We start from the raw sequence: 69,136 nt of genomic DNA on the forward strand, positions 1-69,136 counted from the left end.
TGACCTCTTATATATGTTACACAATAAATGCAGATCTTTTCAATAATTATATGCTCGGTTTCATACTTTTCTTTGACGTTTGACTAAAAAAACAATTAAAATGCATCGAGCAATGCACATAAGAGAAGCCACAACAACGGTCCACCATACTAGCATACTAAAACACCGCTTATGTTCGCTTATTTCATATACCTAGGTTCCCACATTGAGGCATTGGTAACTTATTGCCAATTTATACAGAAGCTTGTTAAACGTAGTGAACTATTTTTACAGTAAGAGAAGGGCTAACATGAGACAGTTAACATTACAGGCATTTGTAACGTGGTCATTTTTTCAGCAAGACATCATATGGCAGACGCTACGCTTTCAGACGGACTTCAGTGATTCGGACAACAGGTGACTTTTGCGTCACAGGAAGTTTTGGCCTTCATCACATACACCCCTGATATCCCTTTCGTTGTAATCCGACGCTCTTAAATTCATGCTTATGTGTTTTACTGTGCACCCGTGGTTATTTCAAGCTCACTTCTGTGTAACACTACGCATTACTTATTTTGTGTTATGCTGACGCTTGTAATGAGAAACGTTTATGAGTGGGCTGTGAAGCTCTTCTGTACTTTTCATTCGTTACCAGCTGCTTACATAAATAAATGTCTAAAATAAACTCTTTCAATCCAAATAGTATTGTGTTTTATTATCATTATTACTCAACAGAGTTCATATAAGCATAATACACGGAGTCGAAAGACCGATATTTTTTAGCATAATCATAGTCATTTGTTATGGGGTCAAGTTGTGGGGACAAGATAATCATTCTCACCCTAGTTTACATTGTACACTTTCATATATTTGCTCTTATGAACTTCGTTACCTACTTTGCATGTTTCTATATACTCGCTGTATGTGTTTGCCCATACCTGCCTAATCATCCTATAAATCGTATATTTAGTATTTGAACTACTTCATACTTGACATTTTTTAAAAAGCCAATTTTCAAAACAAACACTCATCGCTCTTACTGTACGGCTAATTCTAAGATTAAATGAAACGCCCTAAGCACCAATATTTTGCATCGTAAAAATGATTTATTATAACCGAGTCAAACCAAATAAAACATAAGCAATTAATTCCAACCTTTGTTTCAACAGTGTAGCGAGACTGTGTTCATTCATACGAATTTCATTGACAGCGTTCCTCATTGCTCTAAACATTCTATTAGATCCCTGCTTTACCTAATCATTAAGTGTCACTTAAACAAACATCTACAGAGAGATCATAAACAAATATGTACAATGGTATGTGCAAAAACATCTTGTGAGCAGTCTGTAAGTTGTCGTGAGGAAAATACGCAACATTTACTTTAGGTTCAACCTTGTTAAAATGATTCACTCTAAGTGTTCTTCTGTCAGTGTCTTAGATCAGGAATAAAAAGTTTTCTAATCTGTAAGTTTCTTAGTTCATCAGCACAAGGACTTTAACCTCCCATAATTATGAATAATCTGCAATATAGACAGAGATACAAAGTATAGATTATAACAGAACCTTGTTTCATATTGTCCAACTTACATTTATTCGCCTATAAGACATACTACCGTATCACGACATTTTAAATCAAGTTGTCTTCGTTATTTCATAAAAATATCAACTTACCCAGATTATTTATTGAAAACAGACTGGTTCATTCTATGAGTATTTATAATTTTTAATTAGAATATTAATGTGAATAACAGAAATTTAGAGTTTACGCATGTTTATCGTAACTGTATTGGTTCATAATTCTTTGCACTAAAGACAAAAACTTGTTTTATTCGTAATAGATGATTTTTTATTGTTACGAAACTTATTGTGTCTTTTAACATGAATAATAAGTAAATCCGCAGTATAATATATTCATAATTATGAGAAAAATACGAAGTACGACAGAAGTTGAGATTGCTGAATGGGGCTGTAATATGTTTCATACTCTGACCAGTAGAAAGTTAATTTACATTAAGTCGATCCATAATTGTGTTTTCCTTGTTCAAATCTCGTCTAAACCCTAGAATATTGAAGCGAACAGTGAAATATCATATGATTTAAACTTTAAACATTACCATTTGTATTCTCATTTTCATTGTTTGATCTGATAACAATTGAAGTTTTTTGTCGCGCTCTTCTAATTGATTTTTTAATGTGTCAATTTCATAATCTTTCCGTTTTAATTTCTCTTGAATAGCTTTCCTTTGACGTTGTTCCTAGTTTGTTTCAAAAAAAAAACAAGAATGGTTAAAAATTAAATCTGAAACAAAATGTAACATGAATGCTATAATGGCAAAGATATGTGGCACGACCGATTCATGTATTAGAGTTAAAGTCCGCTATATTAAGTTCAGCTATATAAGTGCAGAATTAACAGTCCAGTCACTCATATATCACTTATATCGTGTAGTTCACTTAATATTGAGTAATCAACTTTAAAAGTGTCGACTTGATTGTTCAACAAGATATGATCCACATGTAGTGAAGGCAAGATATCTGATTGAAAAATATGGATCATGAAAGTAAAAGGTGTGAGTAGGCTGCAAGTTCTTGTGTCCAAAGAAGAATAAATTATGAATAACTTATAGGAACTATTTATGAACTGTTATTACGTATATTTTTATTGTATAACTATTTAGTAACTAGATTATACGTATTTAGATATCTCACGATGCACCCGGTTGTCTCCACTGGTTGTGAGATAGTAACTCACCGAAGACAATGATGAAACGTTGCGTAATTTTGTGAATCGGTAGACGTTTGACACTAACATCGTTGGATGCTGACTCAGTGGTTTAAAGGTCAAGAGTTAGTGCGCGGGACCGATAGGTCGAGGGTTCGAATCTCGCGAGGCGGGATCGTGAATGCACGCTGCTGAGGAGTTCCACATTGGGACGGAACAACCGTCCAGTGATTCCAGCTTTACCATGGTGGTCTAGCTTCAATCGACTCATGAATTCAACTATTATATATATATATATTTGCAACAACATTACTTCAATTAATCACCTTGTCGGTTTGTTCATTGCATGACTGGCGAGGCTGTTTCTTCTGCGAGGGAATTACCTTAATTGAACTGAAATTCGAAGTTGGTGTTGAATTCTAGCACGAAAAATAAACAACTAAAGCATAAATATAAGCTGTTTTAATTTAAATCGAACATGACAAATATGATTTTAAATAAACACATTACTTACTTACGCCTGTTACTCCTAATGGAAAATAAACACATAGTGATAAATAATTAATGATTCAGTAGGTATTCGATACTGATGAACTTAACTAATCAAGGCATGAAATCATTCACTTGGTCCACTTCTGAGCATACAATTGCCCGATTAAAATGAATCTTGTGTCTCCTTAATGGCGAGTCTAGTTGTTTTACCATTCAACATATCTACATTTGATAAGTATATTTTTTTCATGCTAGTCTTGTCATCTTTAATCTGATGGGTTACTCATAACATCTAGAGTTTCTAAAGAAAGCTAGCATCATGTTTTTATTATGTTTTTGATCCAAAAAATAGATAATGATGATCATAGATATATAGTTGACCTGCTTGACTTTGTCAAAGGTTTATCACATATTTGAATAGCATGAATACATTTGAGACAGTATTGACGATTCCTTTAAGACGAATTCTAAAAATATCTATAGTTTGAAACCTATAACATTTGTTAAATATCAGTGAAATGTTGGTGAACCCAGTTGACAAACCGTTAACAATACATAATGTACTTGTTTAATATGGTGTATTTGTCAACTAACCAAATATTTGTATGTACTTGCTCTACCAAGTCTAAATATAATATGACTTATTTGTATGTTTTTACGGACGTTTCCTGTATTCATGCACTAATTCGTATACCCTGCTGTATGATAATATTGAATAATACATTGACCAAAAGCTAACATATGTTTACAATCAAAACTTACTCTAGACTTTTTAAATGCAGCTACTGAACGTTGTTCATTCAATAATGCTTCACGCGTTCTATCTAAGCTTTGACGTAATAATTGAATTTCTGTTTCTTTCGAGCGTAATTCGTTAATGAATTGATCTAATTGTTCACCTTTTGCATCTGCCAATGCTTCAGCTTGTCTTAACGATAACAGAAATACACAAAATTGTTTGATTGATACAGTTAAAGTTTTGTGGAGATTGGCATAGTCATTATGTTGTATTTGTCAAAGATTGGTCTCAGTTTGAACGCCGGTGAAAAGCGGAGAGGACTACACAACAATTTCCTCCTAGTATAACACTTCCCAAGAATATCATGAATAAAACAGCTATCATTGGTGGTCATTGGGTGACCTTCCTGACATCATCTGTTACGTTGACGTGGTGGTCAGGACTGCTTGTCGTGATGATTAAGCCGGGTTATACTGGACAGAACGCATGTTCCCCTAGTTCCTACCATGCCGAGAAGGTTGGCTGAAGAATGTCTGGACCAGAGTCAGCAACTTAAGTTTCACTGGCAAAGTCACACAGCTGGATGTAGAAGAGGGTGACGGTAGTAAGGTGTTTGCCTCGGACAACTAGCATCTACGAAAACGCTACATACTCAAATTCAAAGTAAGGGATTGAACAAAGTCAAGCCTAAAAATCTCACACTTGACATAACTTCAAGGGTTTCTTTCTCCATCACTGAAGCCTATTGAAGTGCCGAGCTAACATATCAAAACTTCTCATAAAAAAGCTGTGCGCAACCAGCCTCAAGCAGTTGTTCTTTAGGTCTCTGCCGTCAACGGAGTATAAATCCGGGAGGCAACACGAAGCGCCGCCGTCTATTTATTGGATAGCGCAGATAACAAAGTTACAGCAGATAGGCTGATATGCGCAAATAAGCTTATAATTCCTGATCTCCAAACACTACTCTTTGAATTATTTGTTAGAGTTATTATTGTTTAAATCTTGTGTTAAATAGGATAACAGACTTCTTTAGCTAGAACTCCAGAATTTCAGGCCACCGACGTATTTTGAGTTCCCGAAATGCACACACAGGATACAAATATAGTTATCCATTTGACCTCTCCTGTTAACGACACGATTTGCATTTGTGTATCTGGAAACGCCACTGCTAATTTCCGTCGCCTGATTTCTGTATGTGTGGCATCAAGGTCATGAATAGATTTGTATATGCGGTCGATTGTACACTATCTGTAAGTAAATAAGGATTGGAAAGATAAGGAAACACACCGTTAGCTCTTCCTTGTCTCTGCCTATGCTACCACTAGTTTCACCTCAGACGAAGTTAGAGATCAATTTTATAAGGAACTGTTCAACGTCCTTTGAAAGGCTAAACGCTCTTAGTAAATAATGACAAGTGATCTCAATTCTTAAGTAGGTAAACTGAATCAAACCAAAAGGCAATTAGGGGGATTGCACGGTGTTGTGGCTCCGAAAACTGATAATGACGACCGCATGTTGCGACTATTTCTAGCAAACGGCAACTTTAAGAATCAAGAAAGACATCCACCAACCTCAGAATTATCACAACGACAGACTCAAAAAGACCATATGGTGTTCAACCATCATTGGTGAGGCTGAATTGAAAACTGTCGCCCAATGCAGAAAAAATGTCTAGATTCTGGTTCTGCTTCAGTTCGAGCAAGTAATTTTTTGTATTTTACTGAACGTAGAAACCCACTTCAATAAAACCTCTTGATGATAATAGGGTTGGGTATATATGTCAGGAAAACCTAGAGAAGGAGGTAGCCAATCATGAAAGTGACATCCATCCCGAAGTAGCTTGGCATGATATTTTCAAAGCTATGGAAACAGCACTTATATTTTTCAGACACTTTAATCAAAACGTTAAAAAATCAGTGGATTTTAACGGCAACTAGATAATTTACAGGTACTTGGAAAGTCATCCTATATGGCTCCGAAGACGATGAAGAGCGAAGAAAGCTTGAATGCAGATCAATAAAAAGCCAACGCAGTGGTCGTAGACAGTAGTGGGTAAGGAGAGCGAAAGAGATGAAAAGACAGCAGTGTCAAATAGTAGTAGATAGCTGTCTATATTTATCAAGGAAACGCCTGTTTAAAATTCTGGCTGTTAGTGAAACTATCTTGAAAAATGACGAGACTACTATTCATTTCCAATCTGGGAGATTAAATCAGTGGACAGAACACTTTAGTGAACTATAAACTGGCCTTCAGCCACACTTCAGTCGCCCACTATCTTCAAGCGACCTGAATGAAAAATTGATATGTCCTACAACTCAGGTTGAAAAAGCAATAGTTCATCTAAAGCGAGGGATGACAGCAGGAACTGAGGGACTAAGCCCTGGGATTTTTAAGGATGGTGGTCCAGTTTTAGCACTTAGATTAACTGAAAGTTTAGCTAAAGTTTGGAAAATGGACTTAATTCCATTTGACTCGTCTCGATCGTCAATCATCCCGATTTATAAGAAGGGACAAGACTCCACTTGTGACGATCACAGAGGAGTTAGTTTAACTAATATAGTGTCTAAAGTATTAGTCCCGGTAATACTTAGACGTCTGATTGGAGCTCACGAAGAGCAAACCGAAGAAAATCAGGCTAGTTTCATACCTGGACGTGGATGTATAGACCAAATACTCACCTTTCTGGAGATTTGGGAACATAGACATGCGTTACGACGTCCGACTATAGTTGCATTCGTCAACCTTAAAGGCGCAGTTTGACTCTGTTGATCGTGGGATTCTGGGCAGTGTCTGTTATTGAAAGGAGTATTGAAAATTTGCATTACCCTTGTATAGACTTTCTACCCAAAGATTATTGATCAAATTAGAGCTCATGGAGAACTATCATTGAAACAAGTTTTTCAGGATTGTCAATTCTACCCAGTTTTACTTAGCTTTTTCACAGACACGCTCTTAGTGAAAATACTTTTATCATCTCATTTTTCAGGAGTTAGTCTTCTACCAAGAGATTCACTTGTTCTCTTAGAATTCACAGATGATATATTTATTTTGGTCAGGAGAGTGACAAAATGCAGAATCTTCTGAACACCTTAAGCAACAATGGGAGCCGGCTTGGGATACCGTCCGTTTCTCTGAAATGCAAAATGTTGCTTCAGGATTGGCTTGCGTCAGCGCTTGAATCAATGATCGGGAGTGAAGTAATTGAGTATGTCGACCACTTCAGTTGTCTTGGAAGTCTCACCAGTCCTCATGTTGTGGTGTCCGACGAAATTTCTGCACGTATTCTAAAGGTTCGGTTTGCTTTTGCTAAACTACATCATTGGTGGAATAGACGAGATATCAATCTGCTAACCGAAGGACGAGTTTGCTACGCATCAGCTTGCTCTGGCCTACTTTATGAGTGTGAAGCCTGGGTATCAAGAATGGACGATATTTGTAGACTACTAGTATTCGATCCAAGGTGTGTTGGAAGGGGTGCTCATATATTTTAGGACCATCGAGTGAGCAATAAGTGGGATAGGAATAGAGTACCAGGTAAGATTGGCAAGTCGATTAATGAGGTATTAAATTTTCATGGTCAACCGAGGTGATTGAGACATGTATTACATATGCTAAACCACAACTTACCTTGATGGGCTATGCTGTCTGGTTTAGGGCTGATTGAAAGAAAGCTAGAGGTGGTTAAACCACAACACAGAATCAATTTATGCAGCTATTTACAACCCGAACGAGGCATGTTAGTGGGTAAGGACTATCTGGTTTGGATCCATGTGATTATCGTAATCAGTGCTTGGAGACAGAATCATGTGACTCAAAATCGTTTGAAATAGCACAGGTGCATCCACGTTTTGTTTCCCGTCAACTTCTGAGATTCTAAATCCCTTATAACTTTTTTCGTGTTTTTCACTAATTTATATTCTTTTGAGTCGTATCTTCAATGACTTATCTTCTAAATCATCACCGGTACTGTTTCTACCCTTACAATCCTAAGGTTTGGCTTGACAATTGAATCTCGCTGTGATAATGGTGGGTTGTGGCAAATTGAACCTGTGTACATAAATACAAGTTTTACTTCGTGGATGACACACTGATTGGGTGATCGTAGCATTAAATCGGAAGTCTAATAAAGTTGGAATTGAACCACTAGACTATTACCCGTACTAAAGGTTAACCGATTGCCTCGAGACCTAACAGTCCTGGGTTCGATCCCTAATCGGATCATGGGTGAAAACTGATGGAGATGAAACAGTAACAAATTGTGTCCTATTACCTAGCTGTGAAGATTTTTTCTATTCTTATTTGCAATGAGCTATAAAACTCTAATTACAATATGGTCTTTAAGTTCAACTGTAAATTATTTATGCTTTTGAAATAGAGTTACTGAATTCACGATTGACTGTCACTGATTGGTGATCAATGTCATTTGTGTCAGGTCCTTCTTAGTGCAGAGCGACTACTACCAACCAAGTTGCAATGTGGATACTAGTCTAGGAGACTCAAAATTGCATACACCATGTTGAGATAAGGTATTGGTTGGAAGTAGTCAATAGGAAACCCAGTAATCAACCAATTGTGAGTACGTCTCGGTCCTACAGGAGGTTAGTCGAGGTCCGGATAGCCCAATGCTAACGTCTGTAACTGTGAAGCTAAGTGACACCAGATCCAATCCATCAGGGATCATCAGCTCCCTCAAGACCACAGATGAACCTTCCTGACAAGTGCCAAAGTAGCACGAAACCTAGGTCCACGGTTTCCTGTTGACTTCCTTCAACCACCATCTTAGTTACTGAATTGTTTTACATAACTATTTATTAATAAAGTATGAAAATCCGCTTACTTTAATCGACTCATATCACGTTCATATTCACTAAGTAAATTTTCTTTATGTTGAAGTTGATTTTTTAATATTTCAATTCTTTGTGACAATAGTTCAATTGTATTTTGGCGCTCTTTTCTAACTGTTTCCCTTTCTATTTTTGGTACTTGAATAAGTGATCTTTGACCTGGTAGTCTATCTAAATCTAAACGGCTTGATATTGATCGGGCTAGATTTAAATAACATTCTTCTGAAGTCTGTTAACAAAATCAAAAATAATTATGTAGAATCTGTCATTTATTGGTCTCATACATCATATGATATAAGACGTTAGTTGCTTAGGTGTGTACATTTTAAATGATTCAACCATGATACTCGACTATTTCCATTCAGTATTTAATGACTGAAAGCGGTTAACTACTTACCAATAAAGAAAATGTATGATTTCAATTTAATTTTTTACAGATATTTGATATTACTCAGCTCTACTGTACTTGGACCAATAATACTGATGTTCAGAATTTGTTATGCTAGTACTCTTCAGTCCACACAAAATTCTTGTCTTTTATCCTCCATAAGAATACGAGGAATGATTAAGTGCAGTACACCATGAATATAAATTAGCCTTATTACGATATTTATGGTATATGGCTTAATATGAGATTTATGATTAGACTTACATATCAACCAGCTAAATTTGAAAATGTACATGATCTCATCAATGTATTTTGTTGAAATAACGAGAAACAATATTTCTCATTAAGTATACCACATCTAGAAGAGTTATTAAGGTGTAGGTAACTTCACAACAGAGTAAAACAGTGTCTTTTTTTAAGAACAAATATGTGAATAATGGTGGTTTTGTGTTCAGTGAGACTTCAGTGATATGTTTACCGAGGTAATATATTAATTACAATGGCTTCCAAAGTGCTAACAAGATGTTCATAATTCAGTATTTACATACGATAAATTTAGCATTGTAAGGACTTCTATAAATGTTCAGTAGCTCAAAAGATAGACAGCAGAGACAATTATTTCACATATCATATTACCATATTTATTTATTGTAAATGATTAATAAATGATTTGTAAGAGATTCTATCATCCCCTAGTTGAAATTTGAGTATGTGTTTTAAACAATCTTTGTTGACATATGTGAATTCTGATTGAGAGATGAGAGTACCCCCAGTTGACAAGTCACAAATCAGAATTGAAGCGTTTTATAGGCTCCACTTTCGATTAATACCTTTGCGTCAAGGCTTATAATGATAATAACTCCGCCTATAGCTCTTCTAGAGTTACTTCCGGTTCCAAGCCTGGCTAAAGGAGAAGAGTTGAGCATGAGTTTAGCGTCCCCATCCCGTAGAAAACTAACTCGCTAAAAAAACTCTGGTCAGAAAAAATATTTCAAACCATTTAAACTCTGCCTTGGGAGTTGGAAGGTATTCATTTAGAAGAACTATCACGCCTCACGATGTAAGCCGAGTTTCTTAGAGAGCCACGAGGCCGATGCCACTTCTAACAACCAGAGCAACAATTTTTATAGGTATATGGAACGTCCGGACAATATGGGAGATCGGGAAGACCAGTCAAATAGCAACGGTCACGAAGCGGACAATATTCCACACCCTCAGGGAATTGCTCTAATGCTGTCAAAAGTAGCACGAAATGCACTTGTAGGATGGGAATCTCACGGATCCAGAATCATCAAAGCATCATTCAAAACAAAGAAGGAGAGGATCTTAATGAGTATTATCCAATGTTATGCACCCACCAATGATAGCAACGACGACATTAAAGATCAATTCTACGAGCGACTGCGGTCAATCATAGATAAATGCTAATGAAAGGACCTCACCATTCTAATGGGAGATCTAAATGCAAAAGTCGGAATAGACAACATCGGATATGAAGATATTATGGGACGACATGGACTGGGAGAGAGGAACGAAAATGGAGATAGATTTGCAAATGTGTGTGCATTCAACAAATTAGTCATAGGAGGCACAATATTTCCACACAAGCGTATACACAAGGCTACATGGATCTCACCGGACCACACTACAGAGAACCAAATAGATCATATTTGCATTAATAAAAAGTTCGGAAGGACAATGGAAGATGTGAGAAGCAAGAGAGGAGCTGACATAGCTTCAGATCACCACCTAGTTGTGGCCAATTTAAAACTGAAGCTAAAAAAGAACTGGACAAGTGGAAAAACAGCACTACAAAGGTTCAATACAGTCTTCCTACGAGATACTGACAAACTCAATAAATTCAAGATAGCTCTCAACAACAGGTTCCAAGCCTTACAAGATCTACTGAAAGAAGGAGAAACTACTATGGAGGACAACTGGAAAGGCATCAAGGAAGCATTAACTTCAACGTGTCAAGAGGTTCTCGGTCTAAAGAAATACCATCATAAGGAATGGATCTCTACAGAAACAGTGGACAAGATCAAAGAAAGGAAGAACAAGAAGGCAGCAATTAACAACAGCCGAACACGAGCAGAGAAAGTCCAAGCACATGCTGAATACATAGAAGCAAACAAACAAGTGAAGAGGAGCATTAGAGCCGACAAGAAGAAATACGTGGAAGAACTAGCAACGACGGCAGAAAAAGCTGCTAGAGAAGGAAATATGAAACAGCTTTACGATACAACGAAGAAACTATCAGGGAAATACAGTAAACCAGAGAGGCCGGTCAAAGACAAGAAGGCAAGCCAATCACCGAAATTCAACAGCAGCGTAACAGGTGGGTAGAATACTTCGAGGAACTCCTGAATAGGCCGGCTCCAATGAATCCACCGGACATCGAAGCAGCACACATAGATCTTCCTATAGATGTCAACCCACCAAAGACGGAAGAAATTAGAATGGCCGTCAGACAAATCAAGAGCGGGAAAGCAGCAGGACCCGACAACATACCAGCTGAAGCACTGAAATCAGACATCGAAGCAACCACAAGCATGCTTTATCTTCTATTCAAAAAGATTTGGGAGGAGGAACAAGTGCCGATGGACTGGAAAGAGGGACACCTCGTCAAGATTTTAATGAAAGGAGATCTGAGCAAATGTGAAAACTACAGAGGCATAACACTACTGTCAATACCAGGGAAAGTCTTCAACAGAGTGTTGCTGAACCGGATGAAGGATGCAGTAGACGCCCAACTTCGAGATCAACAAGCTGGATTCCGTTAGGATCGGTCATGCACAGACCAAATCGCAACACTACGGATCATCGTCGAACAATCAGTTGAGTGGAACTCGTCACTATATATCAAATTCATTGATTATGAAAAGACATTCGATAGTGCAGATAGGAGGACATTATGGAAACGTCTTCGACACTACGGAGTTCCTGAGAAGATTGTCAATATTTTCCGGAACTCATACGACGGACTACAGTGCAAAGTAGTGCATGGAGGACAGCTGACAGATGCATTCCAAGTAAGGACCGGAGTCAGACAAGGCTGTTTACTCTCTCCCTTCCTCTTTCTTCTGGTGGTCGACTGGATTATGAAGACCTCAACATCTGAAGGAAAACACGGAATACAATGGACAGCTCAAAACCCATTAGACGATTTGGACTTCGCAGATGACCAAGCCCTCCTAACGCGTACAAACGAACAGATGCAGATAAAGACAGCCAATATAGCAGCAGTCTCTGCATCAGTAGGCCTCAGTATACACAAAGGGAAAACTAAGGTCCTCAAATTCAAAGCGGAGAACAGCGGTCCAATCACTCTTGATGGCGAAACTCTGGAAGATGTAGAATCCTTTACATACCTAGGAAGCATCATCGATGAACAAGTAGGATCAGATGCAGACGTAAAGGCATGGATTAGCAAAGCAAGGACCGTATTCCTACAATTGAAGAACATATGGAACTCAAAACAACTTTCAACCAATATCAAAGTAAGAATCTTCAATACGAACGTCAAAGCAGTTCTACTGTATGGAGCTGAAACTTGGAGAACTACAAGAACCACAATCAAGAAAGTACAAGTAATTAAAAATAGTTGTCTACACAGGAAACTTGACACCCATTTATCAGATACCATAAAGAACAGCCTACTGTGGCAGAGAGTAAACCAACTTCCAGCTGAAGAGGAAATTAGGAAAAGACGATGGAAATGGATAGGACATACATTACGCAAATCATCAAACAGCATCACGAGGCAATCGCTAACTTGGAATTTTGAAGAGCAGCGGAAAAGTGGAAGGCCAAAGAACACATTACGTCGGATAGTAGAAGCAGATATGAAAAGGATGAATTACAACTGGAAGGAGCTGGAAAGGATTGCCCAGGACAGGGTTGGATGGAGAATGCTGGTGAGCGGCTTATGCTCCTTCACGAGAAGTAACAGGCGTAAGTAAGTAAGTTATAATGGTAATAATTTCGTAAACAGCACCTCCGCGAGGAGACAGTGAGTAGGACTTCCCTCGTAGTGGTCGTATGGATGTGGCCAATTGAGAGAACTTCGAGAAGGAGAGTTGACTTTCCCCACTCTCGGTCATATCAGGCTATTTGGAGTTTGGATTCAATGGTTTATGTGTTCACTTCTAAACGGTTAACACTCTTCAAAGTGAACAAACTTCAAAAGCCTCCGCTAATCATAATGATCTGTTACACAATGAATTAAAAAACAAAACTAACGTATAAAGCATCCATTGCATTTCTCAAACCAATATGATCCATGTTTGGTGATTTTTGACCAGTCACTTGATCATCATCACCATTCTTGACGTCACTCAATGCAAGGGTAGAATTATTTGTTAATGCTTTTATTGATGGTACTACTTCAGCAAGTAGTGCTTTGCTACGTAATTCAGCATTTTCACGTTTAAGTTTAGAAATTTGAAGGATTAATTCATCACTTTCTGTATTACCTGTAAATATAAATAATAGTAATAACTTGAGTAAAATCTCTCAATAATTTTACCATTTATAAATCCCTACATATTTCGTTTTATTTAAACACATAAATGTTGGTACAAGTAGACACCAAATAGATATGTGTCACATAAATCATTCGGTTCATGTGAGGGCTGGAATACTGCCCGGGTGCTCAAACCGAACAAGGTGGTTTCCTTAGGGGGCCACACTCGGAGCCTTTGACCTAAAGGTATAATCTGTAAGGCAGTAGTGAAACGTAAGGAGATGAGGTCCTATGATATTCAGTGACTAAAAATAGGCTCATACGCCATTTGTTTCCTTAGGATTCTGGAGCCCATGTGCATCATTGGTTTGGAATCAGGGTTTTCCAACTTCCCTATATGGATTCTCCGTGTCCATCAACCCGGTTAAAGCGCCAAACATTCGCTTTTCGTCTTCTCGAATCCATAAAAAACACCCGCGCTGCGAGAACGCAGTGAGTAGGACTTCCCTGTCAATGGTTGTATGCACGTGGCCATGTAAGAGCATTTCCAGAGCTGACTCTCACCATTCTCGGCCGTACCAGGACATTTGGTTGCAACAACTTTACGATGAATAGATCCTTATTTATTAGAGATCATTCAATGCTATGCCGCATAACGTTTTCCTGGACCTCTGAAAAAATGTTTTATCTTGTAACCTAGAGTATTGAAGACAATTATTATGGTAAATGATAAATGTTTTGATATTATTATCACTGTAGCTGTCGATAGACATTTGAAATTTCGAGAACAACTAGGTGTTCATTTATCAGATTTAAAATATCCACTTCATTTAAATCTTTCTTATTGGGTGAAGGAAATTCAGATACATTAGAATCCATGTACACCAACAAAAGTACAAAAGGTCTATAATGAATAGAATAGGTTTTAAGGCCTCACCTAATCTGTTGTATAAATACTTACTTGATTACAAAGGTTTCATTAAAGATTTTTTTATTTGTGAAATATGAGAAGGCTAAGAAGATAAGGTATTGGTTGAAGGTAGTCAACAGGAAACCTTGGACCCAGGTTTCGTGATACTTGGCACTCGTCAACAAGGCGTTTCTGTAATATTGAGGGAACTGATACTCCTTGGCAGACTCGATCCCGTGTCACCGAGCTTCACAGTCAGAGACGTTACCACTGAGCTATCCGAGCCGCGACTGACCTCCTGTAGGACTGAGATGCATTCTCAATTGAGTAACCACTGGGTGGTGATCAACGTCATGTGTTAGGTCCTTTTTAGTGTGGATCAAATCCCATCGACCAAGTTGCAATGTTGCCATTAGTCTAGTGGACGAATTGCAGGTATGCAACATTTCAGGTATATCCTACTGACGAGTACCAAATAGCACTAAACCTGTGCCCAGGGTTTCTTGTTAACTACCTTAAATCATCATCTTTTCTCAACAAAGTGCACTCAATGTCGAGTCACCAAGACTAGTGGCCACATTGCAACTTGGTCGGTAGTAGTCGCTCTGCACTAAGAAGGACCTGATACAAATGACATTGATCACCACTCGGTGATCAATCAATTGTTAAAGACTAAGATGAACTTATTGAAATACTGTACTATATACTGAAAATTCGGTATTTAATATTAAATCTTTTGAGCAAACAAACTACAATGTAAGTTTAGTAATTGTCTTTTGTAAATGATAAAACGAATTTCTGTAATTTTAACTAAGGCCACCATTGAAAACCTGGATACATCGGACGGCCATTTCATCCTAGTATGAAACTTGTCAGAAGTACGAATCCACAATCCTGAATTCAAAACCCGAACCCAGATTCGCCGGCCCCGCGCATGACCGCCTAACTTCTAGATCGCTGAGTCAGCATTTCATCAGGTATGAGACAGTTATCCACTGAGGATACTGCAAGGTGGTCACACAATATCGTAGATTGGTCAAAGTTAAAACACTGATTCAATGGTGTATCCAGGTTTTCATTGATGGTCTAGTTTAGATCAACTCATAAATTCAACTTCACAAAACGAACCTTTTGGTGTTATATACATATACTGATCACGTAATCGTTGTCTTAATTGACTTAATGCTTCTCTTTGTTTATCAATAATTTCATGATGTCTTTCACCTTTACATTCATTGCCTAAATTCATTAATTCTTGTGTCAATTTAGATGATGCATTGATAGGTTCATTATGATGATGATGAGCTAACTTCTCTCTTTCATCATTTATAGTCTCTTGTAAATGTTTTATTTTATATTCATATTCATGTTTAGAATTAGTTAATTCTTGAATTGTAATTTGTAGTCTTCTAAATACATTAAAAAAAATCAAAATCATGTAGACACATTATAAAGCTGAATCTCTTTTTAAATATGTCATCGAAAATGAAATGGTGGAGAAGATTTGTAGCTCAGGTGGATGATTTTGGTGTAGTTTTGTTCTCTGAGCTGGATGGTTTGGTCGTGGAGCTTTCATCGTTCTTCTGAACGACATCATCAGCACAAACTTCAGATAGAAGTGAAGTTTTCGAATTTCTCCATATGCGTTTCGCAGCTTGTTCTGTACACCTCGATGTTGATTGGTTCTTATCGACCTTAAGTTTGTCATTGTTTACTTCTTTGTTTTGGTTGTGTCTCCCATTGGTTTGATTTTTGTTCCTATATTTGTGCATGATTTTCCTGATTGGTTGGTAAATTGCATTGATTTAAATATGCTTGTTGATTGCTGATTGACCTGAGTGCCAGGCTTCTAAGCCTGGTTAAGAGTCAACAATAACCAATCAACATCGAGGTCGACAGGACAAGCTGTGAAACGCATATGGAGAAATTCAAACACTTCATTTCTATCTAAAGTTTGTGCTGGTGATGTCGTTCAGAAGAACGATGAAAGCTCCACGACCAAACCATCCAGCTCAGAGAACAAAACTCAACCAAAGTCATTGAAAATGTAATAAATATGCTTAATCATATGACATAATAGAAAGATATCGATTTCAGAACATTACAATTGAAATATCTAAAAGACGAACAAGAAAGAAGATTTCAACAGTTGAGATCACGAGTCAATTGAAGTTGGACCACCGTGGCAAACTCTGGAAGCACTGAATGGCCGTTTCGTCCTATTGTGGGGCTCCACAGCAGTGCGCGTCCTCGACTTCGCCTCGCGAGATTCGAACTCAGAACCTATCAGTTTCACACGCGAGCACTTATCCACTATACCATTTATCTTAGTTTAAGATTATTCTTCAGTTAATATGAAATGTTACGAAGGAAATCTTTAGAGTAATTTTGCATTCTTTAACGAAGAACTATTGGATACCAAATTGAACACAAAATTAAAACCATGAGATGAAAAACTATGTACTCACTATCATCTTTTTACATAAATCGTAGTGTATTCAACCATGATTCAATGACTCGATGTGATTAACATGAATCAAGCCATAGGTGTAGATTATCATTGTCTCTGAGCTGACAGGTTTAATTGTGAAGCCCTTATTATACTTTTAGACAACAGCCTTAGCACGAACTTTAAACTTATATCTGAAGTACGTTACTTACTTACTTACTCACACCTGTTAACTCTCAAGGAGGAGCACAGGCCACTCACGAGCATTCTCCATCCAGCCCTGTCCTAGGAAATCTTTTCCAGTTGTTTTCAGTTATTATTCATCCTCTTTATGTCTACTTCCAGTTTCCGATGAAGTATGTTTTTAGTTCTTACTGTTTTTCGTTTCCCTTCAGGATCCCATGTTAGCGCTTGCCTCGGGATTCGATTCGATGATTTCCTCAATACGTGTCCTATCCACTTCCGACGTCTTTTTCTCATTTTTTCATCATCTTTATTTCCTCTTCAGTTGGAAGCTGGTTTGTTCTCTCCCACAAAAGACTGTTGCTGATGGTATCCGATCAATGGACATTCAGTATCTTGTGTAGACAACTATTTATAAATACTTGTACCTTCTTGATGATGGTTGGTTCTCGAAGCTTCAGCTTCGTACAGCAGAACTATCTTGACATTCGTATTGAAGATCCTCACTTCGATATTGTTTTGAGTTCCATATGTTCTTCAATTGTAGGAATGCAGTCCTTGCTTTGCCGATCCTCGTCTTGATGTCTGCATCTTAACCTCCTCGTTCATCGATGATGCTTCCCAGGTATGTGAAAGGTTACACATCTTCCAGCGTTTCTCCATCAAATGTGATTGTGTTGGTGTTCTCCGTTTCGTATTTGATTACCTTGGTTTTCCCATTGTGTATGCTGAAGCCTACTGATGCTAAGATTGCTGCTACACTTGTTTCTTTATCTGCATTTGTTGATGTGTATAGGATAGAATGAAGTCAACTGTGAAGTCCAAATCTTATATATGATTCTGAGCCGTCCATTTTATAATCCAGTCGACCACCAGAAGAAAATGAAACGGAGAAAGTGAGCAACCTTTTCTGACTCCGGTCCTCACTTAGGAAGCATCTGTCGCTTTTCTAAGACTATTGCCGGTCCTAATACCGAGTAAAGGAGAAGGATTGGGTATGAGGTCAGCAAATCTATCCTGTAGAAAACAATTTCACTAAACGAGATCGCTAACCAAAATAAACAAAAAACAACCTAAAGTATATGAATCAATCAAATTTCTTTTTATAACTTATCAATCTTAACGCAATGGCGTTTGAACCGAACTGTACTGGGCTTGAGTCCCAGGGTGAACAACAGCTTTGCGATGCAGGCACATCCGGCTGACAAGTTCCAAACAGGATGAAACGCGCGTCAAACTAGATTCCACTGCTAGCCACTATCTATCTTTGCTTAAAAAGTTTGTGACTTTAGGCTATATTGAGGCAATCCGCACAGTATGCATATATACCCATAACAGACTGATCAATTGCAGTAATAAACCTCAATGGGAAGATACAACCTAAATAATACCAAGTGAATTCAAATTCACCCCATTGCACAAGCAAGTGGCTATCAGGACTCAGTAGCTGAGTGAATAACACGATGGCGTTTGAACCGAACTGTACTGGGTTTGAGTCTCAGAGTGAACATCAACTCTGAGATGCAGGTACACCCAGATGACGAGTCCTAAATAGGTCGAAATGCTCGCCCTGGATTCCACTGCTAAACACTCTCCAGCTTGTGACTTAAGGCTATATCGAGGCAATCCGCACAGAATGCACATATCCCAATAACAGACTGATCAATTGTAGGAAATGATCATAGTTATTCACTTACTTTATATGTTCATCTTTTTCATATAATTTTTCATTCATTTGTTCTAATGAATCTTTCAAATTAACTAATTGTGTTTTAGTATTACATAATTCTTGATTTATTTTTTTATTATCATTTAATGCATTTTCAATTTCTTCTTTTTGTATTTCAGGTAATTCACCTTTTATATCACTTAATTGAGCTTGTGTACCTTGTAAATCAGAACGTAATACTTCTATAGTTGATGTTTGATCTTTAATTATATTTTGTAATTGAATGATTTCAAGTCTATGGAAGATAAAATGAAAATTTGGATGGTAACTAATTGCTTGATACCAAAACAGAGAATGGTAACAACAAACAATAGAATAGTCGGTAAAAATGATGAAGGAATTCGTAAGTCAAGTCCTTGATAGGTTAAATTTAAATTTAGCCTACTAGTTGTTGGGGAGATCCAGAAAACTCCCCCCCCTAAAAAAAGCCATGACAGGCTCTGAAAATACTGAGAAGCATCTTATCCAATCAGTGTTCAATAGAAATTTTGCCAGAAACATCAAGAAATTGAAAAGTTACATGTAGAGTTCCTCATTACATGATTACTTCTACTGCTATCATGTTTAGTAGCATTCCAGAATTTTCGGGAAACCTAAGGACATCTGAAATATTATAAAAACCCTAAATGTTTTGTACATAAATGAACCTTTTCTGTTCAGTCTAGTGGTATTTATGTTCTTGCTTTTAGTTCACACTATATATGAGAAGGTAAGCGGAATTATCAGGCTGTCGAAACTATATCAAATTGTGTTAGGTTCTAACTTTCAAGGAATGGAATTAACAATAAATACAAGTAATGAAGGGGAGTTATTATCAGTTACAACGAAAATTCAAATATAGTTTAAAGACAACAGATAGGATTGAAGAATGAATGTTAGAGATTGAACATAACTTTGTCAATGTGAGCAACTTGTGATCCTATTGCATAACATTCTCTTAACCTTTAATACCAATCTTATGAATGCCTCAAACAGAAATTACAATAATAATACTGACTTGGCAAAGACTAGAGCTTCATAGATTTATGAAATAAAGCCAACTTTTAATCTGTTCACCAATAATAATTTTCTAAACAAATTCTATATTTGCCATATTTCGCATCTTACTTGATGATGGTATACAATACATACAATGTTCACATCAAAAATAAATAGACCGAATGGTTTAGTCATTCAGAAATCAAGACTTGTAAGGTATATGAATTCATTAATTCTATTAAGCGTGACTATAATTTATGGACGAGTCAATCAGAAGCGTTTGACGGATTTCAGGATCACAGCGCCAATTTCAGTATCTGATGCTCATGTACGATCAATGATTGGAGAGCAAACCGATGCCTACATAGACTTGACTATGTGCATCGTGTCGTTATCCACTTACGGCATTTGGTGAACCCAACAATCGGAATGCACATAAACAATATTGAAACTATGTGGTCGACGTTGAAAGAGTTTTTCCGATCTTATCATGGTTCCAGAGGTCGATTATTATTTAACCATATAGGTGACTTCCTCTACTGTAGGCATTACGATTTCAGAACTACCGAACCTCTTTCAAATCTTAACAAGTTTTTGTACTATGTAAAAGAAGTACATCCACTTTAGTTTTTTGTTTTTGTATAATATACTCTTACTTTATCCTGTTTTTTGATTGACTAATAGTTTTCAAGGTCATTTAAGACTCATTTGAAGGTCGTCCATAAATTAAAGTATCGCCTAATTATTATTATTATTATTATTATTATTATTATTATTATTATTATTATTATTTCGTTAACTTACTTTAAATTATCAACCAATTTCGGATTAGTATTATCATCAATAGATGAATAGGCAGAAGAATGTTTATTTGTATCATCATGATGACGTGCTGATGTTTTAGTTCGTAAAGATTGAAGACGATTATGAGCGTCTGTTAAACGAGTTTGTAATTGTTTATTTTCACTTTGTAAATCTACAATTACAAATCGAAAATTTTCAATAAAATGTAATTGATACAAATGAATGTTATGATAATACTCATTTAATTAAGGGCGAGCAAACCAAAACGTGGCATCAGTCCTTGTAGTCAATGAATTCTGGTCTGAACCATGTTGCTAGATGTAGACTACTTGGTTGGGGTCTGCATGACCATCATAATCAATGGTTGGAGACTCTGTGAGATATGGCTCAGAATCGATCACAATGGCTTAGGTGTATACACTCTTTGTCTTCCTTTAAACCGTGTGATTAAAATCGCTTCATATTTTTCTTTCTACGAACTGATTCTTTCTTCCTGTACTATATCCTAATATGCAGTCTTTCTTTTATATATTACCACCACTGAACTAACTACTTCTATGAATTTGGTGTTTATCTTGTTGTGCTAATGAGGTATGACAACTTGGACCGATCCACATATGTGCCTGACTCTACGTTGTAGCTGACTGACTGATTCATTTGAACATGACTTCTCAGTATAGTTTGATGGTGTTCGATTTTTGTCTTATTTTCGATTGAAAATGGATCGTTGCTCTATGTACAGTTATCCTTATGAACTCGTTTATTTAGGTTTGATTCACTTATTCACCAATGTATGATAACAGTGTTGGGACTAAAACTTGTGAATTAACACATATGTAAATAGGATTACACCTATGAAGTATCAAATACTGGTATAGTATTTTGAATTAGACTGAGTTGAGTATGATTTGAAGTTTGTTTTTATAATGAATAACTATTTGATAGAAAGGTGTTTGCAATAAGGAGAACGCTTTCATCTTGATTTAACTGTGACTAAATACTCTCATCCATGACATATACTAAAATAACACTTGAGTTTATATCATGGACAGATGTTTAAGGAACCATAAAAAACCAAGAATCACTGGACAACTGTTTTTTCCAAGTATGGGACACCTCAAAAGTATGTATCCACGACACGATCGAACTCAGGACAAAGACCAGACAATGATAAAAACTATGGAATTCAACAATTTCCAAAAACATCCGTCATGGTAAAATGCAAATGATCTATATTTCATAGAGAGCAGATAATCATTCATCGTGAACCGAACATAGTATTATCATCATAACAACTATGATACAACAGTCCTTATTTTGAATTCACTTGGTATTGTTTACTTGAATCTTCCTATTGATGTTTAGGACCGCAATTGATCAGTTTCTTATTTAGCATATGTGTATACTGTACGGATTGTTTCGATATTGCTTTAATTCAAAAACATTTTAAGTAAAGATGAATGATGGTCAGCAGTAGAATCCAAGACGCGCGTTTCGTCCTATTTGGGACTCGTCAGTCCTTATTTTGTATTTAGTTTTATGTACGATTCTTAGAGATAGATTAGATAATGAAGAAGTTATCGAAAGGAATTTCGTGTTCTAATATTCTATGTTTGTTTAAATAACTTATAGTTCAAAATAACTACCTGTATTGGTTCGCTTGAATTTTGTTACTTCATTCTTAGTATCTTTTAATTGTTTTGTTAGTTTGACTAAACGTTCTTCCATAACACATATTGTTCTAGCATGTTGTCGAACTTGTTCTCTATAACTGTCTAATTCAGATTTCCAACGTGATTCACATTGTTTTTCAATTTCTTCATGTAACTTTATATTAGCTTGATTTTGTTGGTCTAATTGTGATTTCATTTCTTCTATTTGATTTTCTTTCAATTCAATTTCTTGTTGTAATCTCGGTAGAAGTTCAGTTGCATCTTTGGCTTCATTTAATTCAGTTTCATGAGCGATTTGTTTTTCGGCTAAAATCTTTAAATTCAAATATCATAAGTATGTGATGCATTAACACTTTTATGGTTATATCAAGAAACAATAGACGACTAGGTAAAAAACTTCTTTTCGTAATGATGTCTGTTGCCTGAAAACAGAAACCACCTTCGTTACTATCTAATGCTGGCTAATATAAGAGCAGTTTATATGAAATCAGAGAACGACCAAATCAACATGTGGGATTAATTCATGAAGTCAGTGGTTAGTTGTTGAGGCCACGTTAGTATTCGCAGAAAAAAATTATCATGGAAAACTGGGGATCTTGATTGAGGTTATTAAAGATCAAACATAGAAGACAAAATGTATTTCATTACTAAGTAGTTCTGTATACTTTATACCTATATATTACCCCTCTATTCAGAAATATGTTCAGTATTTCTTGCTATCACCGAAATTACCATTATTCTTACTATGCTTCAGTCTATCTCGACTACTTTAAACTTCCTTGATGATTGAGTGTGTCAATTTGGGTTGATGCTCATATCTGTCAGGTCTAATATTGAGAATGACTGGTTTCTCAAATGATGAAGATAATGAGAGCTTGTGTTGAGATTCGGAGTAAAACTTTAACGATCTCTTCTTCAGATGTGGAAATGTAATACTGTTTCTTGATTCGATGAATTTTTCACTTAAATCAATTTGTACCTGACATTATTATTTAGCCTCGAGAAGAAAAGTTGAATTGATAATCCTAAATTTAAATTTACTTCTCGAAAGTGCGTAGTTTCTAGTATTCGGATAAAAGGACACAATATCTTAATTTTACACTTTTGCTAACATAATATTTCTAACTTTTCTATAACTATCAACAAATAAATTTCAAATCTCATACTCCATTGCTGTATTGAGCAGATAACTCTGTTAATCTTTACTACTTAAATACTTTTTCAGTAGTTAACAAATATCAAGTAAAATGTACGTAAACAAAGTGGAAAATCGTAATCGGAGACACGTATTAAACATTCTGCGGCTATTTAAAAGAAACTTACCTGTTCACTGTATGATTTACGTCATATCTAAGCTTGATTTCTTTCCTCTGTGATAAAATTTGCTAGTTAGATGTTATACATTAGTGTCTTAATATATATTATTATCTTGATATTGATGTTTTACTGAAAGATGGACACATTTTTTAGTTTAGAAATTACCAGATGAATGAACTCTGTTTTTACATTTTACAAGAGATTCTATATTTAAAAGCACCAGACGATTAACCGTGAATGTATATTTACGGAGATAACAAGTTGTATGTACTGTATTAATTTTAAGCAAATGACACTTAAAAATATAATCAGAGAGAGGTTTTTTGGATATTATAGTAATTTAATAGTTGAATTCATGAGTTAATTAAAGTTAAACCACCATGAAAAACCTGGAAGCATTGGATAGACGTTTCGTCATAGTATGTGGATCCTTAGAAGTGTGCATCCACGACCTCGCTCGCGGGATTTGATCCCAGGGCCTCGCACGCGAATGATTAACCTGTGAACCACTGAGCCGGCCAGTATCCAACGGTGTTAATGATTAACTTCCATCGATCCATGAAATTTTGTGAATAGGTCCTGGGTTCGAATCTTTTGAATCTGTATCTTGGATGGGCACTACTAAGGAGACCTACAATAGGACGAAACGGCCATCCAGTGCTTCCAGCTTTTCCAAGGTGGTCTAGCTTCAATTGACTCATGAATTAAACTTCAAAATATGTTTCATGATTACCAAATTCATTATTCAATAGTCTTCAAAGTGATCTAGTAATTTTATATAGAAATACTTTTCAATCAGCACTGGTTAACAAACGTTTAGTCACCTTAACCAAGACTCCTTTACAAGATAAGTGACCTGTTTGACTAAAGTATTACACAGTATAAATTTCAGATATATATATATATATGTAATTTAATAATTGAATTCATGAGTCAGTTAAAGCTAGACCACCATGGAAAACCTGGAAGCAGTGGACGGATGTTTCGTCTTAGTATGGGACTCATCAGCAAAGCGCATCCACGACCTCACCCCGCGAAATTCGTTCTCATGAATTCAGTTATTAAATTACTACAATCTCCACAAAACCCTTGTCTGATTATATATACATGTGTAGATTTTAGACTGAGCTATACATTTACATGAAATGCTTCATCATACTACATTGATTTACTTGACGAGTTTCACGTAATTTATTTTCAAGTTCTTCAATGATTGTTGCTTTAACAGACAGTAGTTGTTCTTGTCGTAAACTTTCCACACGTGCAACTTCTTCAACAGCTTTCTGGATTTTATCTGCATCTATAAAAGAAAATATAAAACATTATTGTAGTTTCTTATGGATTTAGAGTATACAGTTTTATGTAATAAACCACAAAGTTCTTCAATTGTTGAAATAGACATCATAAGAATGTTTAGTATTCGCTTGTTTCTCTTATGCTAAATGGGAAAATAATATTTTAGGCTAAATCTATACCAAGAAGGTACAAGTATTTATGTATATTTGTCTACACAAAATATTCAATATCCGTTGGACGGATACCATGAGGAACAGCATACTGTGGGAGAGGACAAATCAGCTCTCGGCTGAGGAGGAAATTAGGAAAAGACGTCGGAAATGTATAGGATATAAATTACGGAAATCACAAAACTACATCACGAGGCAAGCGCTAACATGGAATTCTGAAGGGAAACGGAAAAATCAAGGCTAAAGAAAACAGTACGTCGGGAATTGGAAGCAAGCATGAAAAAAATGAATAATAACTGAAAAGAATTGTCGACGACAGGATTGTATGGATGGTGCTGGCGAGCGGTCTATGCTCCTCCACGAGGAGTAACAGGCGTAAGTAACTAACTAAGTGATATGTCAAGTCCAAATGGGTTATTTTAGATTCTGGACAGACCAATTAATTCATTCTTCTTGGGTTGCATTTTGACCGTATCAATTATTCACTTATTATTCTTGCTCGTTTCTACATGAACGCATGCACGTGCATCATCCATCGTCTACTCTATTCATCACGTCTTTAGTTTACTATTTTTCGGATAGAAATTTTGGATTGCACTTTATCAAGACGATTTGTCTCACTTGCCAGTCCATTTTCTCAATCTTCATTCTAAATGTTTATCTAGATCAATGAGTATATGAAATCTGTGTGATCAAAATTTACTCTCGTATAATATGACTTATTTTATTCAATTATTCATTAATGTGAATTAAATCGATAATTATATCTGAGGATAACTAGAATGTGAACATCATTGGACGATCAGATTGTAATCAAATTAACCGGACGGAAAAATATCTTCATCATTTATTCTAGTGTTTCAGGCTTAATGAAGTATGAAGTAGTTAAAGAATATTAGACAAGAAAGTGAGTAACAATATTAATATTACTGAAATAAGTAATGATGAAATGATTATTGGAATACTTTTATTAAAAGGTAAATTAGTAACATGCTATTTTTATGAAAAGAGTTAATAATTATCAGTTGGTTTGAGTATACTTTGATAAAGTTTTGTTCTCTGAGCTGGATGGATTGGTCGTGGTGCTTTCATCGTTATTCTGAACGACATCATCATCAGTACAAACTTCACATAGAAGTGAACTGTTCGAATTTCTCCACATAAATCTCACAGCTTGTCCTGTCGACCACGATGTTGATTAGTTATTGTTGACCCTTAACCTGTCATTGTTTACTTTTTTATTTTGGTTGTATCTCCCATCGAATTCATTTCTGGTCCTATATTTGTCCATAATTTTCTAATTGGTGAATAAATTGGATCGAGTGGATACAGGTATCTACCTCAGTACAATGGAAGATGGTCGCGCAATTTCGTGGATTGGTTGAGGTTAGACGTTAACACCGTCGGATGCCGACTAAGTGGTCTAGAGGATAAGCGTTTGCGCGCGAGACTGAAGATCCTGGGTTTGAATCCCTTTGGTGGAGAATCTTGGATGCGCACTATTGAGGAGTCCCACAATAGGACGAAATGGCCTTCAAGTACCGCCAAGTTTTCAGTGGTGGTCTAACATCAGTCGTTTCATCATCTCAATAAAAAAACTTGAAAATCTCCACAACCCTATACTGATGATTCAATGTGTTTGTTGATTGCTGATTGAACTGAGTGCCAAGCTTCTAAAAATTCTCTAATGTTTTTAGAATTGTCTATATCCAAGGGTATTCTTGGTTTTTTTAAAAGAACTTAAAATGACAAGCCAGGACTATAAAATTCTCACAACGATGAGGTTAAGATTCACATGCAAGGTTCGTTTAAAGAACAACAGCTTCTCAGCATAGGGTCGTGGAGATTTAAGTTTCTGATTGAAATCATGAACCGGCTGATGTCAGACCACCATTAAAAACCTGGAAGCATTGGACGGCCGTTTCGTCCTATTGTGGCACTCCACGATTACGCTCGCGGGATTCGGACCCAGGGCCTTTGGTCTCGAACCACTAAGCCAGATTTCAACGGTATTAATATGTAACCTCAACCAATCCATAAAATTGCGCGACCATCCTCCATTGTCTGAGGTAGATACCTGTCTCTACCTGACATGGATTAGCTTCACTGGTTACGGCTTCCCACACGAGTTAGACTTTCAAAAATGGTCTAACATCAACCGGTTCATGATCTCAATCAAAAACTTGATAATCTTCACAACCCTATACTAATAAAAAGAGAATAGATTAGTGTTCTCCAGAAACTGGAATAATCTCTATAGACCTGACATAGCAACTCACACTACAATAATATAACTTACTTTCATAATTTAATTTAGCTATTTTATCATCCATCATCATTTTCCATTCATTTTGAATAAGCGATTTAGTTTTAAGAAGTTCTTCTTGATGTTCCATTTCATTCATTTTTATTTGTTTCAGTAAATCTGTTTTTTGTTGTATCATTATGGTTGTTAATTCAGCTAAATGTCTTATTGTATTCACTAAATCATCTGGACGATTAATGATATGTAACATATCTATTCAATGTAAAGTTAATATGGAAATCAAAATAAACATATAAAGATAAACAAGAGTAATGTTTCTATGTAAATTAATGTTAGAATTTAATCATAGAGAATAATAGTTGTAAGGATAGTTCATATGACGACAGACCGCGGGTGAACTCGAGGAGGCTGTAAGATGCTCAGAAGGAGCCGAAGATATTCCATCCAATCACCTTTCACAAGAATATTCTAGAATTCCAACGTATAGCCTCCTGATTGGTCAATGCTAATAACCCCATGAACGCGGATTGGTGGACTGTAATGATGATTTCGTTCTTACTAAAAACTATAAATACCTGACAATTTCGCACTATAATGAACACTGTTGGAATAATATTCCTTTCGTTAGGCTTCTATCTTCTTCTTGCGACTTGGAGGAGTTTTAGTGTTTTAGTGCTCTGTTATACGCGGTATATCAAGAAATCAGCCTTTAAGATATAACAATTCATAGGTAAACTTGAGAAAACTTGAGAAAGAGCTGAAGACATTCTATCCAATCATCTTTTAGAAGAATATTCTAGAATCTTGACATGTAGCTTCCCTATTGCACAAATGCTAATAACCCTCTGTATTCAGATTGGATGATTATAATGATGATTTGGCTTTTGATAAAAATTATAAATACCTACTATATTTGACACTGTTTGGAATAAAATTTCTTCTTACTTATCTTCTACCTTCTCGTTTACTACTTGGAAGGTTCTAGTGTTCGAGTGTTGAAGTTGTACGCATTATATCAAGTATCTAAGCCCTGTATATAACAAATGACGTAACGCAGTGAGCTAAACCTGTACGATTCTATTCTATTGTAGTTGACATTTTGAATAAATTGGCTTTGGGATGATGGTAAAGATTTGTAGCTCAAATGGATGATTTTGATGGAGTTTTATTCTGATTCGGTCGTAAAGTTTTAATCGTTTTTTTGATCGACATCATGAGAACAAACTTTAAATGTTGATGATGTCGTTCAGAAGAACGATAAAAACTTCATGACCAAATCATCCAGCTTAGAAAATAAAACCCTATCATGAATCTAATTTCTGACTTTAACGTTCAACTTTAAATCTTAATCTTGATTCCTCACACAAATCTATAACCATAGTAAGTAGGTGAACATTTTTAAGGTCATTTTAATGTTGTTCAATGATCGTGTATAAATTATAATCTGATCTCTTTTTTCATTCACTTGGAATATAACTCAATTCAGATAGTATCCAGGATAGTATAAATTCAATCTTAAACCGGAACTATCTTTAAATTAACTAAAAATAATGGTTCCTAATGATAATTATCAGGTCATTAGTTTCAAATTATACTACCGTTAACACTATGATTGCTCAGTTCAATATGAACCATATGTATATGGTTGCTCAATGGTTAATAGTTTAAAGCATTCAATTTAAGCATAACTACTGATATTTAGTATTCAAAGTAAAATATGGAAAGAAAGGGGGGGAGGTAGGGAAGAAGGAAAGAAAGAAAGAAAATTTCATTTTTCTTATTGTATGATTGATACTGTATTTTTGGACTTCATATCTATTTTAATTTACATTGTTTCCATGGTAGTTACTTTTGTCCGGTTTTATTGATCATTGTCGTAGTAGTGAATATTCATTGTAAAAGAATTCAAGACAATAATGAAGCAGTTAATCAGTGATCATTATTGATTTTTAATACTTTCTTAATTGATATTAATTCTTCATCAAAGTTAATCATCAAAATGAACGATTGTAATTCATATCACGTTTTAAGTCAATCTCTTTCTATTGACTAAATTTCAATGATAATGAATAACAAATGATGATAGTTATTTGATGAATAAACTATTCATAAATGAGGTTTATAATCATTTTCCTAGAAATCATCTTCTATTATTCATCGTTCTTTTCACAATCATATCACTTTTCCTTGAATTATAAGTTGTGAAGGTTCTTACCGTAAATAAAATGTCTTTAAAAGCAAAGAAGGATGGTCATTAGTGATGGAATCCAAGATGTGCGTTTTGTTTTATTTGACAATTGTCAGTTGACTGTACATTGATGGGAAGATTATAGCGAACAATGCAAAAATAAATTAAAACTTCACCCGACTGCACAAGCAAGTGGATGTCTGGATTTACTAGTTAAATGGATAACGCGATGACATTTGAAGCAAAAGGTACTGAGTTGGAGTCCCTGAGTGAACACCAACTTTCGGGTGCAGGTGTATCCAGTAACGAGTCCCATATAGGACAAAATGTGAGTCCCGGATTCTACTGCTAGTCACCACCCATATCTACTGATAATGCTTGTGATTTAAGGTGATTTCAAGGCGATCCGCACTAGATGGATGATGTAAGATGTGTTTAATATACGTTGTTTCATAGTATATGTGCGGTATCTTTTGATTTTCAATCATTAATTCATTCTATTGATTACTGATGATAAACGGTCTTCGATGAAGCTAAAACGGAAAGGTACTTAACGGATCTAAGTTACTAGAAGTTCTAAGGGTTATTTAAGTGATTGAAACAGTGATAGGACAGGAACCTACCAGTATTCTGTGACTGTATTGTCCCAACAGCTTCTTGTACACAATCTTCGAGACGTTGTTGTGTATTCACCTGATCCTGTAAATCGTCCAGTAGGATACGTTGGAGTCGTTTTAAAATTTCACTAGCTGGAACATAAGCAGCTAATAACTCAATATCTTGTTTTAGTCGTAACGATGAACGAAATCTGGGTGTATCTTTCATGTTTTGCTAAGTAAAAATGGGAGCAATAAAACTTTATTATCAACTGTACGGATAAATGTTTTCGTTTAATAATATTCAAGACCGCATTGATCAATCCTTCCTAGAATCTAACTTTTTAAACGATTGTTTAGATATCGTTTTTATTTACAACTTGGTTATACAGTACACAGTTGCTAGCAGTTAAATTATTTCGTTAATATCCTGGCTCAACAGCTTGGTAAAGAAACAGACAATAATATAGGACGTTTCTGTATTGGAACTCCACCATCGCTCCAGAAATCGAACAGAAGACCTACAGACCCTTACAGAGGGTGGTTAAAGTTCGAACTAAACTACGATTTAAATTTAGTGGTTCACGTTCCAAACTTCAGTCAATTCCGAATATTGAGTGATAATTACCTGTCACTACTGATGATATCTTTCTGATGTTGGACATGATTGAAATGAGGCTAAGTGAGCATTGACATTGCTTTCAATTAAGTATTATTAGTAGTTTTTCAATTGAAAATGTTTTGTATTGTTCATTTTTATGCCAGGTTTTGCACTTTACTTTGTACCATAATCTATGAGTTACGTTGAATGGAATACAGTGGACAGCTGGCTTGCAGCTAGACGATTTGGACTTCACAGATGATCTGACCCTTCTATCCCACACTCACCAACAAATACAAGTGAAGGCAACCAGTGTAACAGCATAGCCTATGCAGTAGTAGGCCTCAACATACACAGGACAAAAAGAAGGATCCTGAGATGCAAAACAGAGAACAACCATCCAATCATATCTGAAGGAGAAACTCTGAAGAAAGGCGGGAGGATTTACGTGCCTGGATAGCATCAGAGTTGAACAAGGGGAATGTGATACAGATGTGAAGGCATGGATTGGAAAATCAAGTGCAGCATTCCTACAATTGACTAAAATATGGAACTCAAAACAACTGTCTGGAAGCCAATAACAAATTCAGAATCTTCAATGCAAACGTCAAAACAGTTCTACTGTATGGAGCTAAAAATTGGAGAAGTGCTACATCTATCATCAAAAACGTACAAGTATTTATCAACAATTATCTATGTAAGATACTCAATATCCATTGGCAGGATACTATCAGCAACAACCTATTGTGGGAGAGTACAAACCAGCTACCAGTTGAGGAAGAAATTAGTAAAGGACTCTGGTAGTGGATAGGATATACTTTGCAGAAACCACTAAAGTGCATTATGGCACAAGCTCTAACTTGGAATCATAAAGGGAAAGGGAAAAAAAGAAGGCCAAGGAACACATTGCTCCTGAAACTGGAGGCAGACATAAGAAAAATGAATAGCAATTAGAAACAACCGGAAAAGGGAGCCCAATACAAAGATGGTTCGAAATCCCTGGTTGGTGATTTATGCTCCTCTACGAGGGGTGACAAGGGTTGGTAACTTATTAAGTATTGCTATCACTGTCACATAACCTGCCTTGATTGGTTCGATATTTTCATACATGGATATAAGTATTACTGTTTATTAAACTTAAGGTTTATGAAGATCGAAATGAAAAATAATATCGTTCGCTTACAATATATGATATGCTAATTCACAGAATGGGAATTTTTAATATCAAAGTATCAGGGGGTGGTTGCGTTCTTGTAGCTGGATAACTTAGTTTTTAAGCTTTCAGTTCATACACATTAATAAGGGTCATAGAAAGAGATGTAGCCCACAAACCGATAAAATTGTTGTAATCAATATTAGGCAAATCATAGGATACAATTACAGTCAATGACAAACTAAACCTCATCTACAAGATAAATTGCAGTAACAGAGTGGGGACCCTCTTTGCCTCCACTCACTTAAATACCATTTAGTTGCTAAAAGGTACAACATATCAATTCATGAAAACAACTATGTTCAAAAACTCGACTGTAAAATATTGAACAGACTAAACAAACAGAAAACCTAAGCTTCATTAGAAGCTTGACAACTAGCGAACAATAGAGATTGTAATCTACCAGATCTATCAATCATAAGCGTTATCTACAGAGAAAACAATTGAAACGAACAAACGAATAAACAAGAACCATACATATATCAAATTCCAAATAATCAAAACAATTGGTTAGTTATAGGTGGAAAACTTTTAAAAGAACGACGAAAGCTCCACGACCAAACCATCCAGCTCAGAGAACAAAACTCCATCAAAATTATCCACCTGAGCTACAAATCTTCTTCACTTTTAAAAGCTCATTTCTCATTAGAGTACATACTGATAAAGTTGTTTAGAAGAAAAATGATAGTATCACAATTAAATGATCTAGCTCAAAGAACACAATACCTTCGAAATTTCTATATGATGTTAAACTATCAAAGTCACCATTTATAACAATATCAACCAATCAATCAATGAACCGATCAATGAATCAATCAATCAATGAACCAATCAATGAATAACCATTTAATAATAAAACAATTCATACTTGGACTTCTATATATATAACAATATCAATCAATTGGTCGATCGATCAGTCAATCAATCAATCGATCAATCAATGAACCGATCAATGAATAACCATTTAATAATAAAACAATTCATACTTGGACTTCTATATATATAACAATATCAATCAATTGGTCGATCGATCAGTCAATCAATCAATCGATCAATCAATGAACCGATCAATGAATAACCATTTAATAATAAAACAATTCATACTTGAGCGTCCATATATAACAATATCAATCAATTGGTCGATCGATCAATCAATCGATCAATCAATCAATCAATCAATAATCATTTAATGATAAAACAATTCATACTTGAGCTTCTATATAAACATGAATAAATTCATTTAATTCATTTTCAATTGTTTTATTTTGTTGTTTCATTTGATTATCTATTGAATTATTAATTTGTAATTCATATTGTAAACGTTTATAATCATCAGCTAGAAATTGTATACGATCTAATAATTGTTCATTATGATTTATATCTTGATATGAATCCACGTTGTCTATTGATGATGATGATGATGATGATGATGGTGGTGGTGGTGGTGGTGATTTCGCATTTGATAATTCATGATTATTATCATCCATAGATTGGGTATTGGATTCAGAATTGATAGTAACTTTCTTATTCGAAGAAGATTCTAATGTTTTCTTAGTATTGAATTGAGTTTCAGATATTACAGCGAATACAATACGCATGATACGTGTACGTAAACGTTCAAACTAATTTCAAAAGGAAAAAAAGATAATGATAATATAAATCACAAGTGAGTGTTGATGGATGGATTACAATCTGTGTCGATTATGATCTTCTCTAGTTATGTAATAATATAGATACATATTAGTGATGATTTCTACATGGGGGCATGAATTTCTGTTAGTGGGACATAGATTGAATTAAAGCATATACCATGCACGATTACGTTGGTTGCAAGCTGATTGGTTAAGAATTATTCACAATTGATTGATTACTGGATGGTGGTGATCAATGTCATGTGTGTCAAGTCTTTCTTAGTGCAGATCGAATCCTATCGACCAAGTTGCAATGTGGCCACTATTCTAGGTGACTCGATATTGCGTGCACTATGTTGAGATTAGATGGTGGTTGGAGGTAATCAACAGGAAAACCTGGACCCAGGTTTCGTGCTATTTAGCACTCATCAGCAAGGTGTACCAGTAATCTTGAGGGAATGGGTACTCCCTGATGGATTCGATCCCGTGTCATGTAGCTTCACAGTCAGAGACGTAGCACTGGGCTATCTGGGCCGCAACCAACCTCCTGTAGGACTGAGATGTATTCGCAATTGATTGATCACTGGGTGGTGATCAATGTTATGTGTGTCAGGTCCTTCTTAGCCAATCAGCGCTAGTCGATACTTGGACAAGACTCCAGAATCGGTGAGACTATAATTTATGGAGGACCTTTGAGCGCTCGCGACAGTGACTTTGAAAGTGTTCAACTAATAACTAGGACCGAATGAAGATTATAAACCTGTGTGATGAATTAGAATTATGATTTAAATTTGATGGTTAAGGTTAGGAATAACATTTAGGGTTTTCATCACGAACTGACATCAGCTATAATGCCAAGAATCTATTTAGCCAAATGGATAAGCGAATTTCGCGCCAAAATCCGAGACGTGTTATCCTAAATTTAATTGATTTGTTCATAAGTTATAGTCTCCACCTAGAATCTTCTCACATAAAAACTGTAAATATAACAATGTTTTTCTTACTGTGCTTCTTACTTCCGTTTACCCCTATGTTATTTGAAATGTAATTCCGTTCCTGTTCCGTCATGTTCTGATTTAGGGACTTGTCGAATGAATTGATGTCCAAGTCTACTAAGCAATAGGAATATCTGAGTCATAATAAGAGAAAATTATAACACATTCTAAATGTTGTCCCCTGGGCTCATTCTGAAAAATAAACAACCTTTAGACGGTATTCGTAAAAGAATTGGACTTTAGATACTATTTAAAACCAGAAAACACTGAACAGTTGTTTCATTCTAGTATGGGATTATTTTCAATACTTCTAATCAGTTATCAACATCAATACTCCCGCCTATATATTATCTGAAGGTGCAAGTATTTCTAAACAAGTGTCTACGAAAGATACTCAACATCCATTGGTCGGATACCATGAGGAACAGCCTACTGTGGCAGAGAACAAACCAACTTCCAGCTGAAGAGGAAATTAGGAAAAGAAGTTGGAAGTGTATAAGACAAACATTACGGAAATCACTAAACTGCGTCACGCAGCCAGCCTTAACATGGAATCCTGAAAGGATGCAGAAAAGAAGAAGGTCAAAGAACACATTAAGTTGTGAAATAGAAGCAGATAGAAGAAAGATGAATAACAAGTGGAAAGAGCTGGAAAGGGTTGCCCAGGACAGGGTTGGATGGAAAATACTGGTGAGCGGCCTATGCTCTTCTATGGGGAGTAACAGTCGTATGTAAGTAAGTAAGTAAGATATTATCTGAGAAACATTTATAAATGATTAAATTTACCTCACTAACAGCTTCATGTTTATCAAGTTGATGAATTCGAACAGAACGTTCTAATTCAATAATTTTCACTTGCATCTCTTCTAATTCTTTACGTAATTTATTCTCTGCAACTAATTTATTTTCAACATCTTGAAGAAGTTTATGATGATCTAATTTCATTTTATCTAATTCATCTTGTAATGAATGATTATGTAATTCTGAAGTTTTATATTTCTGAAAAAACCAAAACAAAAAAGAACGAAAAGATGGATGGATGGATGGATGGAAGGAAGATCTTTTTGTTCAACAACTTAAAAACGTTTAATTGAACTATTGAATAAAAAGGCATGAAATTGAGCGACCGTTTTCCATTTTCTTCAATAGGTAACTACCTCACATCTGACATTCGTCATGGTTATTCACTAGAACTCCAAGAATTACATTATTCAACAGTTTTCATAACCGCATACTGATAATTACCATGTACTCACTAGTGACTAAATTTGAGAGGTAATTCTCGGAGTTTTGCGCTATGTCAACTAATGAATTGTGACTTAGTGATCAAAAGGTATACAACACTTGTTGTGAGATATGAAGATAATGATTTTATTTGGGTAAAGATTCAGGGAAACATAACCCTGAAATGACTCATAAGAATCTATATTACGAAAAGTAAACCCTAATGCACAAATATATATATATATATATATATATATATATATATAATCGTGGAGGGAATGAGAGTTATCTAGATGGTTAGTTACCTTGGTTACAAGAATAATCCACTTATTTAAAATTTACCGTTTACATTTGGATTTAGCCCTGTGATGACATGTTATCTGCCTGATCTTGCATCAATCTATGATTTATCTTAAAGTACCCGATAATAAATCCTAGTTTTATTAACTTTTTCATCAATGACTATGTTAGAAATGAATTCTAGATGTTTTAACCCCGGCGGCGGCCTGCTCGAGCATCTGGGCTACCTGTTCCTGTCATCTAGATATTTCAACAAGTTATCTATTTTTGTTTGTTTTAATAAATCATTATGTCTATTAATCAAATAACCCATTCTGCTGCGTTTCTGAAAAGTGTACAACCTTTCGTTGTCAAAGTTACAAAAAACTCAATAAGAGACAATGTGGTTGCTGGCAATATACAACGAAAAGAATGTACATTATTCAGATGTTCATTTACTAGACTGCTAGCATCTAACTGGCGATCACTCAATATTTATCGTCAGGATCGACCAAGAAGAAAGAGACGGAAACTTGTTGAAATACTTTGTGTGCTGAGAATTCTATATTGTACCAAAAATATAATATTGAGTAAAGCTAATAATAATAATAGATAACAATAAACCAAGTCTTAAGTTATGTAGATATTGACAGCCTCACTGAATGGTATTTGGGTAGCTATTGATATTATTGTAAATATTAAACTAGAATAGAAAAAAAAGAAACAATTTCAAGGTGAATAAAACTAATTTTAATGTTTGAATTTATGAGTTGATTTAAGCTAGACCACTAATGGGAACCTCGAAACACTGGACGGTCATTTCATCCTAGAATGTGACTCCTCAGCAGTGTGCAACTATGATCCTTCTCACGGGATTCGAACCACGGACCTTCAGTCTCACGCACGAACGCTTAACTTCCAGACCACTAAGCCGTGACTTAACTGTGTTAATGTCTAACTTCAACCATTGCATGATGTTGCACAACCCTACATCCATTGTCTGAAATGAATAACTGTCTCCGCCCAACATGGATTACATTCCATTGGTCACGGTTTCTCATTAAAAGAAGAAATTCATATGACTTACCTGACGAATACTGTCAATTTCTTTTTCAAATTGTTCCTTCTCCAAATTGTATTGTTTTTTATCTTGAGATTTATTATACTGAAAATTTACAAAATGTATATCAACAGTTAAGAGAAATATAGTTTATAATGCAACTTAATTAAGATAATACACATTTATAAGGTGACTTTTATTTGGATTTATTTATGAAACTGTCGAACTGTGTTCATACTAAAGTTAGTCTAGAAAGATCAATGAAAGTTGAATGATGAATGTAAAGGAAGTGTTTTTAAAGTAGTAAACTATGACTTTAATCAATCCATGAAATTGCGCGATTGTCTTCTATTGTCTTCGGTGGGTAACGGACTCACATTTGACATGAATTAGCTCCACTGGTCATGGATTCGCACTAGAACATCGAGAATTACCTTACTCAACAATCTCCACAACTGCATACTGATAATTACCATGCACTCACTAGTGACTAGATTCGAGTGGTAATTCTCGGAGTTCTAGCGAGAGGCCGTGACCAGTGAAGCTGATAATATATAATTTTCATATGAAAAAAATTCTACAATGAATGATTAAAAACGATGAGAATTTCGTGATTAACTTATCAGACCTTTGAGAAATAGTACTATTTAAGAAAAACATACACACTTAAAAACATGAATTTAATAAAGCAAACGTTATTTAGGAGCAATTTTCATCGTTAACCAACATGGAATTCGATAGCAAACAACGTAGTATTCGACAGATATTCTGTTCGAGTTCGATGATCATTTACTTAGATACATCTTAATGTAGCATGACACCATTGATCAAATATTTTATATTTTTCAGACAATATGAAATGCAGTGTTATGATTATTCATTACCGATGAATTCAATCGTAGTGAAAATTTATAGCTCCAGTGGATGATTTTGCTAAAGGTAAGAGGGAATGACCTGAAAACACATTGCACTGAGAATTGGAAGTAGACATCAAAAGAATGAACAACAATTGGAAAACGATTTGAAAGGAGAGCCCAAGGTGGAGTTGGTTCAAGAATCTTGGTCGGTGGCTTATGCTTCTCCACGAGGAGTAGCAGGTGTAAGTAATTCAAAGGTTGCCTAGAGTACCTACTACATGGTATGACTGGAATGTGTGTGTACGCGGTCTAGGAATGAATAAAATTATTTGAAGAAGGTCAATCTTATTAAGCTTATTAACTATGACAATAACTTATCACATAATACAAATAAAAACAAATGAATGCACAAAGTTATTGACTGCATTAAAAAACTTTAAAATGCTGGGATGATGCAGATTTGCCATTCGAGATGGTGGAGAAGATCTAAAGCTCAGATGGATGATTTTGATGGAGTTTCGTTCTCTGAACTGGATGGTTTAGAACGAAATTTCATCAAGATTTGCATTTCATATGAACTATATAAGGAAATAATACCGATGTGACTGAGTTTCCTAATGGAATAATGAGGCAAATCTAGAGAATAAAATGCATTTATGATAATCATTCAAACAAGAAGGATGCAGTTTGGGTTAGTAGAAGTAGAGATTAATGATTGAAAACAAGAATGTTCTATAGGTAGTCAATAGCAGAATATAAGGATGAAAAAGTTTGTTTTATATACGCAGTTCATATCTCTGTGTGTACAGTATGTGGTTCAGTAATACAGAGGACATGAGATCATACTGATTTTGGTAGGTTTCTGTTTACCTCGTACAGAATATTAGAAAAATGGATGTACTTGGAATGGTCGGTTGGTACTGAAAAAAATCCTTAATAATTGTTAAAACATGACAGAATTCTGATGGAGTTTTGTACTCTGAGCTCGGTGGTCTGGTCGTAGAGCATTCATTATTCTTCTGAATATCATCAGCATAAACCTCAGATAGAACTAAAGCATTTGAGTTTTTCCACGTATGACCAGCGTTTTACCCTGATAACCTCGATTTTGATCGTTTATTGTTGACCTTTAACCTATCGTTATCTACCTCTTTACTTTGGTGTTATCTCCCTTTGACTTGAATCTTGGTCTTATATTTGTCCATGATTCTTCCGTTTGGTTGGTAAATTGGATCGATTTCCAAGTGATTGTTGATTGTTGATTGACCTGAGTCTCAAACTTCAAAAATTCCCTTGTGTTCTTAGTGTTCTTAATATCTAAGGTTATAACAATTTTTCAGTAGAATCTGTGTCCACAGTTGTCCACTGCACTGATTTGAGCAAAGCTATGTCAAGGCGACTCCACATGGAACCCCTCTGAAGCTACTGCTGCTCTCAAGCCCGGACAAAGGAGGATAAAGGAGATGAAACTTAAGCTAAAGAAACACTGAACAACTGGAGAAACAGTAGTACAAAGGTTCAATACAGCCTTCCTTCAAGATACCAACAAACACAACAAACTTAAGCTAGCTCTCAACAACAGATTCTAGGCCTGACAAGAGCTACTCTAGAAAGAAGAAACTACTATGGAGGACAACCGGAAAGGGATCAAGGAAGCACTAACTCCAACGTGTCAGGAGGTATTGGGCCGCAAGAAGCATCATCATGAGGAATCAATTTCTATCAAAACCCTGAGCAGGATTCAAAATAAGAAGAACAAGAAGACAGTAATTAAAGACAGTCCGACAAGAACTGAGAATGCCAAGGCACAAACTGAATACACAGAAGCAAACAAGCAAGTGAAGAAGAGCGGAAAAGCTGCAACAGAAGCTAATATGAAATAACCATATGATATAACGAAGAAAATGACAGCAAAATATAATAAGCTAGAGGGACCAGTCGAGAACAAAGAAGACAAACTAATCACTGAGATTCGAAAACAGAGGAGCAGGTGGGTGGAACATATTGAGGGACACTTGATTAGGCCAGATCTACTGAATCAACCAGATATCGAAGCAACACACACAGACCTTTGTACTGCTGTTTCTCCAGTTGTTCAGTGTTTCTTTAGCTTCCGTTTTATGTTAGCAAACACCAGGTGTTGATGACCAGAGTACAGCAGAATCTCTTCTGAATTTATCTTTTGCTTTCCAGCTTAAGTCCAATAGATTTTACTGATTTCGAGTACTTCCGAGGCGTATCTCCTCATTTCCGTTGCTATTTAACTGGTCCTCCTGGTCTCCCACATTACTCGGACATTCTATATACCTATAAAAATTATTGCTCTGATTGATTTAAGGGGCATAGGCCTCATGACTTCCGGAGATTGTCAGCTTTCATCATGAGTTGTCATAATTCCTCTGAATGACGATAGCTCAACTCGTTGGGTAGAGTTTAAATGGTTTAATATTTTTTATTCTGTTTAATAATTTTTTAGCAAAGTTGTTTTCTACCAAATAGGGTTGGTGACCCCATATCCAACACTCCTCTTTTAATAGGGCTTTGGACCGTCAGTAACCTTAGCAGAGCTACAGGCTGAATTGTACGCCAGGCTGGGATACTACATATATACTACTGATATCATTCTGGTAAGTAGTTCAGTGTTAACATTATGGTATTTATATCAAAATGTATAAACTACTTCATTGTTTACAACTTATTAATGTTTTCATCATATTTATATATCAATCACAGTTACACCCAATACATGACAATAACAATGGAGATTATAAGGATGTAGATTTAAAAAGTGGACATAATCAGCTTCTTCCTTTAAAGTAAAATCTTTAAAATTATTTATGAGACAATCGATTTCCCTTTGACTTTCAATTTCCCTAGTATGAATAGAATACTCACTAAATGAATGTAAATTTCTTTTCAACTATGGATGATGTGTGTTGTGGTATTAATAGTCAATGCTATCTGAAGTTACTAGTATAGGGATTGTGGAGATTGTTAAGTTTTTGATTGAGATCATGAACCGATTGATGTTAGACCACCACAATTGTGGTGGTCTCCACAACCCCTATACTAGTAATCAACATGTGCTCACCAGTGACTAGCTTCGTGAGGGAATTCTCGGAGTTCTAGTGAGAGGCCGTGACCAGTGGAGCTAATCCTTGTCGGGTAGAGACAGGTATCTACCTCAGTACAACGGAAGTTGGTCGCGCAATTCAGTGCATTGGTTGATGTTAGAAACTATCACCATTGGATGCCGGCTCAGTGGTCCAGTTGGTTAAGCGTTCGCGCGCGAGACCGAAGTCCCTGGGTTCAAATCCCGTGAGCGGGATCGTGGATGCACACTGCTGAGGAGTCCCACAATAGGACGAAACGGCCGTCCAGTGCTTCCAGGTTTCTAATTGTGGTGGTCCAACATCAATCGGTTCATGATATCTGAAGTTAGTTTGACTGTACCCACATTACATGGTTTTGAAAATATGGACCATTGAAATCAATCCTATTAGTTTTAAAAGAATATCCACATCATCTGACTAGAAGTCTCTGGGTTTGTATCACAAAAATGAACCTCAAACGATAATAAGGCATCTCTTCAATGATCCCGGGATTCTAATTATTTTTGCAACCTGTGTCAGATTGAGACGAAAAAACCACCTCTTCATACTGTTTATACCTCGGTAGAACAAGATAACGAGCAGCGGGACAAATATTTACATTATATATATAACCTTGAATCATTCATTTTCATCTTGCGGTGTATTCTTGCCTGACCTTCAAGTGTTCAGTCAACTCCGCGCTTTTGATAGGCTGAAACTATTGGCTCCATCTAACGACTATAACAGCTTCTAGCCCACATCTCACTACATATTATTCTAAAAGCAACTTTAAAAGTATTATGAACCAAACTTCTACTGGAAAACAAAATTTAAGTAGTGAGAATTCTAATTTAACTCTTAAGCAAAATAGATATTTTAACAGTTGAATTTATTAGTTGATCTAAGCTTAACCATCATTAAAAACATTGAAGTTCAAGATGGCTATTTTGTTCTTAAATGAGACTTGTCATTAGTACGCAACCATGATCCTACTCATTGGACTCGAACCCAAGACCTTCGGTTTTGTGCACGAACACCTTCAACGGTGTTAATGTCTAACTTGAATTGATCCATGATTTTGCACAATCCTTTATTCATTATCTAAAGTGGATAACTATTTCACATCAGACACAGATGATGGTCTAGCTTAGATCGACTTGTGAACCCAACTATGAAAATACGATCATCTCCACAAGTTCCTATACTGATAACATTTTTATATATACATGTCAGACGGGTTTTGCGGATATTATAGTAATTTCAATGGTTAAGATCATGAGTCAGTTGAAGCTAGACCACCATGGAAAACCTGAAAGCACTGGACGGCCGTTACGTCCTATTGTGGGACTCCTCAGTAGTGCGCATCCACGACCTCGCCCCCTGCGAGATTCGAAACCAGAACCTACTGGTTTCGCGAGGTATATCCTGGAGTTCTACTGAGAAGTAGTGACCAGTGGAGTCCAACCATGTCTGTTGTGAGATAGTAACTCACTGAATACAATGGTGGATGTGTCGCTCAATTTCGTGGGTTAGTTGAAGTTAGACATTAACACCGTTGGATACCGGCTCAGTGGTCTAGCGGTTATGTGTTCGCGCGCCAAACCAGTAGATCCTGGGTTCGAATCTCGCAGGGGGCGAGGTCGTAGATGCGTATCGCTGAGGTGCCATCCAGTACTTCCAGGTTTTCCATGGTGGTCTAGCTTCAACTGAATCATGATCTTAACCATTGAAACAATAGTAATGATTACTTACTTTCATATGTAATGCATCTATGGTTGTATCTTTTTCAATTAATTGATTTTTCATTAAATTTAATTCTTTATTTAATCTATTTATTTGTATATCTTTATTAGATAAATCTTTTTGTAATTGTATTACAAGACCACTTAATATTTGACGTTCTTTATGTGTTTTTTCTAATAATTGTTCATCTTTTATAGTATCATTATTCATTTTATCATTATGATTTGTTAACATAGTAACATTATTTGAGGATAATTTCATTGGTGAAGGTGTTGAACAAGGTCGTACTCGAATGGGTCCATGTTGTTGTTCTTGTTCTTGTCGTGGTTGTTGCTGTTGCTGAGTAGGATATAAACTTCGATTAGATGATGGTGATGATGATGATGTAATAACATTTTGTTCATGATCTGTTTGAGTATAATTATTCATGAATGATACATTTCTAGGTGTATATAATGAGGTAGAATTATCGGTATAATGAAATAATCTATTTAATTGATTCATTTGAAATAATTGATTTTGTAAATGTTTTATAAGAATATCCTTTTGTGTTGTGATTGCTTCTAATGGAGTAAGACGATTAATTTGTTCTTGTAATTCTTTAATACATTGATCCTGTATATGTATATAGGAGATATAGATTTAAAACAATATGAATATCAGTTAAGGGATTATGGAGATAGTTAAGTTTTTGATTGACATCATGAACCGATTGATATTAGACTATCATTAAGGACGAAACGGCTGTCCAGTACTTCCAGGTTTTCAATAGTGGTCTAACATCAATCGGTTCATGATCTCAATCAAAAATTGAATTGATGTGTAGGTATGAATGATATTGGTTGATTGTCTGTTTAGTCAGATATGTATTAACATCCTAAAATCCCTATAAACAAACACCTCAGGCAGAGTGATGACATACAACCACCTTTCTTCCAGTGGAGTTAGACAGGGTTGTCCAATCTCAACATTTCTCTTCAACTTTTCTATCGATGACATTCTGGAAACAGCTCTGATGAATGTAAGTAATGGTGGTGTGGATCTGTTGCCTGGAGAAAGACTTCTCGACCTTCAGTATGCGGACGATATTTTCTTACTGTGCGATAATGCTCAAGCCATGCAATCCGCACTTAATCAGTTGGCAATCAGTGTCCGTAGGTATGGTATGTGCTTTGCACCTTCGAAGTGCAAAGTACTCCTACAAGACTGGCAGGATTCCGATCCTGTACTCACTCTGGATGGTGAGCAGATAGAAGTAGTCGAGAAGTTCGTGTATCTAGGTAGCTGCATAAGTGCTGGTGGTGGCGTGAGTGATGAGATCAATGCACGTATAGTGAAAGCCAGAGAGGCTTATGCCAATCTGGGCCATCTTTGTCACCTTCGTAATGTTAGTCTGGCTGTAAAAGATCGGATCTACAACGCGTTGGTGAGAGCAGTTTTGCTCTATGCTTGTGAAACCTGGTCTCTCCGAGTTGAAAACGTTAAACGACTCTCTGTGTTCGATCATCGTTGTCTCCGAAGGATTGCTGACATTCAGTGGCAACACCATGTTAGTAATGCAGAGGTTCGGCATCGTGTGTTCGGGCACAGAGAAGACAATGCAATCGGTGTCACCATCTTGTAACATCGACCTCGTTGGTTTGGACATGTTCTACGAATGTCGTTCCAGAGAATTTCACGTCGCTCATTATTTTCCGACACCGGGACTGGTTGGAAAACGCAGAGAGATGGTCAGTGTATGACATGGTGTCGTGTTATGAAAGAATAGTGTACAGGACTGGCTTCTGTCGGTCCTTCACAACTCCCTGGTTAGTGTCCTAGAGATGATGCAACACAGTGGCTAGAGACGTTATTAGATATGGCTCAAAATAGAAGCCAGTGGCGATCCTGCTGTAACCATCTTTTACTTTCTTCGTGAAAAGTGGCCGTAACTTCTTTAACCGAAAGGATTCTTTCTGGTTGTACGTTGCTGTTTCCCCCACTATTATTATTTCACTACCATACACTAATTTGTGGTCGTTATCGTCCTTTTTTCTTTTTACACACTCCTTACATTCTTTATCTCTTCCCATTCTCATTATTATTGTGTGGCGCATACGTATCTGGTGCCCCCTTAAACCAATATTTGTGGTCAAATGTAAAAAAATCACAACATGCAGTGTCTTTTTTAAATTCTATAAATTTTAAGTCTTGGATACAACGTGTCATTGGTGGCATTCTGGACAACTGTGTTGTTTTGAACCTTTTGAGAATATAAATGTCAAACTGAAGTCGAGAACATATTCTGGTTAATCACTGACAATAATTATGGGATTTAGTTGCAAGGTGTCTAGTAAAACTTTAATTTTAAACAATCATATGTTTACTAGGATTTTACCAATATAGATACTATTTGTTGTTCTCACCTTCTCAGTCTCGTCAAATTTTTAATGTAAAAAGATATATTTATAAATACGAATATAAATTTGCTGATGAAATGTTACAGTTTCATGTTAGACTGAGGATTATAAGAGAATTGTTGACATTCATTTGAAAGCTGACTATGAGATTGATGACATGTCATTCAGCTACAACGTAGGGTCAGACACATATGTGCATCAGTCCAAGTTACCATACCTCATTAGCACAAAAAGATGAACAACAAATTCATAGAAGCAGTCACTTCAATGGTAGTAATATATCAAAAAATAATTGTGTATAAGGATATAGTACAAGAAGAAGGAATTAGTTAATCGAAAGAAAGATATGAAGCAATTTTAATCTCATGGTTTAAGGGAAGACAGGGAGTGTATACACCTACACCATTGTGATCGATTCTGAGCCATGTCACCCACAGTCTCCAACCATTGGTTACGATAGTCACACGGACCGAAACCAAATAGTTTGCATCTACCAAAATGGCTCAGACTAGAAGTTAATAACTTCAATCACTGATACCACGTTTTAAATTACAGTATTCGTTGTTTGAATCTTCTCACTTTTGTTTAAGACTGTGACTGATCTGTATCTTAGGGGTTATATGCATTCTGTACGAATCGAATCGACATTGTTACCAAACATTATGAGCACAGATGGTTGGTGGCTGGTAGAGGAATCCAGAACCCACATTTCGTCCTATTCGAAATTCTTCAGCTGGATGTACCTGCATCTTAGAGTTAATATTTATCCCAGAACTCAAATGCAGACCATACAATCGCAGTTCTAAACATCAGTAGGAAGATTTAAACAATTAATACAAATGAATTAAACTTCCATCGAATTAAGCACAACTTTTGCATGTTGACTTTTGTTACCATTGTATTATAACGACTTTTGGTTCATAATAGATTTAATTGTTAGGTATTTGTTGTTGTGTTAAACAGTATTTTCAATACCTATTTCTATGAGATGCGAGTATGTACAATGGATTAATCAAAATTTTCCCTTCTACTTGAAGTAGGCTTTTTGTAACTAGAATTCAATTGACACTAAAAGGCTGTACAAGTATTGCATTGGTCATTACACAGCCATCAACCAGTTTCAAATATCTCAGTCCTGGAGGATTTTAGGTAAGGACTGAGTAGATCGGCCGTAACATATTAGACTGTGCAGGTAGATGATGTGAGATCGGCTCACATACATATCATCACCCCCTTCAAGATTGCGAGAATGCCTTGTTGGCAATCGCAAAATGGCACAAAAACCGGACTTATGTTCTCGTTCTGACTAACCCTTATCACCCAACAAACTTTTATTGTGTATTCAAAAATAATTTTGAAAGTTTTGTTAATACATCACCTGGCTTGGAGAATATAATATCATCAAAGATTTCTATCTGATCTGCAGATCTTCGATATTATTTTAAATACTCATTTATTTTAGTTGGGACTTAAAAGTCGTGGTTGAAAAAATAAAGGTACGAGAAACAACTCTATTTTGCCATTATCTAGTTAACGTGCATTCGGTACTTTAGTTAGTGGATAGCCAACTTTCCATAATTTAGTTTTATATCATGAATCTATAAATTATATTTAGATCTCATGTATTCCTGAACTATCTATCTTGTTGTACAAACCAATCTTTTATACTTTGATCTGAAACATTTCAGATATACATTTAACACAAAATTTGATCAATTAACAGCTTACTTTTTGATCTGAATTGCGGTCATTTCCTGTTGAAACACTCATTGTTACGTCTGGAGTGAGATTAGTTAAGCAGCGGTCTAAGAACAGTATAAAACAGAGTTAAACATGATTAAGATGGATAGTCGTAGAGATTCTTTTATTGGAAGATAGCTGACATTATGGACTGACTTGAACTTAACAGTCATAAAGCAATAGATATTACAAAGCGGATTTAGTCCTAATATGAAATTTTCTAAAACATACACCCATAAATCAGTCGATCAGCGGTGGGTTTAGGGAGAAACTTCTAAAGTTAGAGAGTGTTATAAAAAAGCACTTATAAAGTTCGGTAATTTATTTATTTTTAGTTAATACAGTCATATCTAATGACAGTGTAAATTGTATATATAAACTTGGTTATTGGTCAGTTTTTATCAACTGTTTCGTAGTTCAGTATAATCAAATTTACTTTCCGACCAGTTGGATGAATCATCCCGCTTCTTAAAATCGTCTTCATAAAGTGATGGCAGTGATTTAATATTCTTACTCAAGTCAAGAAACAATGTTGATAAAGGTATCTATTAAAAAGTATATTATGGAATATAACTTAGTTACTTGTACTATAAAAAAAGTTTCCAGATAACCCAAGCTTAAAACTGACCTTAACGATCAGAACCTCACGCTTTAAGTAAAGTGTGATGGCTGATAATATTTTCATTAGCTTTTTATGTATCTCATCACAATCTAAATACTTGTATAGGTATGGTGTTTATATGAACTAGTAATTCCTTTGTACTTGATAACTGCTTGATTTTGAATTCCAAACAAATGTTCGCTCGTGCTCATCTGGTACATCTTTGTTAAGTTGCGTTATCTCTGGGATTTGTGTCGAAAATCGGTATAGAATCACATAGCAGTTCAGAGTTAAATAAAACTCAGAATGATTATGAGACAAAACTTTCTAATCAATCAACTTCTTATCAGATTTCTCATGTTATTGCACTAGCTATGGTTTGTCCTAATCATTCACACATTTCTGATGAAATTTCTTACACATCTGAGGAAAATATTTTGGGTGAATCAAATGATGGACGAAAACCTGATGTAGTTTTGATAGATGCTGATTTTTATAATGATCCATTGTTCTTTAATGAATAAATTTGAGGACAATATTTCAGAGAAATTAAATTCCCATTTCAGTGATATAAGAAGATAATGCGAATTGAGGACGTCAAATTGGTCATAACATCGCGAAGTAAGAACCCTACATTATTTTGTGAGAGACGACAGTGTTAGGAAGTCTGCGGTTCAAATTCCAGATATCTGTGGTTTCCCTATACAACCGACATGTTGATCTAGAACCCAGATCATATAGAGTCTACATCTAACACACTGTCGACAGACACGATGAACCTAAGGAGAAGAGGTACGATTGATTGCATAAAATTTGGATTCTCACTTAAGCTGCGGCGGATGTGGTATTTGTATGAACTAACGGTTCCTTTGCACTTGATGACTGCTTGATTTTAAATTCCAAATATAATATGTTTGTTCGTATTCACCTAATATTTCCTGGTTAAATTGCGTTATTTCTTGGATCCCTAGTTTGTACTATAATTCAAATACTCTTAATTACCACAATCGATTTGTAATTTCTTGAGTTCAAGACTATGAAAATTATATAAGGGATACAACCTTAATATATTTAAACAGTAACATGTATTGCTAAATTCATAATTTTTCATCAGTGATTCCTCTTGATTTCTTCAGGCGTATCACGAACCGTTATAAGTATGAATAGTATTCCAATCTGTTAAAAACTTTTCATGGATATTACTATCTACTTTATGTCATGAAATTAGGATGAAAAGTGCAAAAATACTTCAGAAATAGAAACCAAAACTTGTTATGAACTTAGAGTAACCACCTGAAGTATTTGCTTTGATATAATAGAGAGGATACATTTTTGATTCGTTAATATTCGAACGACTCTCCGGTTGCTTTGAAGATGAATTTGCCTCGAAATTATTTTCGTCAACTTGTAAACACGTGTTAGAGGCCTTATTGTCTACAGATATCAATAAATAAAAGAGATTATAGTTATCACTTGAAACGATCCTTGAAATATTGGTTTGAATTGAACTTGAATCGTCACACACTTTCACCCATGGAGGAATTGTAGCTTCTTGGTCATAAGTTATTATAATTTAGTTACCTGGTCGCTTTTCTTGATTACCAAGATTCACTGGTTGAGTACCTGTAAAAGACTTTTGATAACTTGTAGTGAAAATGGTTCAAGAACCTCGTGCGAGTTCTTCCCTGAAGATGTTATTTCATATATTGTTGAGCAGCACCCAAACCTCAGTTTGTCTCCAACCATTAGTCGAACGATTCCATCAACTCTTTGATCATTCACAAATGTCCCCTTTAAAGACAGACATCAATCATTTAACTTTGAAATTACTTTACGAGAAGACAGGTCACGTAAGGTTGTTAAACCATTAGACGGATCATACTCTATAACAGCATGTTGTTGATCAACAGTTGGATTCTGAAATATGAGTTATAATTACATATACATACGTCAATAATAATGTCACATCCTGTTTTTCCAATAGTGGTGATCCTCGGACATATAGGATAAGCCCACTTCATCGCTTTCATCGAAAGAAACATGGTTCAGGTACTAGAATTGTTATCCATCCGTTCATTATCAATCAACGTCCTAATTTTGAATTTCCTCGAAATTTTTGGCATTCATAAAAACGGTGGTCCTATGTAAAGATGTTACTAAGTGGTGGTCTAATAAAACAATTTACCACCAGTACAGTGAAATGTCATATCAGTTTCAAAAAGCGTATTTTTACGACTTATATCTGAAAAGCCAAATTTTTACTGTCTCATAATTATCTAGGTATAAAGTCACATGGCGAAAGTTAATTACGGATTGAATAGGTTTAATCATCATTCTTATTCATAAGAAACGATCAAAATGACTTTCTTCATCGATAAACCTGTCAGCCTCACCAGCTTTATGGTCAGGATACTGGAAAGAATAACCAGAATGTCAGTTTTGACTTTTGTCTAAGCCGATGGCGCGTTAGGAAAAAGTGCTCTCGAGACAATATTATCTTTCACAGACAACCTCACTATGATGGGACAGAGACGATATTGGTAATCAGTAGATGTTTTCTACATTGGCTTCAACATAACAATTTATAAGGGACCACTTAGCGGACTAACTCCGCCTGGAGTCCCTCCGGGGGCTACTGCCGGTCCCAAGCCCGGATAAAGGAGGAGGGTTGGGCATGGGGTTAGCGTCCCCATCCCGTAGAAAACTAACTCGCTAAAAAAACGCTAACCAGAAAAAATTATTCAAACCTTTTAAACTCTGCCCTGGGAGTCAGAAGATCTTCATTTAGAAGAATTATGACGCCTCATGATGAAAGCCGAATCCCTTCGGAAGTTATGAGGCCGATGCCCCTTCTGACAACCAGAGCGACCATTTATTTAGGTACATGGAATGTTCGTACAATGTGGGACACCGGAAGAGCCTTCCAGATTGCTGCAGAAATGAGAAGATACAACCTAGAGGTACTTGGGATCAGTGAAACACATTGGACACGAGTTGGACAACAACGACTAACTACAGGAGAGCTCCTGTTATACTCCGGCCATGAAGAAGAAAATGCACCACATACACAAGGAGTTGCATTGATGCTGTCCAAACAAGCACAAAATGCACTTATAGGATGGGAATCTCATGGACCAAGGATCATCAAAGCCTCGTTTAAAACAAAGAAAGAGGGCATTTCAATGAACATCATCCAATGCTATGCACCTACCAACGACTACAATGAAGACGCGAAAGATCAATTCTACAATAGGCTGCAGTCAATAGTCGAGAAGTGCCCAACAAAGGATCTGACCATTCTGATGGGAGATTTCAACGCCAAGGTTGGAACGGACAACACTGGATATGAAGACATCATGGGACGACACGGACTGGGAGAAAGAAACGAAAATGGTGAGAGATTTGCAAATCTATGTGCTTTCAATAAGCTGGTCATAGGCGGCACCATATTCCCACATAAACGCATACACAAAACCACATGGACTTCACCGGATCACTCTACACAAAACCAAATCGACCATATTTGCATCAACAAAACGTTCAGGAGGACTATAGAGGACGTGAGAACCAAGAGAGGAGCTGATATAGCATCAGATCATCACTTACTGGTCGCCAAGATGAAATTGAAACTCAAGAAGCACTGGACAACGGGGCAGACAGTATCACAAAAGTTCAATACGGCCTTTCTCCAGGATACTAATAAACTCAACGAATTCAAGATAGTCCTCAGCAACAAGTTCCAGGCCTTTCATGATCTACTCAATGGAAAAGGAACTACTGTGGAGAGCAACTGGAAGGGGATCAAAGAGGCAATCACTTCAACATGTCATGAGGTCCTGGGTCACAAGAAGCACCACCACAAGGAATGGATCACTGTTGGTACACTGGATAAGATTCAAGAAAGAAGGAACAAGAAGGCAGCAATCAATACCAGTCGAACAAGAGCAGAAAAAGCCAAGGCACAAGCTGAATACACGGAAATAAACAAACAAGTGAAGAGGAGCATCAGAACCGACAAACGTAAATATGTGGAAGATTTAGCAACGACGGCGGAAAAGGCTGCAAGAGAAGGAAACATGAGACAATTGTATGACACGACAAAGAAACTCTCTGGAAATCGCCGCAAAGCGGAACGACCAGTGAAAAGCAAGGAAGGCGAGGTAATCACCAACATTGAAGAGCAACAAAACAGGTGGGTAGAACACTTCAAAGAACTGTTGAATCGACCAGCTCCACTGAACCCACCCAACATCGAAGCAGCACCCACGGACCTCCCAATCAATGTTGGCCCACCAACAATTGAAGAAATCAGCATGGCCGTCAGACAAATCAAGAGTGGCAAAGCAGCAGGACCGGACAACATCCCAGCGGAGGCACTAAAAGCAGACGTAGCGGCAACTGCACGGATACTCCACATTCTCTCCAATACGATTTGGGATGAGGAACAAGTACCAACAGACTGGAAAGAAGGACTACTGATCAAAATACCGAAGAAAGGCGATCTCAGCAAGTGTGATAACTACAGGGGCATCACTCTTTTCTCAATACCGGGAAAAGTCTTCAACAGAGTATTGTTAAACAGGATGAAGGACTGCGTAGACGCCCAACTTCGTGACCAACAGGCAGGATTCCGTAAGGATAGATCGTGTACAGACCAAATCGCAACCCTACGGATCATTGTGGAACAATCAATCGAATGGAATTCATCACTCTACATCAACTTCATTGACTACGAAAAGGCATTTGATAGCGTGGACAGAACAACACTATGGAAACTTCTTCGACACTACGGCGTGCCTCAGAAGATAGTCAATATCATACAGAACTCATATGATGGATTACACTGCAAAATCGTGCATGGAGGACAGTTGACAAAGTCGTTCAAAGTGAAGACCGGTGTTAGGCAAGGTTGCTTACTCTCACCCTTTCTCTTTCTCCTGGTGATCGACTGGATCATGAAAACGTCAACGTCTGAAGGAAAGCGCGGGATACAATGGACATCTACGATGCAGTTGGATGATCTAGACTTCGCAGACGATCTGGCCCTTCTATCCCAAACGCAACAACTGATGCAGGAGAAGACAAACAGTGTGGCAGCAGCCTCAGCAGCAATAGGTCTCAATATACACAAAGGGAAAAGCAAGATTCTCCGATACAACACAGCATGCACCAATCCAATCACACTTGAAGGAGAAGATTTGGAAGATGTAAAAACCTTTACGTATTTGGGCAGCATCATTGATGAACAGGGTGGATCTGATGCAGATGTGAGGGCGCGGATCGGCAAAGCAAGAGCAGCATATTTACAACTGAAGAACATCTGGAACTCAAAGCAACTGTCAACCAACACCAAGGTCAGGATTTTCAATACAAATGTCAAGACAGTTCTACTATATGGGGCAGAAACCTGGAGAACTACAAAAGCCATCATCCAGAAAATACAGGTGTTTATTAACAATTGTCTACGCAAAATACTTCAGATCCATTGGCCGGACACTATTAGCAACAACGTACTGTGGGAGAGAACAAACCAGATCCCAGTGGAGGAAGAAATCAGGAAGAAGCGCTGGAAGTGGATAGGACACACACTGAGGAAAGCACCCAACTGCGTCACAAGACAAGCCCTCACATGGAATCCTGAAGGCCAAAGGAGAAGAGGAAGACCAAAGAACACATTACGCCGAGAAATGGAGATAGACATGACAAAAATGAACAAGAATTGGATGGAACTAGAGAAGAAGGCCCAGGACAGAGTGGGTTGGAGAATGCTGGTCAGCGGCCTATGCTCCTTTGGGAGTAACAGGCGTAAGTAAGTAAGTAAGTACTTAGCGGACTGGAATATTTAGGGATCGCCGAACCCGTCCTTAATTGCATCAATGATTTCTTCGTGTAACGTCTATAGATGGCAAAGCTAGGTCCTATATGTTCCTTATGGAGAGCATTACTTAGTACACTACCGAAAAAAATTGTTGTAAGCCCTCCACTCTTAATACTGTATATAACTGAACTTAGAATTTTTCTCTAATGCTATTATACGGTGGTGAATTCTTAAATTGACTGTTGCGCGTATTGTTTGCAAGGGCATATTGATAAAACATTTTATCTGGTTGTATGATAACATATGTAATATAAAGACTAAGATGGTACGTGGAATGGTTACTCCATTCATTCTCGATCTAGTGTTCTCGCGTTAACTTTCTGACTCACGTTTATTTCATCAAGAATTCAATGGACAATGTATTTCTGTTAAGTTAGTGTATGTTTACCTACTTGATGTTTGTACTGATGATGTTTTTCTGAATATCAATATGAGCTCGACAATCAAATTATCCAAAAACAATTATCTGAGCTACAAATCATCTTCACCACAGGCCAGCGACTAGAGGTGTAACTATTCAATGAACCTTATCCAGCTAACTAAAATTTAGTGAACTTACAATGTTGGTAATATAAACAGAAAGGCAAGGGAGGCATAACAATAATAAATAGCTCACGTCCTACCTGAAATGGTTTTTACAACACTTATATATCCATGAGCTGTTTGTTAATAATAATAACTTTTTTAGCGTAACAGTCAAGATTAGCTAGCGATGGTTTTTATCGGTATAAAGGTTACAAACGCGAGTGAATGGTTTAGTTGGCATAGCAAATTAACATCAATATGATTGATTGGTCACACTCTACTAGTACATAAGTCGAAAAACGTCTTGCCATGCAGACGTGGGTGGATTGAGTTTATCTGCTCTTCGGCATATTTGCTAACCAGGAACACAACCAGCCCTCATTTTGTGATATTGGGTTTTCTTGCGTTTGTGGCAAACTCTATGCTCCACGCCTTTCTGGAATACACTGTATCTACTAGTTCCATGTTACGATCTGAAGCTATAGCTAAAGCTTTTCTGAGGATGTGATATCTGATTAGTATGTCAGGTAGGTTAGGCTCAGCACGGGAGGACGTGGACTGTTTTTTATATACGTGGAAAACACCAACGAGAACGATGGCTTACGTCTGTGCAGAGGTAGTGTTTATGTTCAAGAAGCTCACACTTATGTACGACGTTCTTTGAGTGCAAGTTATTCAAACAGAAGGAAAATGTACGTATATGCATTTAGTTAGTACTAGTGATTGATAATCAAACCTTGAAAGCGTTTGTGGCTTGTACACGATACCGGTCATCATTGCGCTTAACAAAATATACTGTCTTTAGAGTTTATGAATTCACGATGGAAATGAGGTGGTCGTAATTCTTATTGTGAACGAGTATCACCAATAATAACGATGATAATAAACGAATTCTGTCAATAAGATGTTAGTTCTTTAAATGATTTCGTCACCAGTGATGATGAATAAACATTAGTAATGTCTTGGTTTTACATTCATAAAATTTTAGACATGCTCTATACACCCTTAAAGAACACGTTTACCTGAGGTCAAAGGGAGTGTGGTTAAGACTAACTAAAGTGTTTTAGTACATCAATGTGTCTTAATAAGTCAAACTAAAACCCGGTAGTTGATAGTTTTAGGACAAAAAATTTTTTGTGCTCGCACTAACAATAATGACAGATCAATAAATATGGTAGAATTCACTCATAGCACAAAAATATATAAGATACCATCCATGAAATCCTTTGTAACGTGAGAGTAGTGGTAATTGTGTGAATTGCGTATGGACCATTGACTAAAGTTAGTTCAACATCAGTTTGATCACGAGGAATGTTATCCGAACCCAATATTTTGATCACATATTGAGCCAAATATTCATATAAGTGCTTTTGAATGGTTAGAAATTACCCTGAATATAGGCTAAATGTGATTATTTAGTAGTAAAAACACTATGTAATAATCTATTTTATATTGAGTTTTTGAAATCAACACATCTTATAATCTGCGATTGTAGGTGAAATACCGGATATGCCTTCAGCTAAACAAGTGTTCACAAGCTGATAGTGTGGGAGTCTACTATGTGACTACCAGGTAGAAAATAAGTTGCAATCAGTTGGAATATAACTTACGAGTCTTGACTATGGCGATGGCATGAAATTAGGCAGTGTTGTGTTAATTTCGACAATGATGCTCTTAGTCTATAGGAGATTCATTCTACTGTTCATACAGAAGACCCCTACAAATAACTGAGTCTCTGGACCTGTAATCAGACTAATAAAGTCACACGGGAAAGCAACACCTTATTTATGATGAAAATTACTAGTCTATTTATCGACCAATCTTTTGGTTTTAGCACGGTAACGCGACAGCATACTCATTCCTTTTTCCATATCAGCTGGTATTCATTCGCCATCACTCAGTGTTCTAGTAGTAAATGACCTGGAACTTTCACCAATGAAACTCAATCTTTGATTTACTTGTAGAATTATGGTTTACTTCGTTATAGATCTAATCGTAAAATTGTGTACTTCTCATGTTGTAACTGCCTTATCTAAAAGATCTTACGTGGAAGTCACATCCTTGTTTGTACTGATTCATCGTTCAACCATTACCAATGTGTGGTAGAGAACACTATAATGTTACGAATTATTTGAAATACAGTATGGACTAGGAATCCCAGAAATAACGTAATTGGATCAAGAATTAGTAGGTAAGCAGGAACGAATGTATTGTATTTAGAATTCGAAATCAAGCATTCAACAAGTATAGTGATATCATTAATTCGTTCAATCACCACAAACACACACCGCACATCTAAGGTTGAGACATGCCATCCAGTGAATTCAATGGATTTGGAATGAATGGTCCGGCGTTCATCATTTTTGACCTCTTTGTGTGACAAGTTGAAAGTCTATTTTTCCAGTTGTCTCATGCTCAACTTTGAAAATTGTGTGGTTAGGGACCAATGCCACTATATAGTAACTAGTCCGAATGAATCGGAACTGTTGTTGTAAGTCTCAGGTTTCTGAAGTACATAAAACTTTATTACACTCGATAATAAAGCTTTATTTTGCTTCGAAACAAAATCACGAAGATCAATGGCGACATCTTCAGAAGTAGAACAGAAGTTTTAAACTGTATGAAAAGTGCAGGAAAAGAATTGTATGAGCTGTTTCTTTAGTTAAGGATCGTTTATGCTAGCAATCAGGCAGTCATGATGCTGAATAAGCATCTGTTCACCGAAATCACACTTAATAGCTTGTTTCTGAAGCTGTAGTATGAAATCTGTAATATTTTGATTCGGAGCACGAAATAATTAATTGAACTGTGCTCTCCCACATGTTTTGAATGATGTTGCATGGAAATGGTCTTCCAGAAATCGCTGTAGTTTGTTGAACGAAAGTAGGATAAATTTATCAAGATATGCAAGGTTCTTCAAAAAACTATAGGCTTCTCAACTAATAGCGGTCACAAAATGAGCTGATATTCTACCGTTCTTAAGTTTTTTGACAAACACCAAGCATCAAGTGCAGTGATGGGCGATTCCCCCGGGTTACTAGAGTTCATTAGAAATGCAACGCCAGACGTGAATTTTTACTGATATAATGAAGCAGAACTAATCCCAATAATTCGAAAAGCATGACACAATCAGGAATTCAAACGCGAAGTACATAGTATGAGATTGCATTGCATTGTTATGGTAGGTTTAAACAAAACATAATATGTTGAACTAAATATCAAGTATATTGGTTGTTCATCACACCTACCTAACTCTAGATCCTCAAACGCTCATTTATGTATATGGTGTTGAAATTTGAAAGTGGACAGTTGGCTTGGATACCATCTTGACAGTCCAAGACGTTATTCAGCTGGACTGCCAACAACAATACCAGTAAAAACAGGATCAAAATAAAGAACAGTAGTGACGCTTTATTTGCTCTACACTTTCTGGGTGATATCTGTACAAGATTCTTCACTGCACCTGAGGACCACTTTATACAATACCTCCGAGTGTCTTTTCGTGTTGAGAGTATGCAGCCAGAGAAGCGCATAAAATCTTGAAGTTTATTTCCAGAGTATAACTTGATTCCAGAAATGTTTCAAAACATCTGTGTTTATCTGAAATTTTATCTGGAATAATCTTGTATTTTGCCCAAAAACATTAGAAGAATTTTCCTCTTTTTGGAGTGAGTTAATTGTAAGGAAAGTAATTAGATATATTTACTGAAAATTATACCCAACTAAGTTCCCCTGAACTTTCAAACTTTGCCGTACAGCGGGACTAGGGATAATACAATAGGGATAAACCACATTTCTCACAATTCTTTTCACCATGTAGCGATAAATAAATCCCCGAAATAAATAGCTCTGTAAGTTTTCGACATTGGATGCTGACCATCTGTTTTAGTGGACTCATCTAGCTGAAGGCGCTTGGTCAGGCATCCGCACCAGATCACGTGTGGTAACGCCGTGCTCAACATCTACCGCAATCGCTAGCCAGATTAGATCAGAGAATTCCGATATATTGGTTATCGCCAATTACACTCTTTCGATCTCGTCGACTCTGTCTTTTGATTTCTCTTGGTGGTACAAATTATATTAGAAGTGTTACTGGTAAAAGCGTTGTCAAACACTGAATACCTGTGCCATCTACATTGGTGAGAACGACGTGATCTGTACACCTAATTGCAACTGTGAGTCCGTTCGTTTTTGGGATTTTTCTATATTATTGCCTTTTTGTTTTTATTCTTTATGCATTGTGATATTTTTTCCAGCGTTTTTGGGTATCTATATATTTTTCCTTCGAATTCTCGTATTTAATTTTCCCCTATGACCGAACAGAATCCTATGGTATTTGAGATTAAGACGATGTCCCCATCCTCGTTCCAACTGATGCCGTTCTGGCCAGACGATATTGAAGCCTGGTTCTGCTACACAGAAGCCGACTTCAACGAGGACAGCGTGAACGACACACGTGCACAGTACCTCGCAGTAGTCAAGCCACTACCGCGGGAATTCAACAGGTACGTAACACCTAGTATGTTTTTCGTGCCTTAAAGTAACCCTCGTACTATTGATAGAAGAAACCAGAGAAGTAGTGAATAGGTCTTTATTTCGATCTTCGCGCAGTCACAGTGGAGCGTGGGATTATCTGTTCAGACAAACAAAGGCTCTCAACATTCAATATAAGATAACAGGGAATATAACGCTTATACAAAACAAGGAAGTGAATGAATACTTGAACAATACTGTTTTGGCATATGCTTGGTTGTTTGGGGTCAACTCTTAACCAACCAACCTAAGCTGTTACATTAGCTTCCCCTAGAAACGACTTCCGTAGGAACGTCGGTTCGATTAACCTAACTATCGAAAACACCTTAGTTCTATTTCTCATCCCAAGGGAAAATTATCAGCTCGCTCACTGTTTGACTTACAATCAGTGACGACTGACGCTGTCAACGATAGTCCATGGATGTCTCTTCTTTACTAGCTTGTCATCTTATTTTGTAGTATGTGATTTCTTCTACAACTATCGCCGACGGTTTGCTGCGTGCTTTCAAGAGAAAGTGTGAGAATGTGGAATAAGAATATCTGAGGAAGTGCCGCGAGCGGGCTACCCAACACCATGTTGGTGAGGTACGATTTTTCCGTGCTCAGACCGGCTATCAGGTGTTTACTCACCTGCCTCTTGAGTCGCCCTCAAGTAAAAAGTAAAGAAGAATCTACTTCAAAGGTAATGGTGAAAATCAAGCAAACCTGAAGAACTGCTCCACTGCCTGCATAAAACAATAAGATACAAAATGGAAATACATAAATGTAATTGATAATTGTTCGGTTCCATGTAAGTGCTTGGTCTCCAGAACGGATTGGTATTCTGGAAGAGAATAGACATAGTGTAGATATCTTGTGCACGAAAAACCATGAAAACAAAAAATACTCTTTTGTAATGCATATATGTAAAAGGGTGAACTTGCTAGAAGTTGGACTCTTTAACAAAATCGATCAAACGCGTGACTTTGAGCCTGTGATGACCGCGTTTCACAACTAGGTGCGTAACCAAGGGTGCATCAGAATACTCCACAAAACGGAAAAGAATATACGGTTAAGAAGCAAAAAAAATTGTGTAGAGTATGCGGATCAAGTACAGTTGTGTCAAATACCGTTTTCTTGTTTGATTTAGGTATGCATGATATATTGAAGCAATATATCGTCAATTCATCCAAGTAACGAATTGATTTGCACCTCAGAAGTGTGTAAGTCCTATTACTCATTAGTATTATGAGTGAATAATTGGTGTAAGGAAATGTTGAAGTCACTTCCTCCGTGGTCTGATGTGGCTTAACGGCTAAGCACGCGGTCTAGCATTCAGGAGGGCAGAGGTTCGAGTGCGTGTGGGGCCTGCGTTTTTGTTCACCAGACCCACCTTCAATACAATGTTTGTTGCCCGTAAGTCGCGCACATATGAGGGAAAAAATGACAAGAGGACAGATTGATATATCAAAGTGCCATATTGGAAAAGTATAAGTTCTTTGTTTACATGAATATTATTACTATAGAAAAGAAAAACTACAAGTTTAGTAAATTTCCATTTTACGTTATATTTAAACCAACGAATATATATATATATATCAGTTATTGACATAAAATGTCTTTTTTATAACGCTAATGTTAAGTTCCAGGACTTTGTATGGGCCACTAATAGTAATTGGTTTAACGTTAGCATAGTCGTGATATTCATATTGTCAGTTCAATGTTATGATTACTAAACAGTTCCCTTATAAGTTGTTTAAAATTAGGTATGTGGAATCAATGCGGCTGACATAGTAACCTTACAGTAACGCACTGTACTATATCTTCACGGTTATTGATTCTTAAATGTCAGAAATTAAAAAAATCTGAATATTGCCAATAAAGATGGGTTATATGATCACACTAAAAAGCATGCTGCAGGGAAACTGGTTAAGTCATTACGTAAGTTTCCTAAACATGAAAAAAAATGATGAGAACTTTAATAAGTACTTGACCATGGTTTAATCCAAAATGTTTTGTCTAGAAAACTACTTATTAATAGTAGTATTAATCGTATCAAGCTAATAAACATCCTCAACCGAAAACTTTTAGAAGTAGTTCATATGGTATATATGTATAACCAGTCTACGTGAAAAATGTATATAAATATATATAAATATATATAAATATATATAAATATATATACCTTTTCGCGCGAATTTCAAAAAGGGCAGTGAATTTTGTACTTGTTGTGATTATACTTGCTTTTGGTACTTATTGCACTAAAAAGCATTCTTGGTCTACTTTAACTAAGAGTTCTTTGGTTAAAGTTTGAAATTTTTGCTACATTTTGTCCTGGGTACCTGTTTTTAGTCCTTGACTAACACTTGTATTCATATTGTTATCATTTTTTGTTTTTAAACCTTTTAAATCGAATCAAAATGGTTGGTAAGACTCACAAATGTGGGCAACCAAACTGTTTGTTCCCTGTGGAAGAGGGGATGCAGTGTGACGAATGCCATAAGTGGTTCCACAAAATGTGCACCCGCTTAAGTCCCACCGCATACAAAAGATGCTCGAGGCCTAACTCACATTGGCTTTGCATGTTTTGCTGTGCCAACAAGGCATTACTAATACAGGAGGCTATGAGCCTGTTGGCTTTGGCCTGTAAAAAGAAGGATGTCATATGCGCCGACAACACGGGCACTGACAGCGACGAATGTGTCAGTGTAGTACCTGCAGTTACGCGACGCCTCAAAAAATTGACTCTGACTGACGTAAAAGTGGAATCTTCGTTGACATTAACAGGGGGAGTAGTACCATCTGGTACTGACATTGTTAATAATGCACCTTTAATGGAAACCGAAGATCTGGATAAAACAGTCACCGTTCCAAATAGTCCCAGTGTTATGAGGGATGAAAAATGGAATACGGTACGTAGGAAACGAACAGAAAAGAAAAAAGCTGTAAGCAGTACACAGGTAGTTAGTAACTCCCTGGTGGACCCAAATTGTGAGCCACAAATTGCACTACCAAAATCTGAAGGTAAGAGTGAAACCCATCCTGGCGTGACTGAGAAGAAAAATCTAATAACATCGAATATTATTGTGAGCAAATTGCGGGAGTCAAACGACCCTGATCCGAAAATTAGACACGCGCATGACTTAGAAGAGCTAGGAGAATATATTCGTAGTATTTTACCAGATAACTCCAAAGGAGTTCAGGTCAAAAATTTGGTAAGAATAGGCAAGAGGACCGTGGAGAATGTTGAACCCCGTCCATGCAGACTCCTTAAGGTAATCCTAGGATCGGAGAAGCAACGGGATCTCTTGTTAAGTAGCGCTCGTCGACACGACAATTCTGACATCCGAGTTAGACCTGACATGCCTCTCGAAGATAGAATAAAAAGGAAGCAAGCACTAGCTGAACTTGAAACCCGTCGGCAAAACGGCGAGGAAAATCTCCGGTTAGTGGGTTTTCGGATAGTCAGGTCTTGGAAGCGAATGCTACCAAGGCCTGTGTGGATAGGCTGTTCTACTTAGGAGTTTTATATGCCAACGCTCGTAGTTTACGAAATAAGTTCTATGAACTAGAAGCAATAGTAGACAGGTTAAAGCCACTCATAGTAGCAGTGACAGAAACTTGGTTGGTCCATGACTTAGACATTACTCCAGAATTATCCGGATACCATTGCATCAGGAGTGATAGACATAGATGTAGAAAAGGAGGGGGCGTCCTGTTATATATCGCTAATGGCATAAATATCCGCTCCTTTACTAGCGAATCCCATGATAGCGGCACTTGTGAAGTCATTAGCTGTAAGTTGGCAATAGGATGTAGTACATTTATGCTAGGTGTCATCTATCGGAGCCCAATCTGCTTAGCTGATGACTTTGTTTTAGAGCACATTCATCTTTGGAGTGATAATACCAGGTGCTTGATAATAGGAGACTTTAACGCACCTGATATTAATTGGACTGAGATGACCACAGAAGGATCTATAAACTCCTTTGATAGTAGGTTACTGATAACATTGATGGAGCATGCACTAGTGCAGCATGTATCCCAACCCACACGTTTTGGTGTTAACCAGGGTTCTTCTCTGCTGGATTTGGTAATCACTCATGAGACTGAGGATATTGTGGACTTAAATATTCTTCCACCGTTAGTAAACAGCGATCACGCTGTCTTGTCATTCGCGTTTAGAACTAGGGACATGTTATACGATCAGGTTACACCGCGCCCAAATGTATGGAAAGCTAACATATCAGCTATTCAGGAATGCGCTGCTAAGACAGATTGGTTAGTAGATACCAGCATATCAGTTGAAGAAGCATGGTCTGTATTTAAAGGTAAATTTAGACTAGTTACGTCCCCGTTCATACCATACCTGGTACCGCGAAGACCGAAAAATAGTCCACCATGGATAACTAAAACGGTCAGGAAACTCCTTAGAAAAAGGAAGAATCACTGGAATATGTTCATCTCTACTGGCTTAGAACAATACAGATCCAGTTATTGTAAGATTAGGAATGCCTGTAAAGCGTTAATAAGCAAGACTAGACATTCATACGAAAAACAATTGGTTAGGGATTCTAGATATAGTCCGAAACGGTTATTCTCGTATATAAAAAGGCGAACTAAGAGAAGCGATGGAATTCCATCACTTTTGATACGAGACAATCCGTTAATCTTAGCAGAGAATGATGCCGAAAAAGCTGAAGCTTTATCGGAATATTTTAGTAAAGTGTTTTCTATCGGTAATGAGGAACGACCAATGATTCATTGTGACCGTGACGGCTCGCTGATGGATCCTGTAGTCGTTGAGAAAGATACTGTTTTAAGGCTACTTCAGCATCTCAAACCTGATAAGTCCAGTGGTCCCGATGATATTCATCCTAGGATTATGAAAGCCATATCAGGTGAAATCGCTGAACCATTAGCGATACTATTCGACATGTCTCTGAGACAGTCCAGACTTCCTAGAGACTGGAAAGACGCCATAATAAGTCCGGTGTATAAGGCTGGGAGTAGGGATTTAGTTAGTAACTATAGACCCGTTAGCTTAACTAGTGCAGTTGTGAAACTGATGGAAAAAATCATTCGGACAGCTGTTATAAACTATGTTGAAGGGCAAAATCTTTTCTCCAGGGCACAACATGGTTTTCGGAAAGGCCTATCTTGCTTGACAAATCTTCTCATTGCACGAGAAGAGTGGGCTGCGGCAAAGGATCGGAATGTTCCTGTGGATGTGATTTTCATAGATCTAAGTAAGGCCTTCGATAAGGTCTTCCACTCTGGTCTTAAATTCAAACTGGAACGTTTTGGAATCCATTATACAGTCGTCGATTGGATAAGTAACTTTCTCCATGACAGGAGACAAAGGGTAAGGGTTAATGGGGCTCTCTCCTCGTGGGTACCTGTAGAAAGTGGGGTTCCCCAAGGCACAATCCTAGGTCCTCTTCTCTTTTTACTTTATGTAAATGAATTGCCAAATGTAGCAAAATCATCCGTTCTACTCTTCGCTGATGACATAAAGATTTGGAGACCCATACATAGTATGTCGGATAGAATAGTATTACAGGACGATCTTAGCTCATTGGTGGCATGGTTAGACAGGTGGTCACTAGAAGTAAATCCTAATAAGAGTGTAGTGATGCAGTTAAATAACTCAGATGAATCGTATGACTATACACTACGTGGATTCGTGCTACCCAAAGCAAGAAACCATAAAGACTTAGGAGTTATATTAAGCAATGATCTCAAAACGACTAGTCACTGTAAGGCTGCTGCTGCAAAAGGCTATAGGGTATTATGGTCAATTCGTAGGTCTTTCCAGTATTTAGATGATGAAATGTTTGGATTACTATACCCGATTTATGTGCGACCACATTTAGAATACGGGATTCAAGCAGCGAGTCCTTGTTTCAAATATGAAGCAGATATGCTAGAAAGAGTCCAACGACGAGCTACTAAGATGGTACAAGGTCTAGCTGGCCTATCTTATGAAGACAGACTGAGACACCTTAACTTATTTCCGTTATCTTACCGTAGAGTACGGGGTGATCTAATATTGGCTTATCGTATACTGAACGATGACCTTGGTATTAACATGTCTTATCTTTTGCTTCCGTCTAGAACCGATCATTTGAGAGGACATTCGAAGAAAGTTCAAAAACCGAGGTCAAACCGTTTACGTCTGGAGTTCCGTTTCTCGCACCGAGTAGTGAATTACTGGAATTCCCTACCGGAACACGTAATATCAGCACCGTCTGTTAATATATTCAAAACGAGATTGGACATCCACAGTATTACAAACTGCAAGGATTAATATAGGTCGACAGACCTCCTATCCTTATTACTGAAGACTGACTGAAGACTGAAGTACAGCCAACATAGTTAATTAACCAGAAAAAGAAATTATAAAACTCGCCTGGGTTGCTTTTTGAATTCGTTGTATTTGCCAGTGTTAGTTGTATGAGTTTGATTAAAATCCTCAGCCATCGTTTCGGAGTACCTAGCTTATGTGCCCAGTATTTTAAGAAAAATATTTAACATAACACGTATATATCAAAGGTAAAAGGTCTGGGGAGTTGTCGGTGAGGCGGAATGATAAAAAAAATTATTTTTAAGTAGATGCAGGGTGTGATTAGCTGCGTGGTTAGATTTTATCCTGCAACCGAAACTGTCAACATCCTTGACTGACTAATTGGATGTGCCCAGCGAACCGTTTTAGTCATTTGTAAAGATTTATTATCTTTACATTTCGATTCCGTAATGGATTTGTCAGTTAAACGATCTAACAACACGTATGGTGGTTCATGATCTAGATAAGCCGGCTTTAGCCTATCAATACTTACTGTGTCGATGTTCCCATGTTTTTCTATCACGAAATATTTAGATTTTCCTGAGACGACTTTGAAAGGACCTTCAAATGGAGGACTGAGTGGTGCTTTTATTTTGTCACATCTTATCCAGACGTGCGTGCAATTGCTTAGGTCTTTAGGTATATATACGGGGCGCGATTGTTCACGAGTATTAATCGGCTTAAGTTTAGACATATGGTCCCGTAGTTGATCTACATAATTTTCTAAATTAAGTTTTTGACTGTTAGTATTAGGGTTAATAAATTCACCTGGTAGTCTCAGAGTTGTTCCGAAAACCAGTTCCGCAGCTGAACACTGTGCGTCAGTTTTGACAGATGTTCGTATTCCCAACATAACTAACGGTAGGAATTCTGTCCACTGATTGGGGTTTGAGTGAGATATAAGGGCGGTTTTTAGCTGACGGTGAAAACGTTCTACCATCCCATTAGCCTGAGGATGATATGCAGTGCAGCGTATCCTATTGGAGCCTAGAAGTTTAGCCAAGTTATTAAATAGTTCGGATTCGAATTGCGCTCCTCTATCCGTCGTTATTGTTATGGGTGTACCAAAAATGGTTACCCAGTTCTGCATGAAGACTTTGGCTACTGTTTCCGCTGTGATGTCCGCTATCGGGATGGCTATAGGGAATCTGGTAAATCGATCTATGCATGTAAAAAGATAATTAAAACCGTTTGAACGTGGTAAAGGACCTACCAAGTCGATATGCACATAGGCAAAACGTGCATCTGGTTGCGAGAAAACACCTATGGGTGAATTTGTGTGACGAATAATCTTTGATTGTTGACATGCTGAACACTCTCTAACCCATTTGTGTACATCCTTCTGTAAATTCGGCCATATATATCTGGCATTGATTAGTTTAGTTGAAGCTTTTGCGCCAGGATGAGACAAAGAATGAAAGTTATTCTATATCAACTTCCGCACACTTTTGGGAACGAAAGGTCGCGGCATTGCCTTGGTCGTGTCACAGTAGATTAGAATACCATCGACAGGTGATGGGAACAGTTTTAAATTAAGACTTGAATTGTTTGTTTTAAGCAGGTTTTGTAATTCTAGGTCCTGCTCTTGTTCGTGGCTTAACGTCTCGAAGTTTACTGTAGACTGCTGTAGCACGTTCATTTGTAGTCTGGATAAAGCATCTGCCGCCTGATTGTCCTGACCTTTGACATGTCGGATATCGCTTGTGGACTGTGATATATAGTCAAGGTGTCGGACTTCTCGAGGTGAGTATTTATCAGCTCTCGCTTTTAGTGCATTCGTTAGTGGTTTGTGATCCGTAAAGACTATAAATTCCCTACCTTCTAACATGTGTCGGAAGTGTTTAATGGTCAGGTAGATTGCAAGAAGTTCTCGCCCGAAGGTAGAATACCTTGTTTCGGCTGGAGCGAGTCTTTTCGAGAAGAAAGCAATTGGTTTCCAGGCGTTTTTAACCAGTTGGTTAAGGGTACCGCCTACTGCTTTATCTGGTGCATCCACCATCAAAGCCAGTGGGGAAAGAGAATTCGGATACATTAACGTAGTTGCTTGAGCTAATTTATCTTTAAGCTGTTTAATAGCTTCGACGGCGTCGGAAGACAGTTTGAATTCTTTTGGTTTTCCTTTAAGTGAATCTGTCAAAGGTTGCATTAATTGTGCACAACCTGGTATGAATCTGCGATAAAAGTTAATTAGGCCTAGAAAACGTCTTAGTTGTGTTAGAGAACTAGGTACGGGGTATTGCTTGATGGTGTCTACTTCTTTTTTGATCGGTTTAATCCCTTCTGGGCTTATTGTGTGACCGAGAAATTCTAAAGTTTGAACACCGAAAACACACTTACTTTGATGTATGTTTATTCCATGTTCATCCAGTCTTTTCAACACTGCTTGTACATGCTGTTCGTGTGATTGCAAATCGGGGCTGGCAATTAAGAAGTCGTCTATATACCCCTGCGCAAATGGCATATATCGAAGTAGGTTATCTATGAATCTTTGAAATGTCTGTGCCGCATTTCTCAGGCCGAATGGCATGCGTACAAACTCGAATAAGCCAAAGGGTGTAGTAATAGCTGTCTTGGGAATATCTTCATCAGCCACTGGGATATTGTGATATGCCCTGACTAAATCAATTTTAGTGAATATTTTCATACCCTGTAAACCGTTGGTGAAATCTTGGATATGAGGTATTGGGTACCTATCTGGTACGGTTTGACGGTTTAGGGCTCTGTAATCCCCGCACGGTCGCCAGTCACCTTCATTCTTCTTTGGGACCATATGCAAAGGGGATGCCCATTGACTATCAGAGGGACGGATAATACCCAATTGTAGCATATAATCAAACTCGGCCCTAGCGATTTTGAGCTTATCTGGTGCTAGTCTCCTGGGTTTTGCAAACACCGGTGCACCTTCGGTTTTGATTGTGTGACTCACTTTTAGTTTGTCTTTAGAAGGCTGTGGGTTTGGTTTAGTTAAGTTTGAAAATTCCGCGAGTATATCTTGGAATTTCGCTGTTGTTACTGGAGGAGTTTGAATCAAGTTAAGAGAGCTGATGTGACTTTCTTTGCCTTTTGTGTAATACGAAGTTTCTTTCAGTGTTAATCGCCGTTTCTTGGTGTCAACTAGAAATTCGTATCTCTCTAGAAAGTCCATCCCCAGTATTGCCAGATCTAAGTCGGCTACCGTGAAAACCCAAGGGAATTGCCTCCTGAACCCCAAATCTAGGGCTAAAGTTTTCTGCCCAAATGTCGCGATTTTAGTTTTATTTGCAGCTTGAAGTGTAATTGGGGACGTTTCTCGACTAATCTCAGTTTTATTTTGAGGGATGATGCTAAGAGCACCGCCAGTATCCACCAAGAAATTCAAGCCAGAGTTTCAGTCTCTAACATAAAACAAGCGACTGTTTAGGCGCCCCTCCTCAGTCGTCGCGACCTGGGGAGGGGTTACTCGTTTCCCGCTGACTTAGAATTATGCTTAGGCCAGGCGCATGGTTGCATGCACTTGGTTGAGTTGACACCAAACTTCCAGTGGTACCAACAAAACTGCCCAGATTGTCTGGACATTTGTGACCTGTTTTGTGACTTGGATCGTGGTCGTTGTGGTGACCTGCTCCTGTTTCTATGACCCATTTGCATTCTGGTGACAGCCTCAGTGAGACTCTTAACACTCGCAATGAGTCCTTCTATTACGGGGTCTTTTGCTGATTCTACTTTTTGTGTGTTTTATTGTGCCTGATCCAGTTGGAGGACCTCTTTCCATTATTCTGTCGGCTATGCGCGCTAAATGAGATAATGTGGTTTCAGGATCCTGTGCATCCAAACAGTGTTGGACGTAGCATGGGAGAGCTTGTATCCATCCTTGTTTTAGGACTGCTTCACCCACTGTGTTATCACCCACTAAGACTTGGAGGTGACGTAAAAACTGTGACGGCGACCGATCACCTAGTGTTTCACCTTGAAAAAGTCTTTGGATTCTTTGACTATCTGATAATGATAAACGGTTCATTATCTCTCGTCTTAAGATGGTGTATGGTTGTGGTGATGGTGGACTTAAAATCAAGTCACGGACTTCTTTGGCGACTGAAGGAGGAAGGATAGAACACAAGTCTCTATAGCGAATCCCTTCAGATTTGATATTGTGTCTCGTGAAATAATGCTCTAGTTGAGCAAACCACAACTCAGGATCACTACGATCAAATTCTGGAAGTCGGGATTTCGTAGTCATAACAGTGTCTATCTGCGCTGGTGACAAATCCTCCAG

The 69,136-nt window shown here is 37.0% G+C and overlaps 1 protein-coding gene across 2 annotated transcripts; it reads right to left on the reverse strand.

The window, feature by feature from the left end:
* Nucleotides 1-1,585: 1,585 nt before the first annotated feature.
* On the reverse strand, nt 1,586-49,769 carry MS3_00006035 (uncharacterized protein). 2 transcript variants are annotated; one of them, XM_051214134.1, is made up of 23 exons: nt 49,573-49,769; nt 49,454-49,540; nt 49,292-49,414; nt 49,097-49,246; nt 48,917-49,057; nt 47,011-47,087; nt 42,893-43,498; nt 37,219-37,296; nt 35,415-35,627; nt 33,211-33,624; nt 30,216-30,423; nt 27,438-27,656; nt 24,845-24,972; nt 22,329-22,668; nt 20,683-20,854; nt 18,869-19,135; nt 15,668-15,948; nt 13,407-13,639; nt 8,770-9,005; nt 3,956-4,121; nt 3,028-3,120; nt 2,094-2,234; nt 1,586-2,038 (listed from the first exon to the last, which is right to left on the reverse strand). In XM_051214134.1, the coding sequence occupies exons 5-23, from the start codon at nt 48,951-48,953 to the stop codon at nt 2,021-2,023; spliced, it is 3,927 nt and encodes a 1,308-aa protein (XP_051067265.1). In that variant the 5' UTR covers nt 48,954-49,057; nt 49,097-49,246; nt 49,292-49,414; nt 49,454-49,540; nt 49,573-49,769; the 3' UTR covers nt 1,586-2,020. The 2 variants fall into 2 exon arrangements, with proteins under 2 accessions (XP_051067265.1, XP_051067264.1); XM_051214135.1 differs by lacking the exons at nt 18,869-19,135; nt 20,683-20,854; nt 22,329-22,668; ... (11 more) ...; nt 49,454-49,540; nt 49,573-49,769 and adding an exon at nt 17,201-18,464 and having other exon boundaries at nt 3,956-5,180.
* Between the last annotated feature and the right edge of the window lie 19,367 nt (nt 49,770-69,136).

Source organism: Schistosoma haematobium, chromosome 2, assembly GCF_000699445.3.
Source record: "Schistosoma haematobium chromosome 2, whole genome shotgun sequence".
Taxonomy (NCBI): Eukaryota; Metazoa; Platyhelminthes; class Trematoda; order Strigeidida; family Schistosomatidae; genus Schistosoma; species Schistosoma haematobium.

Coding starts and splice junctions, on each gene's coding strand:
- MS3_00006035 (XM_051214134.1), bottom strand. CDS start 48,953: ATGTATCCTCTCTATTATATCAAAGCAAATACTTCAG. Junction 15,949..18,868: donor GAAAAAGATGAACATATAAA/GTAAGTGAATAA, acceptor TAATGTATTTAG/AAGACTACAAATTACAATTC. Junction 9,006..13,406: donor ATGCAATGGATGCTTTATAC/GTTAGTTTTGTT, acceptor TTTTGTTAACAG/ACTTCAGAAGAATGTTATTT.